The 72,089-nt window shown below is 47.6% G+C and overlaps 3 protein-coding genes across 3 annotated transcripts; 1 reads left to right on the forward strand and 2 right to left on the reverse strand.

The window, feature by feature from the left end:
- Window positions 1-19,445: 19,445 nt before the first annotated feature.
- Window positions 19,446-20,435, reverse strand: LOC146758247 (olfactory receptor 14J1-like). Its single transcript, XM_085517426.1, has one exon. The coding sequence runs from the start codon at window positions 20,433-20,435 to the stop codon at window positions 19,500-19,502; it is 936 nt and encodes a 311-aa protein (XP_085373552.1). The 3' UTR covers window positions 19,446-19,499.
- Window positions 20,436-39,510: 19,075 nt separating this feature from the next.
- LOC146758248 (myosin-binding protein C, slow-type-like) lies at window positions 39,511-52,958 on the reverse strand. The gene is made up of 4 exons (XM_085517288.1): window positions 52,943-52,958; window positions 42,684-42,959; window positions 40,674-40,833; window positions 39,511-39,587 (listed from the first exon to the last, which is right to left on the reverse strand). Exons 1-3 carry the CDS (start codon window positions 52,956-52,958, stop codon window positions 40,760-40,762), a joined length of 366 nt encoding a protein of 121 aa, XP_085373414.1. The 3' UTR covers window positions 39,511-39,587; window positions 40,674-40,759.
- Window positions 52,959-71,104: 18,146 nt separating this feature from the next.
- On the forward strand, window positions 71,105-72,055 carry LOC146758249 (olfactory receptor 14C36-like). The gene has a single exon (XM_085517289.1). The coding sequence runs from the start codon at window positions 71,105-71,107 to the stop codon at window positions 72,053-72,055; it is 951 nt and encodes a 316-aa protein (XP_085373415.1).
- The last annotated feature ends 34 nt before the right edge of the window (window positions 72,056-72,089 follow it).

The following is a 72,089-nucleotide window of genomic DNA, read 5'->3' on the forward strand; positions in this document are numbered from 1 at the left end:
GGTCTGGGAATCAGGGCTTGTCCTGTTTGCTTCTTAAGATAAAGGAGGATTTTCTTAGCATCAGAGCCACCATGCCAGTGCCTTTGCCTGACTGGAGTCATGGCTTCCAATTATCTGCTCTAATTAGTGCCTTGGGAAGCTTACTTGGTAATGGCCCTCAGTGGGCCCATTAGTACTCCAGGAATCTTCACTGTTACTTTTGACTTTGTCTTGCTGAGTTCTTTGTGCAAACTTCTCTCTGCACTGGAGGTTGATGGACTCAGCACCAAATGTGCCCTGTGGCCCATTATTAACTAAAGAGCCTCTTGTGCCTTGTGCCTTCCTGTTATCTTCTTCAGGTTTTCAGAACTTGTTCAGCAAAATGGAGAGAGCTTAAAGAGCAAGAATCCAAAATGCAGTTATTGTCTATTTGTTTATAGATTGTTTTATACAGGAAGTAAAAGAAGCACTTTGCAACTGATGTCAATCCAGGATGTCCCCAGTGAGTTCTATTCCGTTTATGTGTGGAGAAAGTTCCTCCTCAATCTCCCCACCTCGCTTCTACTCTCATTGGCCCCATGGGACTTGCATCACTTTTCCTCACATCACTCTTCTCTTCTGCCATCACCCGCTCAGTGTTAAACCTACTTTGTACCAACTCCCACTGGCTTTCCACAGAGAACCAGCTGCACATGGAAAAAGAAAGAATTCTCTTTATTTATGTCCAACAAACAGAAGGAAAGGTGATGTAATTGAATGAACAGTAAAACACAGTGATCAACTGTATGCCGTGTCCAAGCTGCTTCTATTGAGGTTTATCTTTCATAGGGAATATTTGCACAAGAAATGATTTAGACACAGATAGGATGGGATAGACAGAATCACGGTAAAGGAGCTGACAACAGACTTTTGAGGAATGGAGCAAATTCCAGTAATCTCCCTGGGATAGATCAGCCAGGGAGTTGGGATGTATCAACACTGAACAGGACTCGTGAGTATTTCTCACTTTGAGATGGGTTAACACATTCTTCTTGATTTCTATCTTTGTCTTCAACTCTTTCTTTCACTTTTAGTGACATTAATGAACAACTTACAGAATTCATGCTTTCTTTGAAGCATAAAAAATTAAAAGAGAGAAAGTGAAAGAAAAATAGAAATAGAAAAAGAAAAAGGAAAATGAAAAGGAAAAAAAGGATATGGAAAGGGAAAGGGAAATGGTAAAGGAAAGAAAAATGAGAAGAAAATGACATAGAAAAAGAAAAAGTAAGAGAAAAAGAAAAGATAAGAAGGGATAGGTAGAATCACGGTGAAGGAGTTGACAACACAGTCCATCAGACTTTGGCGAGATGGAGCAAATTTGAGTCATCCCCCTAAAAGTCAGAAATCAGACAGATAATTGGGAGTTATCTGTCTGAACAAAGAGCAAGGGGTGGGGAAATCTGGCAGGCTGTGGCAAGAGCATGTGTCTAAATGGCCTGCTGAAAACATGCCCTTAACGACGGCCATTTATTTAGGAGAGCTGGAGACACCTGGAGGATGAGGGACATAAAATAGACAGCAAGGAAGAGCAGCAGCGGGAGCCGGGCTATAGTCTCAGGGCATTGGCACTGGCACTGCTGCCTGTGTCCCTGAACCTGAAGGCATTTGTGTCCAGCAAACACAGTTCTGGAAAACATCGTAGTTTCAGAAAAAGAAAGAAAAAAAAAAAAAAAAGAAGACATCAAATCACCTCAAAGATACATATTTAGAACTTAAAATGGAACAATGCTCATGAGGTTTTCTCATGTTGAGAATGGTTAACAAATTTTCATTGATTTCAATCTTTGTCTTTAATTCTTTGTCTCAATTTTATTGACATTAATGAATATCTTTTAAGCTTACGAACTCAAAATAAATAAATAAATAAATAGAGAGATAAATAAATAAATAAATAAAACGAGATCCATTTGCTTCTTGTACATGGCCTGATGCCCCTTTGACCTTCAGAGATCCCACCAGACTTTTGTTGACGGAGAGTATGAGATCCAGCAGAGCACCTCTCCTCTTTGGTTCCTCCATGGCTTGGTCAAGAATCTCCCATCTGTGCTCTGCACAAATCTTCTGGATGGCACATGCCCTGCTGTGCTGTCCCTGCAGCAGATACTGGAGTGAAAAAGGCTCCCAAAAGGGTCAATGGCCTGACAACATGAGACTCCCATATGTCTGCAGAGGGCACCTTCCACTTGCTCTCCATGAAAAGAAGACAGGAACAGACACTGATGGTCTCCTCTGTTGGCCATTTCCCTTAGCTCTGACCTGTCTGCTCTTCCATCCTCAGGCAGATCTCAGTGCACTCTCACAAAGGGCAGTCGCCCTTCCTTGACTCCTCACCCAACCCTTGTTAAGACTCTGTACTCCCCTTGTGCTACAGTGAAGTTGTGGAAGCCATGTAACTGTGTCCCTGTGGTCCACACAGGAGCTCAGGCCTGCAGATCATCTATGGCATCAGTGTGCAGAAGGTGAAACACAGACATTAGACGGATCGTGGGTCTTGGATTCGACGTAGCAACACGGACACTCCATGAGCATGGCTTTCCTGAAGGCCCTGTGCTGCTCTTGCAGATGCGTGTGAATACACCAGACAGCCAGTGCTATCCCCTCTCTGGACCTCAGCCGATGCCCAGGAAGGAGGTGTCTATCTCAGGTATTTCCCACACAGTTTACAAGCGCTGGCACACATCAGGAGCAGCCCAGGCACCTTGGGCATCACCCAGTGTCTGTGTGTGAGCAGCTGCCTCCCAGCTGAAGGACCGAGAACTCAGAGCAGGAGGTCACATGCAGGCAACTCCTTGTGCTCTTCTGAACTGAATCAGGGGAATCCCAGCTCCTGTGGTTCTGTGGGGAGCTGAATCTCATTTCAGCTCCAGGATTTCTGTCAAGGGATGAGATTCCTGCACTGCCTCAGCTGGATCACTGTCCTGCACAGGGAAAGTCCAAACCTCCCTGTCCTTGCCTGGGTGCCCATTGTGCTTCATCAAACGAACTCTAGTAGCACTCGCTATATGTCTCCATCAGTCACTGACCACTGGACATGTGGTGGTTAATTGAGCGGATTTCGAAACACAGTCATGATGCTGTTGTCTTTCAGGAGATGTTGACCTTGAGGACCCAGGGAAATGTGAGGGGAGATGAGTGGGAAGAATAAAAATGAGATCATCTGCTGTTGAGCTGGGCCACGCTCCTGGGACACAGGGAGCTCATAAAAGTGGATGGTGCTGTAGAGAGACAGCTATGCCCAGGAGCGTCTCTTGTGCACAGAGAGACACCCATTTGCTGTGTGGATAAAGAGAGGCCAGAGTGGGTGGGGAACTAGTTCCCACCCACACAACACAGAAGGTGTGAAAAGCTGTTCTGAGCACCTAGTTTGGAGGTAGTCATTGTTTGAGGGCTGCCTGGACTACCAACTCAATAAGGCAGCAGTGGGAGTGGAGGCTGCATCCTGTGTGAACACGGGTCAGTGCTCTTGTCTTTTCTCAGGTAACTTGCTCTTCTGTTGTCAGGACCTGATGCTAACACTTCAAAAATGGTCCTCACCAGGAAACGGTCTTCCCGTGCAAAGACTGTGTCAACCCAAACAGAGGGTCTGCTTCAAGATGCGGCAGTTCAGGTCTCTGGCTGCCAGGAGTGCCTCAACCTGCTGCTGCCAGGAGAGGATGGGAAGGATGCAACTTGTGTGTGGTGTGAGCAGCTAGATGAGCTGCTCAGCCTTGTGGTGGAGCTTAGGGAGGAGGTAGTTAGACTGCGGACAATCAGAGAATTTGAACAGGAGAGGCTGAGGTCCATTAAGGACTGTGAAATTGAAATTTGTGGGTGGTGCCAGGCCCTATCGGCCCTGGGATCCAGGCACACAGCTGAGGCTCCCCAAGAAGCATGTTGCCCCCAGTCACCTTGCGAATAGGCGATAGAAAGGAGTGTGCAGATGGACTGTGTTCCTGCTGCACTGAGCCCTCAGTCCTCCCTTACCCCTACCAATACAAATGTAGAGGTAGGGGGTGTGGGACTGTCGGCAGAGCCTCTATCCTGCAGTTGCCAGTCAGACCAAAGTAGTCTGAGAGAAAAGGATGGGTGGAAACAGGTACCGGCAGCTTGGCGAAGTGGGAGTCCGCCCCCACGACCATGCTTGGCTCCCCAGGTGCCTCTGCAAAATAGGTTTGGGGCCCTGGAACCCGAGGGAGAGGTGAATGCCGATGTGGAAGCAGCCCCACCTGTGAGGGTGCCTCGGGGGAAGCGGACACACCCGCGCCTCAAAACTTCTTCCACACGGAAGGATAGAAGGGTAGTCGTCATAGGTGACTCCCTTCTGCGAGGAATGGAAGGCCCTATATGCCGTCCTGACCCTACCCACAGGGAGGTGTGCTCCCTCCCCGGGGCACCGGTCAGGGACATTGCTGGGAGACTTCCCAGTCTGATCTGCCCTTCTGTCATGGTTTAACAATTTTGTAATTTTTGCTATCAGTATTCCACATCATAACATCATATAAAGCATGAATAATTTTACTGAATCTGCAACTTATAGAAGAAGACTACATCTCCCAGGGAACAACACGATAGGTCATGGGACCTGGACTCTATATTAACTCTGTCGCAGAACAGACTGACGTCTTTCGAGTTCTGGCGTTCAGGGGAGTGTGTGGGAGCCTTCAGCCGTTCGCCTAGATTTCACAGTAGGCCTCTCGGTTACGGGACTCATTCTCTCTCCTATTTTGCTTGATTCGTTAGCTCAATTTTTAATTACATTGTATTATATTGTGTTATCCTGTATTTCAATATAGTATTTAGTAAATAAGTGTGCCTCCTTAGATCGTTGCCGCTGTTTTCTTTTCCTAATTAACTTTTTCCTTTCGGCCTAGGGCCCCTCCGGGTCCCACGGCCCCCTGTCACGGACGCAGGTGGATTTTTAGTTCAAACCGTGACAGATTTTGGTGGAGAATGCGGGCAAATTGAGTTGCTGTTTTTTTCTGTGTTTTCTTCTGTTGCTCTTTTAGCTTTTAACAGAGCTACGAGTTTTTTTTCCCTGTTAAGGAGCTATCTCGTGTTTGCGGTTCCGCACCTGCGAGCTTGACCTTGAAAGTCCAGGCGGACTGCCAATACTCCAGTATATTTTATAAACACTGCTGAGCTTTGTTTTCTTTTACTTTTTTCTCTCTATTGAGGAAAAAAAGAAAAAAAAAAAATAAAAATGTTTCCTCTACTAAATTTGTTTTACCAGGGACTGTGTGCCATTGGTTCCTTTTTTGAGACGCTCCGAACATATTGGGTCATGTTTAAGCTAGCCACTTTTTCTTATGGAGCTATACAATTGTATAATGGATTGAAAGCATGGTTAGCAATGCTCACTTCGTATCTGTATACAGCTCCAGAGGGAGCAACTAATGCAACTAATTATACAGAAATGGTGATTTTTAAGCGTGCTCCTCTTTCTTTCTATGAATCCTTTATGCAGTTTTTGAATGATCAGTGGGCCACACTCTTAATCTCCCTGATCTTACTGTTGATTATTGTAATAATCTCACTCAGTATCTGGATTTATAACATCCGGAGGAAGTCTTCCCTAGAACCAGAGAATACTGAGTGGCAGGGAGTGTGGAGAGGCTTTGAAGAGATTCTCAAAGGACAGACATCTTCAGTGTTATGGAGCTTCACTCCTGAACACTTGAAGAATCCTGAGAGTTTGATTGCATATTTGAGGCAGGAATGTTGTGGCTCAGGCAGATCACAGGAGGCACAAATGATTTTGGGCCTAGCTAATGCTTATCGGGCCTTATTCAATACCATTCCTGAGAGGGAAGTTTTTGAAGCTGAGAGAGAGAGTCTCAGGGCCGAGAAGGAGAGTCTTAGAACTGAGGCAGAAAAACTTTGGACTGAGAAGGTAGAGAGAGAAAAAGATTTTGAAGCTGAGAGATAAGATCTCCTGTACCAACGAGACTCAATCTGGTACGAGAAAGAGAATCTTAGAGCTGACGCAGAAAAACTTTGGGATGAGAAAAGCTCCCTGCAATCCCAACTCAATACTCTCCAGTCCGAGCACAGCGCCCTCCGGTCCGAGCACGACACTCTCCAGTCCGAGCACAGCGCCCTCCGGGCTGAGCACGACACTCTCCAGTCCGAGCACAGCGCCCTCCGGTCCGAGCATGACACTCTCCAGTCCGAGCGCAGCGCCCTCCGGTCCGAGCACGACACTCTTCAGTCCGAGCACAGCGCCCTCCGGTCCGAGCATGACACTCTCCAGTCCGAGCGCAGCGCCCTCCGGTCCGAGCACGACACTCTCCAGTCTGAGCACAGCGCCCTCCGGTCCGAGCACGACACTCTCCAGTTCGAGCACAGCGTCCTCCGGTCCGAGTACAACACTCTCCAGACTGAGCGCGATGCCCTCCGGACCGAGCACAATGCCCTCCAGACCGAGCACAACACTCTCCAGTCCAAGTATGACGCCGTCCAGTCTGAGTGCGGCATCCTCCAGGCCAAGCACGATGCCTTCCAACCCAACTGCGACACCCTCCAGTCCGAGCACAACACTCTTCAGTCTGTGCATAACGCCCTCCGGTCTGAGCATAACGCTCTTCAAACTGAATACAATGCCCTCCGGACGGAGCACAATACTCTCCAGACTGAGCACAACGCTCTCCGGTCCGGGTACAATACTCTCCAGACCAAGTATGACGCCCTCCAGTCTGAGTGCGGCACCCTCCAGCCTAAGCACGATGCCCTTCAACCCAATTGTGACACCCTCCAGACCGAGCACAACACTCTTCAGTCCGAGCATAGTGCCCTCCAGTCCGAGCATAACGCTCTTCAGACCGAGCACAATGCCCTCCAGACCAAGCTCAACACTCTCCAGACTGAGCACACTGCCCTCCAGGCCGAGCATAACGTCCTCCGGTTCGGGTACAACACTCTCCAGTCCAACTACAACAGCCTCCAGACTGAGCTTGGTGCCGTCCAGTTTGAGCGGAACGCTCTCCGAGACCAGCTATGTGCCCTCCAGGGTGAGTTGAATGTATTTAACCAACTACCAGGGGCACATGTAGACCAATTTGGCCAGCCACTGGGGGCACATGTAGTCCAATTTGACCAGCCACCGGGGGCACATGTAGTCCAATCTGACCAGCCACCGGGGGCACATGTAGTCCAATTGGACCAACCATCGGGGATACCAGATACAATGTTGGTTGCCCCTGTAAGAGGGCGAAAGACAAAACAAGTTTCAACTCAGTTAGAGAAAATGCAGAAGGAGTTAGAAGAGCGGAGGGAGTTAGGAGAGCAGGACTCAGGAGACTCAGGTGACTCGGGAGAGCAGGGGGAGTCAGAAGACCAGAAGAAGTTGGAGGAGCAGAGGATGTTAGAGGGGTATAAGAAGATGATAGAGGAGCAGAAGATGTTAGAGGAGCAGAAGAAGTTAAAGGAGCAGAAGAAGTTAGAGGAGCAGAGAAAGTTAGGAGAGAGGAAAAAGAAGGAGGGTTACCTGGAGGAAATAACACAAGCATCAGGGTCAGGGTCAGAGTCAGAAGAGGAGCCAAAAGCTAGTTTTTCTTTACGAGAATTTCTCAAGTCCAAACTTATAGATGGGGCAGCCTCATCAACACAGTTGCCACCATCAACACCTGGGACTCTTGATAGAGCAAAAGGTGAGCAAAGTATTACGACCATTATTGACTGATCTTTTAAACTGAGTGAAATTCGAGATCTAAGAAAGGATTACACACGTCAGCCAAAAGAAAATATGGTCACTTGGTTACTTCGCTGCTGGGACAATGGTGCCAACAGTGCATGGCTCGATGGCAGTGAAGCTCGCCAACTGGGTAGCATTTCCAGGGACTCGCGTGTGGACAGAGGTATTGGCACATGCCAAAATCGGTCCTACACCCTCTGGAAGCGGATGTTGATAGCGGTAAGAGATAGATTCCCCTTTAAATGGGACTTGGAGCCTTAGAGAAAGAAATGGACTGATATTGAGAAAGGTATCCAATTTTTGAGAGAAAATGCTCTGGTGGAAATGCTATACAGCCGCGAGTTCAATCGTAATGATCCAGACCAATTACATGATCCTGAAGCAGTCCGCGTTCCACGACAAATGTGGCGTGACTTTACAAAAGCAGCTCCAGAAAAGCAGGCCAGTGCACTTGCATTAGTATATGGCAAAGGGGACAGGAAACCCTTTGTGAATGAACTAATTGGCAGACTTCAGGAACTTGAATTATTTATAAGCGCCACAGAAGTTAATCTGTATACTTCAGCCATTGTCAAAATTGCGGAAAGGTTAAACGAAGTGGAGGGAACACAAAATGATATTATTGACAAATTGGCTAATGTGCCTGATGTAGATGAATCCACGGTGGTACAAGATGATGGAAACCAGGATTTCCACAATCGCCTATTGAGGAAGCTAAACAACATGAGTTCCTCTCGACCTGTATCATCGAAAATCTCAACCATTAAAAAGAGACGTCCTCGTATTCAAGCAAATGAAGATGATAAGTCACCTCGAATCAACGATGAGACTACACGTCTTGCCTTGTTGCTTTTCCTCTGTAGTCATGGGGAGGACATGAAGAAGTGGTGTAATTCATCCACTTCTGCACTTCAGGCACGAGTGAAAGAATTACAAGGTGAAACAACTACCAAGGTGAACTCTTCCAAGAAGGGGAGAGTTCCAGTTGCTGCAAGTCAACGAGGTAAACAATAGAGGGGCCCTGCCCCCAGCCAGGGGGGGGAAAGGGACAATAGAGTATACTGGACTGTGTGGATTAAGTGGCCTGGCACATCTCAACCACAGAAATATAAAGCCTTGGTGGACACTGGTGCACAATGCACCCTAATGCCCTCAAGTCACCAAGGGACACAACCAATATATATCCATGGAGTGACTGGGGGTTCCCAAGAATTGACTATGTTGGAGGCCGAAATAAGCCTCACTGGTAAAAACTGGCAAAAACACCCTATTGTGACTGGTTCAGAGGCTCCATGTATACTGGGAATCGATTACCTTAGGATGGGATATTTTAAGGATCCCAAGGGGTATCGATGGGCCTTTGGGATAGCTGCTGTTAACACAAACGGTGTTAAGCAGCTGTCAACTTTACCTGGTCTGTCAGATGATCCTTCTGCTGTGGGGTTGCTCCAGGTAAAAGACCAAGAGGTATCAATTGCCACCAAAGTGGTTCACAGACGGCAGTACCGCACCAATAGGGACTCATTGCTCCCCATTCACAAGCTAATTCGCCAATTAGAAAATCAGGGAGTGATTAGCAAAACGAACTCACCTTTTAACAGCCCCATATGGCCAGTGCGTAAAACCAGTGGGGAATGGAGGCTGACGGTAGATTACCGTGGCCTGAATGAAGTTACACCTCCATTAAGTGCTGCTGTACCAGACATGCTAGAACTCCAGTATGAACTGGAGTCAAAAGAAGCTAGGTGGTATGCCACCATTGATATTGCTAATGCCTTCTTTTCCATCCCATTGGCTGCAAAATGTAGGCCACAGTTTGCTTTTACCTGGAGAGGTATTCAGTATACCTGGAACCGTTTACCCCAGGGGTGGAAGCACAGCCCAACAATTTGCCATGGATTAATCCAAGCTGTTTTGGAACAGGGTAATGCTCCTGAACACTTGCAGTATATTGATGACATTGTAGTGTGGGGCCATACAGCAGCAGAGGTTTCCAAGAAAGGGAAACAGATAATCCAAATTCTTTTGAAAGCTGGTTTTGCCATTAAGCGCAGCAAGGTGAAGGGGCCTGCCCAGGAAATCCAGTTCTTAGGTATAAAATGGCAAGATGGACGTCGTCACATCCCAGCAGATGTGATTGACAAAATCACTGCTATGTCTCCGCCCACCAACAAAACAGAGACCCAATCTTTTCTGGGAGTAGTGGGCTTTTGGAGAATGCATGTCCCAAACTATAGCCACATAGTGAGCCCCCTCTATCAGGTAACACGGAAGAAGAATAATTTCTCATGGGGTCCTGAGCAGCAGCAGGCTTTTGAGCAGATAAAACAAGAAATAGCCCGTGCCGTGGCCTTGGGGCCGGTACGGACGGGACAGGATGTGAAGAACATCCTCTACACTGCTGCTGGAGAGAAAGGTCCCACCTGGAGTTTGTGGCAAAGAGCCTCAGGAGAGACCCGAGGCTGACCCCTAGGATTTTGGAGTCGAGCATATAAAGGGTCTGAGGAGCGCTACACTCCAACTGAGAAGGAGATCTTAGCCGTGTATGAGGGGGTTCGGGCTGCTTCTGAAGTAGTTGGGACAGAGGTTCAGCTTCTTCTAGCACCTCGCTTGCCAGTAATAAACTGGATGTTTAAAGGACAGGTTCCCTCCACCCATCATGCTACTGATGCCACTTGGAGTAAGTGGATTTCATTAATTACTCAACGAGCTCGAATGGGAAAACTCAGCCGTCCTGGAATTCTAGAAGTGATCATGGACTGGCCTGAGAGTAAACAAACTGAAACACCACCTACAGAAGAGGTATCACGTGCTAAAGAGGCACCACCATACAATGAGCTACCAGAAAACGAAAAGAAATTTGCCCTATTCACAGACGGATCATGTCGTATTGTAGGGAAGCATCGCAGATGGAAAGCTGCTGTATGGAGCCCCACATGACAAGTTGCAGAGGCCACTGAAGGTAAAGGAGAATCAAGTCAATTCGCAGAGGTAAAGGCTGTTCAGCTAGCTTTAGATGTGGCTGAACGGGAGAGGTGGCCAATGCTTCATCTTTACACTGATTCATGGATGGTGGCAAATGCCTTATGGGGGTGGTTGCAACAGTGGGAGGATGATAATTGGCAACGGAAGGGTAAACCTGTTTGGGCTGCTGAACTGTGGAAAGACATTGCTGCCCGAATAAGGAACATTGTTGTAAAGGTGCGCCATGTAGATGCTCATGTGCCTAAAACTAAGGCTACTGAAGAACATAAAAATAACCATCAGGTTGATCGAGCTGCCAAAATTGAGGTGGCTCAAATAGACTTGGACTGGCAGAACAAGGGTGAATTATTCCTAGCTCGGTGGGCCCATGAGACTTCAGGTCATCAAGGAAGGGATGCAACATATAAGTGGGCCAGAGACCGAGGGGTGGACTTAACTATGGACGCTATTGCTCAAGTTATTCATGATTGTGAAACATGCGCCATAATTAAGCAAGCCAAGAGGATGAAACCTCTCTGGGAGGAAGGGCGATGGCAAAAGTTTAAATATGGAGAGGCATGGCAGGTTGATTATATCACCTTGCCACGATCTCGCAATGGTAAGCGTTATGTACTCACCATGGTGGAGGCAACCACTGGGTGGCTCGAAACATACGCAGTACCCCATGCTACCGCCTGAAACACCATATTAGGGTTGGAAAAGCAAATCCTGTGGCGGCATGGCACTCCGGAAAGAACTGAATCAGATAATGGGACCCATTTTAAAAATTCTCTTGTAACCACTTGGGCCAAAAATCATGGCATTGAGTGGATTTACCATATTCCCTATCATGCACCAGCTTCTGGTAAGATTGAACGATTCAATGGGTTGTTGAAAACTATGTTGAAAGCAATGGGTGGCGGAACATATAAAAACTGGGAGAACCATTTAGCAGAAGCCACCTGGTTGGTCAACACTCGAGGATCTAGTAATCGTAATGGTCCTAACCAATCCAGCTCCCTACGTACTGTGGAGGGAGATAAGGTTCCTGTAGTACACATAAAGAGCGTGTTGGGAAAGACAGTTTGGGTCCTTCCAGCGTCTGGAAAGGGCAAACCTCTCCGGGGTACTGTCTTTGCCCAGGGACCTAGGTGCACGTGGTGGGTGATGGACAAAAATGGGAATGTCCAATGTGTACCACAAGGGAATTTGATGTTGGGGGAGTGCAGCCAATGATTTTCCTGTAGATATATAGGTAGAGTCTCAGAAAATATTTCAATTAGGTGCAAGATAGTTCAATTAGGTACAGGACTTAAGATAGAGTGGATTAATGTTAAGGAAACACTTCTTCCTATATACCTTAATTGGGCAATTTGTAAGCAAGTTTTTCCATCTGGACTCTATATCGTGCACTGGCCATGCATGTGTAGAACACACATGGAAAGAAGTATAAGTCAAAAGGAAAGCTGCTGTGGTGGCTGGGAAAGGATGAGTGCACCTTGATGTGGGGGACGCCCTACTAGCACTGCCTTTCTCCTCCACCGCTGACGTGTTTTCCTTTTTCTGGCAGTTTTGCCATTTTCTCAAAATTAATAAATAGTAGGTTAGGTTATAGAGTTTTGTTCTCAACTTAGGGATTTGTATGGAATAAATATAAATTGTTGAGGAAAATAAGGTTGCTGATTATTCACAATTATACATATGAGTGTGTATGTATGTATAAACATAATGTAATGATGTAGAATAAGGGGTGGAATGTCATGGTTTAATAATTTTGTAATTTTTGCTATCAGTATTCCACATCATAACATCATATAAAGCATGAATAATTTTACTGAATCTGCAACTTACAGAAGAAGACTACATCTCCCAGGGAACAACACGATAGGTCACGGGACCTGGACTCTATATTAACTCTATAGAGTCTATTAACTCTATATTAAGTGTCGCAGAACAGACTGACGTCTTTCGAGTTCTGGCGTTCAGGGGAGTGTGTGGGAGCCTTCAGCCGTTCTCCTAGATTCACAGTAGGCCTCTCGGTTACGGGACTCATTCTCTCTCCTATTTTGCTTGATTCGTTAGCTCAATTTTCAATTATATTGTATTATATTGTGTTATCCGGTATTTCGATATAGTATTTAGTAAATAAGTGTGCCTCCTTAGATCGTTGCTGCTGTTTTCTTTTCCTAATTTACTTTTTCCTTTCGGCCTAGGGCCCCTCCGGGGCCCACGGCCCCCTGTCACGGACGCAGGTGGATTTTTAGTTCAAACCGTGACAGTGTCATAGCTTTGCAATGCCTTGAAATGCAGACTATGCCAAAGATGGAGCAGAGAGAAAGATCTGTCTCTTCTGTTCTGAGCTCATCCTTTCGGTAAGCTGAATATCACTATGTACTCCATGGGGACAGGTGCAAAAGACACACTGGGTGCCCTAAGAACGAGGCTGTGGTGGTATTTAGGATGGCCAAGAATTCCTCCATTCTGGCCCTCAGCTGATGCTCCAGAAGGAGGTGTCTATCTCATAGATTTTCCATCACAGTTTACAAGCACTAGCACAAAACTAGGATCACCCAAGGCACCTTGGGCATCACTGAGAGTCTGTGTACGAGCAGTTGTTGAATAAAGACCAGGGATTCAGATGAGGGACTCACACACAGACACCTCACTGTGCACATCTGAACTCAGCTAGGTGAACTCCCAGCTCCCATGGTTTTATTGAGGAACTGATCCCAATTCAGCCCCAGGGTTTCCATCTGAGGATGAGATGCCTAATGCTAGAATAAGGATTGGATGGTCTGATGATAACAGGACAAATAGAAATGGATTTAAATTAAAAATGAGAGACATAGGTTAGATGTGAGGAACCTATTTTTTTACACAGCAACACTGGAAAAAGTTGCCCTTAGAGGCTATGTATACCCGATGGATGGGATCCTGGATTTACTCTGGGTTTACCCTCACATCAGTCCACGTTTCTACTCATACTTTTGTCTAGGTGAACTCTCACTTTACTCAAGGTTTTACTCACAATTTACCATCAGGGAGTGTGATCTGGAGATGGGCTGGTGGAGTGACTTGCTAGCATCCCCGAGGGAAGGCTGCCAGGCAGATACCCCCAGAAAAGTGGTTGACTCCCTGCCCTGTCACAGTCAGACAGACCTGACTGATGAGGAGGGTTGGAAGAGAGTCCCAACTCAACATCACAGGAGCCCCCCCATGCCTGCCTAGCCCTCAACCCCTGCTCCCTCTAAGCAACAGGTTTGACACTCTGAAATCTGAAGGAGATAAGAATGGGGAGGCAATGGAGGATCTGCCTAGGAGGGAGCCTAATGCAAGGCAGTCACTACCAAGCCTTGTGACTTCCTCTGCCATGAAAGAAAGAAGGGTGGTCGTGGTGGGTGACTCCCTTCTCAGAGGAATAGAGGGTCCCATTTGCAGACTGGACCCGAGCCGTCAGGAAGTCTGCTGCCTTCTTGGTTTCAGGTCAGGGACATAACGAGGAAACTCCCCATGCTGGTTAGGTCCACTGATTATTTTCCACTACTCATAGTTTAGGTGGGCAGTGATGAAATTTCTTAGATAAGACTACAAACTATGAAAAGAGATTTCAGGACTTTAGGCCATTTAGTTCACAGAGTGGGAGATCAAGTGATTTTTTGTTCAGTGGCAGTGAGGGACACGGAGCAGGCTTGGAAAGCAAAGCAATGAACAGTTGTCTCAGAGACTGGTATTGAGCCAGAAACTTTGGTTTCTTTGATCACAGGGCAGTTTACTTGGCCCATGGTCTGTTATCCATGAATGGAACTCAACTGTCTCAAAGGGGAAAATGAATCCTAGCACAGAAGGTAGTGGGGCTTATCGAAAGAGCTTTAAACTAGCTACGATGGGGGAGGGGACAAAACAAGGCTCACCAGAGATGAGCCTAGGGGAACGCTTCTTGAGCTGGGAGAGAGGCAGATGCCTCAGCTGAAGTGTCTACACCAACACAAGGAGCTTGGTCAACAAGCAGGAGGAGCTGGAAGCAACTGTGCATCTGACAAACCATAACCTAGTTGCTATTACCGACCCATGGTGGGACCACTGCCATGACTGGAGTGCTGTGATGGATGGTTACAAGCTCTTCAGAAGGGATAGATGAGGAAGGAAGGGTGGAGGTGTGGCCCTTTATATTGAAGAGAGTTTTGATGTTGAAAAGCTTAGGCTTCAGAACAATCAAGACGAGTGCATGTTTGTAAGGATCAGGGGAAAGGCCTGTAGGTGTGACATCTTGTTAATGGTCTCTTATAGACCACCTAATCAAGATGAATTGATGGGTGAGGCATTCTATGAGCAGCTTACTGAAGTCGCACGATCGCCAGCATTCATTCTCTTGGGAGACTTCAACCTCCCTGATATATGCTGGGAATATAATAAAGAGCAGAGGAAGCAGTCCAAGAGGTTTCTAGATTATATGGAAGACAGCTTCCTTACGCAGCTGGTATGAAGGCCCACCAGATGTGGTTCCTTGCTAGACCAGCTCTTCACTAACAGTGAAGGACTGGTTGGAGTTTAGAAGGTTGGGGACTGTCTTGGGCAGAGTGGCCATGAAATGGTAGAATTCTCTATTCTTGGAGATGTCAGAAGGGTGACTAGCAAAACTACTATCCTGAACTTCTAGAGGGCGGACTTTGACCTGTTCAGGACAATTGTAGCACGGGTCCCTTGGGAATCGCTCCTTATGGGTAAAGGGGTCCAGGAAGCCTGGACACTCCTCAAGATGGAAATCTTAAAGGCACAAGATCAGGCTGTCCCTGAATGCCATAAGGTGAGCCATAGGGGAAGAAGACCAGTGCAGTTGAACTGGGAAAAACTGTTGAGACTCAGGAAGAAAAAGAGAATCTCCGTCGTTGAGAAGAAAGGACAGGATACTTGGGGAGATTACAAGGAAGTTGCTAAGCTATGAAGGGAGGAATTTAAGAAGCTACCTTACTTCCTTGTCCATTAGTCCATGCCCAGAGCTTCTCAGCCATGTCCCTGCCAACTGTAAGCTCCATGCAGAGGTCAAGTGGGACACATAGGGCACAGCCTTCTGTTGGGTGGATACAAGTGTTGGTTGAACTGGACGGGACAAGCCCTCCCACCATGCCCTCCTGGGAAAATGGCCACCCCAAGAATGGCAGTCTGCCTCCTCCATGACCCCATCTGAAATGCTCCTGCACTGATTGATTAAAGGGCTTTAAACCAGGTCCAAAGGGCGAAGGGAGGGGAACTGGATCTGACAGAGAAGGGCTGAGGGATGATGTTGCTGTTGGAGATTGCAGGGAAAGCCTCTGAGTTGTTCTATAGGACTGTGGGAGGATTCCTCAGAGAAGGTCTTACTGCCAATACCCCATCCTAAATCTTACTGTGTACCCTCTGGGGGTAACCCCAACCTGCTGCTGCCCAAAATTGCCTGTAGACCAGTGCGGGTAGCATGAGAAATAAACGGGACAACTCAAGAGAAAACCACAGAGCATTTCCTTTCATGCAGGCTTCTGCTTCTGAGCAAGGCCCTGAACACCAGTACCACAGTGTAGATGCAAGGCCCAGCCAGGCTAAATCAAAACATGCTTCTGGAAGGGGATGCTTTCTGAAGAGTCTTTACGCTAATGAGACAACCACAAACATTCACTCAGCGAACTCCAAATCTCTGTGCCTTTGCGGGCCTAGGGTCTTGTTTGTCTCACAGAGACATGGTGGAATGGTTCTCACCTCTGAACTGTAGCAGAGCAGATACCAATTCTTTATGACGGATGGCCAAGGACAATTAGGAAAGGCTGCTGCCATCTGTGAGAGTGCACTGAGCTCTGCCTGGGGATGGCAGAGGAGCCAGCTGAGAACTGATGGAAAGGGCTCAGAGAGGAGAGCAGCAGATTCTGTTCCTTGCTTCCTGATCAGGAAGGACAAGAGGAGGAGGGGGACAAGCAGGTATCTGAGTTACAGCTGGGATGGAATTGTTTTCTTCAGGCTGCCTACTATGGTGCAGTTTTTTGTTTCTAAGAGAAAAACAACGGTGATAACAATTTGATGTTTACAGCAGCATTGTACAGAGCCAAGGCCACGGTCAGTGGAGGGCTCAAGGAGCTGGGAGGGAACAGACTATGCACAGCTGACTGGAAGTGGTCAAAGGGACGTTTTGTAGCACCTGACAGCAAGCAGAAATTGTATTGAAAGGGGTGGGAGTTTATCTTACTCTCTTCTCTTCCCAGTGCCCAACTGAGCATCAGTCTGGTGATGCTGAGCAAGCGCTTGTGCATCAGTTGTTACTACTGCATATAAATGGATATATAGTGATAACTATTACACCTCTGCTTTTATCTCTTTTTTCAAATTGCTTTGTTACAACCCACAAGTTGTACTTTTTTCCCCCAATTCTCTTCCCCATCCCACTGGGAATGGGACATTGCACAAAGCACTGTGTGCTGCTGAGCCACATGCTGGATTCAACAACCACCATCATTTTGTTGCCCGATGTGAGACTCCAACAATTGAGATAACAGCACATCTGTCCAGAGCGAGATAACACAGGGTTTTGTGGGAGTTGGAGAACTGCAGGCCATGATGCTGATAGTTTCCCTATTTGTGGAGACTGATGAGTCTTCTCATGAAGCTGCATTGCACAGCTCCTTGCTTGCTGCTTGTTTTCCCTGCTGCATCATTTGTCAACTCTGAATGCTGGATTAGGGTATTTATTTTGGTATGCTGTTTGACTCTGGTTTATATCATGATAAAATTGGCAGCTGACAAAATGAAGTTTTGTGCACATTCATCTCTGATGTCATCTTTGAGTTATGGAAGTTATACTGTTGATAAGATTAGTAATTACACCCTTGACTCGGACTCCTCAGGGAGTCTTTCTACGGAGGAGAGAAGGGATGACACTTTCCAGTAGTCCCTCAGACTCACTCTCACTTCTTTTTGTCCTGGAGATTGACAGCTAGTTCCAATAGCTCTTGAAAATTTTGACTATCCATGGGATGCTTACACCAGCACACTCCCACTGTTACGTGTCATTAATGTGTTTCAGCTTATGTTTCAGATTAAACAGTTATTCAGAAATATCAGTGAGAGATCTGCCCCAAGGTGAGAAGGCTCTGCATGGCAGGGGGTGTGGGACGGTCTGGGCAGCTGCCTGGAGTGGTGGGCACCCCCAGGGCTTTGGAACTTCATCTCCGAGCAACTGCAGGATCCTGAGAAACTGGTAGAATATTGGGGGCAGGTCTGCTGTGGCACTGGTAGCCCCCAAGAAACACACATGACTGCAGTGTGCCAGATCCAGAGAGCTGGAAATGCTGACAGTGCTGCAGCCTCTGCAACTCTTGGCACAGACCCTGCAGCAGCTCCAAGGTTTTGCCACATGTCCTGCGTTTGCTCCATGCTCTGGACAGATCCCGCTGTCACTCATCCCCTCATAATGAGCTCTGCAGTCACTCCTGCTACAGGTCCTGTAGCTGTTCCAAGTATTGCTATAAGAAAATGAAACAAATGCTTCCCAAGGGAGGTGCACTGTGCCAGGAGGTACAGCCCTGTAACCCTCCAACCCCTAAAATGAGCACAGTGGCTGCTCCAACTTCAGTCACAGGTCCTACGGTGATTCCAGCTCTGGCAATGAGCTCTGCAATTGCTCCAACTCCTGCAATAGGAAAAGAGCCTCTCCAGTTCCTACAGTGAACCTTGGGGCTGTTAAAAACCCTGCAACAGGTCCTGGACTTGCAAACAGATATGCATATAAACTTCTATCATCTATGTATGATATGTATATGTATTAGTACATGCACATATGTTAGCCACTGCCTATATTGTATATATGTGAAAATATACTATATATATAAGATATGTATATATGCATTTATCATATTTATAATCGTTTTCTTTTTATCTTGACCTTAGACCACAGATTCTAATCCTCAGCACTGCCTTGAGTCCCTTACAGATCTCCTTGGGACTTCTGAAACTATCCCTGGCAGTCAGTGAAATGCACCAGAATATCTTGAAGTCTTCTCAGGGAGCAGCTCCTGAGGTACATTCCTCAAACCAGATTTGGACGAGGCCTCCAGTTCTCTGGACCTGCTCTGAAGGGGCCTTCTTGTTATGGCAGTGACAGCAAGGAGACCAGCACTGATGCAGTCGTTCTTATTGCTGGCTACTGACTGCTGTCCCGGAGTGCTGCTGTAGAGACAACAGGACTGTCATGAGACACAGAAGACATTCAGCCTGCACAAATGAGAGGACTTGAGAGCACTGTGGCAGTGTAAAGAGATCAGAAATGAAAATCACAGAATCACAGAATCACAGAATTGTAGGGGTTGGACAGGACCTCCAGAGATCATCGAGTCCAACCCCCCTGCCAAAGCAGGCTCCCTACACCATGTCACACAGCTCGGCGTCCAGGCGGGTCTTGAATATCTCCAGAGAAGGAGACTCCACCACCTCCCTGGGCAGCCTGTTCCAGTGCTCCGTCACCCTCACTGTAAAGAAGTTCTTCCGCACATTCGTGCGGAACTTCCTATGCTGTACGTTGAGCTGCTGTCTGTGGCTGCACCTCCCCAAATCCAGACAAAGTAGGAAGAAAGAAAACCTAAGCAAATGTCTTTTTTGAAACCTTTTTAGGTATCTTATAACGTATTCAGGGAATCTGGTTACATGTTTACATCAGCTCCTAAAGTGACAAAATGAAATTAGGTAGGAAAGAATTTAAATTCATTTTTATTTATAAGGTCAACAACATTATTTTCTTTTGCACATTCCTATATCTCACATAATCAAACAACCAAAGATACATAAAACATGAAGAACCACCACTGGGAATCCTATGAGGAAGCTGTGCATTTTATGGAAGCTGGAATAGTGTGTATTGCAACACCTTCCTGAGAGCGTGCTTGATCTCCCTGTTCCTCATGCTGTAGATAATAGGGTTCAGGGTTGGAGGAACCACTGCGTACAGAAGTGCCACTGTCAGATCCAGGAGTGGGGAGGACATGGAGGGGGGCTTCAGGTAGGAAAAAAAGCCAGTGCTGAGAAAGAGGGAGACCACAGCCAGGTGAGGGAGGCACGTGGAGAAGGCTTTGTGCCGTCCTTGCTCAGAGGGCATCCTCAGCACAGCCACAAAGATCTCCACATAAGACACCACTATGAAAAGAAAGCATCCAAAGAATAAACTTGCACTTAAAATTATAAACACAATTTCCCTGAGATTTGATTCTGAGCAAGAGAGCTTGAGGATCTGTGGGATTTCACAGAAAAACTGGTTGACAACATTGCCTTGGCAGAGAGGCAGTGAAAACGTACTGGCAGTGTGCAGCAGGGAATAGAGAACCCCAGCGCCCCAGGCAGCTGCTGCCATGGTGGCACAAGCTCTGCTGTCCATCAAGGTCCCATAGTGCAGGGGCTTGCAGATGGCAACGTAGCGGTCATAGCACATGATGGTGAGAAGGGAAAACTCTGCTGAGATGAAGAAGGTAAAGAAAAAGAGCTGTGCAGCACATCCTGCGTAGGAGATGGCCCTGGTGTCCCAGAGGGCGTTGGCCATGGCTTTGGGGAGAGTGGTGGAGATGCAGCCCAGGTCGAGGAGGGCCAGGTTGAGGAGGAAGAAGTACATGGGGGTGTGCAGGCGGCGGTCGCAGGCTACGGCTGTGCTGATGAGGCCGTTGCCCAGGAGGGCAGCCAGGTAGATGCCCAGGAAGAGCCAGAAGTGCAGGAGCTGCAGCTGCCGCGTGTCTGCCAACGGCAGCAGGAGGAACTCGCTGATGGAGCTGCTGTTGGGCATCTGCTGTTGTTGTGCTTGGAGTCCTGTTCAGAGTGCAGAAGATAATGACAAGTCCAGACCATTCTCAGAGACACTCCTCCTGCTATACTATGAAATGTTTTTATTCTCTTACAATAGTGTACATTTAGCACCATTACTTGCATTTAATTTCATGTATTTTAGCATTCCTAAAGCAGAAGCAGCATATGGAGCTCTGATCTCCCTCTTATTTTCTTATCCCTTCTCCCTGGATATTTCCTACTGTTTCTTGTCTTATCTTTACCCCAAGTGCTCTTAGAGCCCCCTACCCCAGCTCCAGTGGCATTCAGTTTCAGTTAGATAATGCTTCCTGTTTTTATGATAAGTGAATTATTCATGCCTGCAGAAAATGAAGATAATTACAATTGGTTCCATTCTTAGAGAAGGGGTAGACTGAAAGCACATCATGTGTGGCTGTTCACAAAACAAGCAAATGGCTGACGAAAAATTCTCCGATCTCTGACAGCCCCTTTAAGGTTTCTGACTTCAATTCTTTTTGCCCCAGAAAAGAAAATGGAAACCTGCCTTCGCTCTCCTCTTGCCAAGACCGTTCACAAACATTCTGTTGAGCAGTGGAGCTGTGATCCCCTGCCCCAGGCAGCAGCTGTGGCAGCACAAGCCCTGCTGGGGGGCTCCTTCCCCCCACACGTCTCCCCGCAGCGCCCTGGGCAGCTCCCCGGGCAGGCTGAGTGCTAAGCCTGGCAGGCGGCAGAGTCCCATACCCGGCACACAGCCCCTGGGGCACAGCAGGGACCCTGCTCTGCAGGACAGCCCTGGGCACCCGCCTGCAGCCCCGGCTGCACAGCCTGCAGCCGTGCTGGGACAAGCAGCCCTCAGGGCTGTGCTCTTACAATCCAGCACGGAAGCCTCCAGCTGGAGCAGAAGGCTTTTTCCACAGTAAAGAAACATGCAGTGCCTGCGGCCAGATCTGCTATGGTTTGTCCCACATTTAGATAATCCTCTATTAAAAGCATCTGCATTGTCTACTGCAAGGGACTTACTGTATCATGGTCTTTGAGTAATGCTCTTTCATAGAGCTCGCAGCCCGCTTACACATTACATATCTTGTAACCTCTCTCCAATTTCTCTCTTCTCTTTCTGTCACCTGCAGGCTGTGCTGTGCACAAGAGCTGCTCCTGGGCACAGCTGTCTCTCTAGAGCACCATCCACTTTTATGAGCTCCCTGTGTCCCAGGAGCGTGGCCCAGCTCAACAGCAGATGATCTCATTTTTATTCTTCCCACTCATCTCCCCTGACAATCCCCTGACAATCCCCTGAATTGTCTGGACTGCGCATGCTTGGCCATGTTGGTTGTCCAGAAAATATCTGGATAATTGAAATCCCCCATAAGCACCAGTGCCTGGGAGCGTGCCGCTACTTCCAGTTGCTTATGGAAGGCCCCATTGACCTCCTCCTCCTGATCAGGAGGCCTGTAGTACACACCCACAACAGTGTCCCCTTTGCCAGCCTGGCCCTTGATTCTCACCCACAAGCTCTCGACTTCTACATTGCTCTCCCCCAGGTGGAGTTCAATACATTCTAGCTGCTCTCTCACGTAAAGAGCAACTCCACCACCCCGCCTTGCCAGCCGATCTTTTTTAAAAAGCACATAGCCCTCCATGACAACATTCCAGTCATGCGAGCTGTCCCACCACGTCTCCGTGATCGCAATGAGATCATGGCCACGTGACTGTACGCAGAACTCCAATTCTTCCTGTTTATTCCCCATGCTTTGCGTGTTGGTATAGAGGCACTTGAGAGAGGCAGCATCTCTCCACCCCTCTCCATGCCTTTTAACCCCACTGTCTGCACCCAGCGAGTTCTGCTTTAAGACCTGAACTGCCTCCTCAGACCCAGTGACCCTTGTTATGTTCCCTTCCCCCATCCTACCAAGTTTAAACACCTGTCAATAAGTCCTGACAGTTCCTCAGCTAGAACCCTCTTACCCCTTTGAGACAGGCCGCTTCCGTCTGCAGCTGTCATGCCAGGAGCCGAATAAATTGCCCCATGATCAAAAAAACCAAGACTTCTATGTCTGCACCAACTCTTTAACCATTTGTTTAAGAGGTGGGTTTTTAGGCCCAACTCAGTATCCCTCCCTGCCACTGAAGGTACAGATGCAATAACCACTTGCACACCTGTTCCTTCAATTACCCGCCCCAGACCCCTGAAATCATCTTTGATAGCCTTCAGGCTTTTTTAACTAACTTCTTCACTGCCAGCCTGAACTATCAGCAGGGGATAGTAGTCAGAAGGGCAGATCAGACTGGGAAGTCTCCCAGCAATGTCCCTGACCGGTGCCCCGGGGATGGAGCACACCTCCCTGCGGGTAGGGTCAGGCCGGCATATAGGGCCTTCCATTCCTCGCAGAAGGGAGTCGCCTATGAGGACTACCCTTCTATCCTTCCCTGTGGAAGAAGTTTTGAGGCACGGGTGTGTCCGCTTCCCCCGAGGCACCCTCACAGGTGGGGCTGCTTCCACATCGGCATTCACCTCTCCCTCGGGTTCCAGGGCCCCAAACCTATTTTGCAGAGGCACCTGGGGAGCCAAGCATGGTCGTGGGGGGGGACTCCCATTTCGCCGAGCTGCCGGTACCTGTTTCCACCCATCCTTTTCTCTCAGACTAGTTTGGTCTGACTGGCAACTGCAGGATAGAGGCTCTGCCGACAGTCCCACACCCCCTACCTCTACATTTGTATTGGTAGGGGTAAGGGAGGACTGAGGGCTCAGTGCAGCAGGAACACAGTCCATCTGCACACTCCTTTCTATTGCCTATTCACAAGGTGACCGGGGGCAACATGCTTCTTGGGGAGCCTCAGCTGTGTGCCTTGATCCCAGGGCCGATAGGGCCTGGCACCACCCACAAATTTCAATTTCACAGTCCTTAATGGACCTCAGCCTCTCCTGTTCAGATTCTCTGATTGTCCGCAGTCTAACTACCTCCTCCCTAAGCTCCACCACAAGGCTGAGCAGCTCATCTAGCTGCTCACACCGCACACAAGTTGCATCCTTTCCATCCTCTCCTGGCAGCAGCAGGTTGAGGCACTCCTGGCAGCCAGAGACCTGAACTGCCGCATCTTGGAGCAGACCCTCTGTTTGGGTTGACACAGTCTTTGCACGGGAAGACCGTTTCCTGGTGAGGACCATTTTTGAAGTGTTAGCATCAGGTCCTGTCAACAGAAGAGCAAGTTACCTGAGAAAAGACAAGAGCACTGACCCGTGCTCACACAGGATGCAGCCTCCACTCCCACTGCTGCCTTATTGAGTGGGTAGTCCAGGCAGCCCTCAAACACTGACTACCTCCAAACTAGGTGCTCAGAACAGCTTTTCACACCTTCTGTGTTGTGTGGACGGGAACTAGTTCCCACCCACTCTGGCCTCTCTTTATCCACACAGCAAATGGGTGTCTCTCTGTGCACAAGAGACGCTCCTGGGCATAGCTGTCTCTCTACAGCACCATCCACTTTTATGAGCTCCCTGTGTCCCAGGAGCGTGGCCCAGCTCAACAGCAGATGATCTCATTTTTATTCTTCCCACTCATCTCCCCTCACATTTCCCTGGGTCCTCAAGGTCAACATCTCCTGAAAGACAACAGCATCATGACTGTGTTTTGAAATCCGCTCAATTAACCACCACATGTCCAATGGTCAGTGACTGATGGAGACATATAGCGAGTGCTACTAGAGTTCGTTTGATGAAGCACAAAGGGCACCCAGGCAAGGACAGGGAGGTTTGGACTTTCCCTGTGCAGGGCAGTGATCCAGCTGAGGCAGTACAGGAATCTCATCCCTTGACAGAAATCCTGGAGCTGAAATGAGATTCAGCTCCCCACAGAACCACAGGAGCTGGGATTCCTCTGATTCAGTTCAGAAGAGCACAAGGAGTTGCCTGCATGTGAGCTCCTGCTCTGAGTCCTCAGTCCTTCAGCTGGGAGGCAGCTGCTCACACACAGACACTGGGTGATGCCCAAGGTGCCTGGGCTGCTCCTGATGTGTGCCAGTGCTTGTAAACCGTGTGGGAAATCCCTGAGATAGACACCTCCTTCCTGGGCATCAGCTGAGGGCCAGAGAGGGGATAGCACTGGCTGTCTGGTGTATTCACACGCAGCTGCAAGAGCAGCACAGGCCCTTCAGCAAAGCCCTGCCCTAGGAGTGTCCGTGTTGCTACGTCGAATCCAAGGCCCATGATCCGTCTAATGACTGTGTGCCACCTTCTGCACACTGATACCATAGATGATCTGCAGGCCTGAGCTCCTGTGTGGACCACAGGGACACAGTTACATGGCTTCCACAACTTCACTGTAGCACAAGGGGAGTACAGAGTCTTAACAATGGTTGGGTGAGGAGTCAAGGAAGGGCAACTGCCCTCTGTGAGAGTGCACTGAGATCTGCCTGAGGATGGAAGAGCAGACAGGTCAGAGCTAAGGGAAATGGCCAACAGAGGAGACCATCAGTGTCTGTTCCTGTCTTCTTTTCATGGAGAGCAAGTGGAAGGTGCCCTCTGCAGACATATGGGAGTCTCATGTTGTCAGGCCATTGGCCCTTTTGGGAGCCTTTTTCACTCCAGTATCTGCTGCAGGGACAGCACAGCAGGGCATGTGCCATCCAGAAGATTTGTGCAGAGCACAGATGGGAGATTCTTGACCAAGCCATGGAGGAACCAAAGAGGAGAGGTTCTCTGCTGGATCTCATACTCTCCGTCAACAAAAGTCTGGTGGGATCTCTGAAGGTCAAAGGGGCATCAGGCCATGTACAAGAAGCAAATGGATCTCGTTTTATTTATTTATTTATTTATCCATCTATTTATTTATTTATTTATTTTGAGTTCGTAAGCTTAAAAGATATTCATTAATGTCAATAAAATTGAGACAAAGAATTAAAGACAAAGATTGAAATCAATGAAAATTTGTTAGCCATTCTCAACATGAGAAAACCTCATGAGCATTGTTCCATTTTAAGTTCTAAATATGTATCTTTGAGGTGATTTGATGTCTTTTTTTTTTTCTTTTTTTTTCTTTTTCTGAAACTACGATGTTTTCCAGAACTGTGTTTGCTGGACACAAATGCCTTCAGGTTCAGGGACACAGGCAGCAGTGCCAGTGCCAATGCCCTGTGACTATAGCCCGGCTCCCGCTGCTGCTCTTCCCTGCTGTCTATTTGATGTCCCTCATGCTCCAGGTGTCTCCAGCTCTCCTAAATAAATGGCTGTCGTTAAGGGCATGTTTTCAGCAGGCCATTTAGACACATTCTCTTGCCACAGCCTGCCAGATTTCCTCACCCCTTGCTCTTTGTTCAGACAGATAACTCCCAATTATCTGTCTGATTTCTGACTTTTAGGGGGATGACTCAAATTTGCTCCCTCTCGCCAAAGTCTGATGGACTGTGTTGTCAACTCCTTCACCGTGATTCTACCTATCCCTTCTTATCTTTTCTTTTTCTCTTACTTTTTCTTTTTCTATGTCGTTTTCTTCTCCTTTTTCTTTCCTTTACCTTTTCCCTTTCCCTTTCCATATCCCTTTTTTTTCCTTTACATTTTCCTTTTTCTTTTTCTATTTCTATTTCTCTTTCACTTTCTCTTTTAATTTTTCATGCTTCAGAGAAAGCGTGAATTCTGTAAGTTGTTCATTAATGTCAGTAAAAGTGAAAAAAAGAGTTGAAGACAAAGATAGAAATCAAGAAGAATGTGTTAACCCGTCTCAAAGTGAGAAATACTCACGAGTCCTATTCAGTGTTGATACATCCCAACTCCCTGGCTGATCTATCCCAGGGAGATTACTGGAATTTGCTCCATTCCTCGAAAGTCTGTTGTCAGCTTCTTTACCGTGATTCTGTCTATCCCATCCTATCTGTGTCTAAATCATTTCTTGTGCAAATATTCCCTATGAAAGATAAACCTCAATAGAAGCAGCTTGGACATGGCATACAGTTGATCACTGTGTTTTACTGTTCATTCAATTACATCACCTTTCCTTCTCTTTGTTGGACATAAATAAAGAGAATTCTTTCTTTTTCCATGTGCAGCTGGTTCTCTGTGGAAAGCCAGTGGGAGTTGGTACAAAGTAGGTTTAACACTGAGCGGGTGATGGCAGAAGAGAAGAGTGATGTGAGGAAAAGTGATGCAAGTCCCATGGAGCCAATGAGAGTAGAAGCGAGGTGGGGAGATTGAGGAGGAACTTTCTCCACACAGAAACAGAATAGAACTCACTGGGGACATCCTGGATTGACATCAGTTGCAAAGTGCTTCTTTTACTTCCTGTATAAAACAAACTATAAACAAATAGACAATAACTGCATTTTGGATTCTTGCTCTTTAAGCTGTCTCCATTTTGCTGAACAAGTTCTGAAAACCTGAAGAAGATAACAGGAAGGCACAAGGCACAAGAGGCTCTTTAGTTAATAATGGGCCACAGGGCACATTTGGTGCTGAGTCCATCAACCTCCTGTGCAGAGAGAAGTTTGCACAAAGAACTCAGCAAGACAAAGTCAAAAGTAACAGTGAAGATTCTTGGAGTACTAATGGGCCCACTGAGGGCCATTAGCAAGTAAGCTTCCCAAGGCACTAATTAGAGCAGATAATTGGAAGCCATGACTCCAGTCAGGCAAAGGCACTGGCATGGTGGCTCTGATGCTAAGAAAATCCTCCTTTATCTTAAGAAGCAAACAGGACAAGCCCTGATTCCCAGACCCTTGGCAGGGAGATCCTGTCTCTCATGTTGGCTCAGGGCCCTTCCTGGGGCAGTGGGATGGAGGTCTGTAGGATGTTTAATGAAAGACATGGGGACAGAAGATCCCAGGCTCTGCATGGGGTGCAAGGACGGTGTGAAGTTCATGTCCCATATGGGCCCTGTGTATCATCGCAGGATGTGGGTTGAGAGAAGGGCCCAGTCTGAACAAGCAGTCAGTTCCAATGAAACTCTGAACTTCATAACAGAAACATGGTGGGATTGCTCCCATGACTGGAGCACTGCAATGGATGGCTACAAACTCTTCAGGAAGGATAGGCAAGGAAGGAGGGGTGGTGGTGTGGCTCTCTACATTAGGGAATTCTTTTATGCTACTGAGATTGTTACTGGGGATGATAACATTGAATCCCTATGGGTAAAGATCAGAGGAAGGGCTGACAAGGCAGACATCCTGGTGGGCGTCTGTTATAGACCGCCAAACCAGGATGAAGAGACAGATGAGGTATTCTACAAGCAGCTGGCACGAGCTGCACGGTTGTCAGCCCTTGTCCTTATTGGGGACTTCATCTTCCCTGTCATATGCTGGGAGTATAGCACGGCACAGAAGAAGCACTCTAGGAGGTTTCTGGAGTGCATAGAGGATGCCTTCCTGATGCAGCTGGTCAGAGAACCCACAAGAGGAAATGCCCCGCTAGACCTGCTGTTTGCAAACAGGGAATGTCTGGTGGGAGATGTGGAGGCTGGGGGCTGCCTTGGACAGAGTGACCATGAAATGATAAATTTCTCAATTCATGGTGAAACTTGGAGGGGGAATAGTAAAACTGCTACCTTGGACTTCCGGAGGGCGGACTTTGAATTGTTCAAGAGACTAGTAGGAGCAGTCCCCTGGCATTCAGTCTTAGCAAACAAAGGGGTCCAAGAGAGCTGGTTGCTCTTCAAGAAGGAAGTCTTAAGGGCGCAGGTGCAGGCAGTCCCCCTGAGCCGCAAAATGAGCCGGTGGGGAAGATGACCGGCATGGATGAATAGGGAACTGTTCTTAAGGTTGCAGAAGAAGAAGAGAATCTACCACCTGTGGAAGGACGGAAGAGCAACTCAGAATGACTACAAAGAGGCTGTTAAGATGTGTAGAGGAAGAATCAGAGAGGCAAAAGCCCACTTTGAATCTAAGCTGGCCGCTGGGGTAAAAACAAACAAGAAACCCTTTCACAAGTACATCAGCTGTAAGAGGAGGACAAAGGGGAATCTCCATTCTTTACTGGACAAAGCTGGGAATGTGATTACAGACGATAAGGAAAAGGCAGATGTTCTGAATGCCTTCTTTATGTCTGCCTTTAAAAGTCATCTCGGTCATCCCCAGGGCTCCCCACGCTCTGACCTGGTAGTCTCGGCTGGGGAGCAGACTGAACCCCCTGTGATTCTTGAAGAAGTGGTCAGGGAATTACTACTCCAACTGGACTGCCACAAGTCCATGGGTCCGGATGAGATTCACCCAAGAGTGCTAAAGGAGCTGGTTGAGGTGATCGCTGAGCCGCTTTCCATTATCTTTCAGCACTCCCTGTTAATGGGTGAGGTCGCAGAAGACTGGAGGCTTGCCAACGTGACTCCCATTTACAAGAAAGGTTGTAAGGAGGATCCGGGGAACTACAGGTCTGTCAGCCTGACCTCGATGCCAGGGAAGGTAATGGAACGGATAGTCTTGAGGGAGATCATGTGGCAGGTGTGGGAAGACCAGGAGATCCGACCAAGCCAGCATGGGATTATGAAGGGCAGGTCCTGCTTGACCACAGAATCACAGAATCACACAGAATCACAGAATTACCCGGGTTGGAAGGGACCTCAAGGATCATGTAGTTCCAACCCCCCTGCCTAGCAGGGCCACCAAACATACACATTTACTAGATCAGGTTGCCCAGGGCCCTGTCCAACCTGGTCTTGACCACCTCCAAGGACGGGGCATCCACAACCTCACTGGGCAGCCTGTTCCAGGACCTAACCACCCTTCTAGTAAAGAACTTTCCCCTAACATCCAACCTAAATCTTCCCTCCTTCAAAAGACCAATCTGATTTCCTTCTACGATCCCGTGACCCATCTAATAGATGAAGGAAAGGCTGTTGATGTGCTCTACTTAGACCTCAGCAAAGCCTTTGACACTGTCTCCCATGCTGTTCTCCTACAAAAGCTGGCAGCCCGAGTACACTCTCGGCTGGGTAAGGAGCTGGCTCGAGGGCCGGGTGTCATGGTTTGATAATTTTGTAATTTTTCCTATCAGTATTCCACATCATAACATCATATAAAGCATGAATAATTTTACTGAATCTGCAACTTACAGAAGAAGACTACATCTCCCAGAGAGCAACACGATGGGTCACGGGACCTGGACTCTATATTAACTCTGTCGCAGAACAGACTGACGTCTTTCGAGTTCTGGCATTCAGGGGAGTGTGTGGGAGCCTTCAGCCATTCGCCTAGATTCACAGTAGGCCTCTCGGTTACGGGACTCATTCTCTCTCCTATTTTGCTTGATTCGTTAGCTCAATTTTCAATTATATTGTATTATATTGTGTTATCCGGTATTTCGATATAGTATTTAGTAAATAAGTGTGCCTCCTTAGATCGTTGCCACTGTTTTCTTTTCCTAATTAACTTTTTCCTTTCGGCCTAGGGCCCCCTGTCACGGACGCAGGTGGATTTTTAGTTCAAACCGTGACAGATTTTGGTGGAGAATGCGGGCAAATTGATTTGCTGTTTTTCTGTGTTTTCTTCTGTTGCTCTTTTAGCTTTTAACAGAGCTACGAGTTTTTTTTCCCTGTTAAGGAGCTATCTTAGGTTTGCGATTCTGCACCTGCGTGCTTGACTTTGAAAGTCCAGGTATGACGCCCTCCAGTCTGAGTGCGGCACCCTCCAGCCTAAGCACGATGCCCTTCAACCCAATTGTGACACCCTCCAGACCGAGCACAACACTCTTCAGTCCGAGCATAATGCCCTCCAGTCCGAGCATAACGCTCTTCAGACCGAGCACAATGCCCTCCAGACCAAGCTCAACACTCTCCAGACTGAGCACACTGCCCTCCAGGCCGAGCATAACGTCCTCCGGTTCGGGTACAACACTCTCCAGTCCAACTACAACAGCCTCCAGACTGAGCTTGGTGCCGTCCAGTTTGAGCGGAACGCTCTCCGAGACCAGCTATGTGCCCTCCAGGGTGAGTTGAATGTATTTAACCAACTACCAGGGGCACATGTAGTCCAAATTGGCCAGCCACTGGGGGCGCATGTAGTTCAATCTGACCAGCCACCGGGGGCACATGTAGTTCAATTTGACCAGCCACCGGGGGCACATGTAGTCCAATTGGACCAACCATCGGGGACACCAGATACAATGTTGGTTGCCCCTGTAAGAGGGCGAAAGACAAAACAAGTTTCAACTCAGTTAGAGAAAATGCAGAAGGAGTTAGAAGAGCGGAGGGAGTTAGGAGAGCAGGACTCAGGAGACTCAGGGGACTCGGGAGAGCAGGGGGAGTCAGAAGACCAGAAGAAGTTGGAGGAGCAGAGGATGTTAGAGGGGTATAAGAAGATGACAGAGGAGCAGAAGATGATAGAGGAGCAGAAGAAGTTAGAGGAGCAGAGAAAGTTAGGAGAGAGGAAAAAGAAGGAGGGTTACCTGGAGGAAATAACACAAGCGTCAGGTCAGAGTCAGAAGAGGAGCCAAAAGCTAGTTTTTCTTTACGAGAATTTCTCAAGTCCAAACTTATAGATGGGGCAGCCTCATCAACACAGTTGCCACCATCAACACCTGGGACTCTTGATAGAGCAAAAGGTGAGCAAAGTATTACGACCATTATTGATTGATCTTTTAAACTGAGTGAAATTCGAGATCTAAGAAAGGATTACACACGTCAGCCAAAAGAAAATATGGTCACTTGGTTACTTCGCTGCTGGGACAATGGTGCCAACAGTGCATGGCTCGATGGCAGTGAAGCTCGCCAACTGGGTAGCATTTCCAGGGACTCGCGTGTGGACAGAGGTATTGGCACATGCCAAAATCGGTCCTACACCCTCTGGAAGCGGATGTTGATAGCGGTAAGAGATAGATTCCCCTTTAAACGGGACTTGGAGCCTGAGAGAAAGGAATGGACTGATATTGAGAAAGGTATCCAATTTTTGAGAGAAAATGCTCTGGTGGAAATGCTATACAGCCGCGAGTTCAATCGTAATGATCCAGACCAATTACATGATCCTGAAGCAGTTCGCGTTCCACGACAAATGTGGCGTGACTTTACAAAAGCAGCTCCAGAAAAGCAGGCCAGTGCACTTGCATTAGTATATGGCAAAGGGGACAGGAAACCCTTTGTGAATGAACTAATTGGCAGACTTCAGGAACTTGAATTATTTATAAGCGCCACAGAAGTTAATCTGTATACTTCAGCCATTGTCAAAATTGTGGAAAGGTTAAACGAAGTGGAGGGAACACAAAATGATATTATTGACAAATTGGCTAATGTGCCTGATGTAGATGAATCCACGGTGGTACAAGATGATGGAAACCAGGATTTCCACAATCGCCTATTGAGGAAGCTAAACAACATGAGTTCCTCTCGACCTGTATCATCGAAAATCTCAACCATTAAAAAGAGACGTCCTCGTATTCAAGCAAATGACGATGATAAGTTACCTCGAATCAACAATGAGACTACACGTCTTGCCTTGTTGCTTTTCATCTGTAGTCATGGGGAGGACATGAAGAAGTGGTGTAATTCATCCACTTCTGCACTTCAGGCACGAGTGAAAGAATTACAAGGTGAAACAACTACCAAGGTGAACTCTTCCAAGAAGGGGAGAGTTCCAGTTGCTGCAAGTCAACGAGGTAAACAATAGAGGGGCCCTGCCCCCAGCCAGGGGGGGGAAAGGGACAATAGAGTATACTGGACTGTGTGGATTAAGTGGCCTGGCACATCTCAACCACAGAAATATAAAGCCTTGGTGGACACTGGTGCACAATGCACCCTAATGCCCTCAAGTCACCAAGGGACACAACCAATATATATCCATGGAGTGACTGGGGGTTCCCAAGAATTGACTATGTTGGAGGCCGAAATAAGCCTCACTGGTAAAAACTGGCAAAAACACCCTATTGTGACTGGTTCAGAGGCTCCATGTATACTGGGAATCGATTACCTTAGGATGGGATATTTTAAGGATCCCAAGGGGTATCAATGGGCCTTTGGGATAGCTGCTGTTAACACAAATGGTATTTATCTGCTGTCAGCTTTACCTGATCTGTCAGATGATCCTTCTGCTGTGGGGTTGCTCCAGGTAAAGGACCAAGAGGTACCAATTGCCACCAGAGTGGTTCACAGACGGCAGTACCGCACCAACAGGGACTCATTGCTCCCCATTCACAAGCTAATTCGCCAATTAGAGAATCAGGGAGCGATTAGCAAAACTCACTCGTCTTTTAACAGCCCCATATGGCCAGTGCATAAAGCCAGTGAAGAATGGAGGTTGACGGTGGATTACCGTGGCCTAAATGAAATCACACCTCCATTGAGTTCTGCTGTATCAGACATGCTAGAACTCCAGTATGAACTGGAATCAAAAGAAGCTAGGTGGTATGCCACCATTGACATTGCTAATTTTTTCCATCCCATTGGCTGCAAAATGAAGGCCTCAGTTTGCTTTTTCCTGTAGAGCTGTTTAGTATACCTGGAACCGTTTAGCTCAAGGGTAGAAGCACAGCCCAACAATTTGCCATGGGTTGATCCAAGCTGTCTTGGAACATGGTAATGCTCCTGAACACTTGCAGTATATTGATGATATTGTCGTGTGGGGCCATACAGCAGCAGAGATATTCAAGAAAAGAAAACAGATAATCCAAATTCTTTTGCAAGCTGGTTTTGCCATTAAGCGCAGCAAGGTGAAGGGGTCTGCCCAGGAAATCCAGTTCTTAGGTGTAAAATGGCAAGATGGGCATCGACACATCCCAGCAGATGTGATTGAAAAAATCACTGCTATGTCTCCGCCCACCAACAAGACAGAGACCCAATCTTTTCTGGGAGTAGTGGGCTTTTGGAGAATGCATGTCCCAAACTACAGCCACATAGTGAGCCCCCACTATCAGGTAACACGGAAGAAGAATAATTTCTCACGGGGTCCTGAGCAGCAGCAGGCTTTTGAGCAGAGAAAACAAGAGATAGCCCGTGCCGTGGCCTTGGGGCCAGTACAGACAGGACAGGATGTAAAGAACATCCTCTACACTGCTGCTGGAGAGAAAGGTTCCACTTGGAGTTTGTGGCAAAGAGCTTTAGGAGAAACCCAAGGCCAACCCCCGGGACTTTGGAGTTGAGCATATAAAGGGTCTGAGGAGTGCTACACTCCAACTGAGAAAATCTTAGCTGTGTACGAGGGGGTTTGGGCTGCTTCTGAAGTAGTTGGGACAGAGGTTCAGCTCCTTCTAGCACCTCGCTTGCCTGTGGCCCCCCTGTCACGGACACAGGTAGATTTTTGTTTAAACCGTGACAACTACCCAGAATGCAGCATAAGGGAATTTTTGCCTAGAACTCTGGAGGACTATTTTTAACTCAGAAAGGTCAGAGATAGAAAGTTCACACTGATTTCTGGGTCACCAGCCTCACCGTACATCAGCATTTTTGGTTTTTAAATGATACATAAAGTTCTCAATGGCACTGCTCTAGTCGGTAGTTCTTTCCCTTTCCGTGCAGCTTGCTCTGTGCATGGCTTGTGAACCGCTATTCAGGCCAGACAGCTGCAGCCCCAAAGACCTGCCATAAATGTACAAATTCTACCAGGATAATGTCTTGGTAGTGGAGAAACAGGATGCGCAGTCATATGGCTCTCACACATACCTTGTACAACCAGCTTGGCTCTGGACTGGGCATCACCAATGTCACAGGTGTACACGTCACTGTCACTTTTCTCCAGATTTTTTATGCACAGCTGCAGGTCTCGTCCTTTCTGTGCCCTCTTGTATTTCCTGCCAGGCCTGAGCTCAGCAATGCCTTTCCTCCATATGACGAAGGATGCGGCTTTCTCGCTCTGACATGTAAAAAGTGCACTTCCACTTTCTTCAATTTTAACATCTGAAAGTTCCTTGATAAAGTAATTAGGTTTTTCTGGAAGAAAAAAAAAAAAAGGATGAGGGTGTAGGACAAAGGGATTTGTTACCCCAACAAGTCCCAAGCATACAGAGGTGTCCTGAATCTCCTTTGCCCTCATTTCAGAATATCACATAGAGATGCAAAGAGTCTAAGAAGACCACAGAGTCCACCCATTTACATAGGTTTGATAATTCCAGTAGATATCTGGAAAGTTCAATACCATTATACATGCGCTGGTAGGATCTCATCTGATCAACTGCATATAGTTTTGATTACACATATTCAATAGAGACTAATTCAGATTGCCATCTTTTCTTGGCTCACTAACACCCAAGATCATAGAATCATAGAATGATCACAGAATCATAGAGTGGCCTGAGTAGAAAAGGACCTCAAAGAGCATCTAGTTTCAAACCCCCTCCAAGGGGTCACCAACCACCAGACCAGGCTGCCCAGATCCACATCACACTGGAGAATCATTCAGTTTCCAGATTATTTTAAGGAAAAGATTTTAATCCATCATATTTTCTGAAAACTAAGAATTGATCCTGCTCAAGGAAACAGAAGAGATAAACATCACCCACAGGCTGCAGATATTTACCTCGACTTCTCTACATGCCATCCCCAGTGTGCTTTTCAACTCACCTTGCATAGTGACCCTGGCTTTTGTTATGGAGTCCTCTGTCTCACAGGGGTACTCCCCACTGTCCTTGGCAGTAGAGTCATGGATGATCAGAATGGCCCCACTTCCCTCCTGCTGCAAGTCGTACTTCTGGCTTTTTCTGATTGCTTTGCCATCCTTGTACCACCTGATGTTCAAATCCGGTTTTGACAGCTCACAGCTCAGGCTGATGTCCTGCCCTGCTGCTGCTGTCTTATCCTCCAGCTGTTTTGAAACCTCAGTAGGTTTTCCTGGAAGAAAACATTGCTTTTTGAGTAACATACACTTAGGGTAGGATGCCTCTCTCAAAATACATGCATCTACATGCTGGAGATAAGTTAGAGAGGCACTTGCAACAGACGCCATCCTACAGCCAGCAGTAATCTGCAAAGTACAGACAATAGAATTCCAGGCAGCATTTATTCTCTCTTAAATCTACCCAATTGAGGATGATGAACCATGTCTGAAAACTGCCTCTTTCTTCTCTCCACTCATCACACTGGGAGCCTCGGATGATGCTCTCAGATGCACATGTTCTAGATAGGAATTTGTTGTACAGCTAGATGATGTGAAGGCCATCCCTTCAGCTTATACTTAGAGGATATTTGCTCCCACAGTTCCCTCAACAGAGCATTCCTGATTTACTGTTAATGGAACAAGCTGTAGTGAGATGCCCATTTCCAACACTACCCCAGTGCTTTGGGTAGTTCTCACATTTGTGTAAAATGTTTCCTCCTTTTACTTATTTTTAAGAGAAATTCTCAGTGCTTCGAGGTTCAAGTAGAAGGTTGCTATTCACTTTAACCATATTATGAGTTAGCTCTCACGACAATCTTATCAGAAGACAGTTGAAGGAATCAGACCCCAGAATCTCTCCCATCAGAGAGGCTTTGGAGGTTAGACCACGGGCAGTAAAAACGACTTCCCCAGCGTCAGTAGGAGTCACACTTTTGATAATGAGAGTATATTTCCGACCCTCAATGCTTTCATGGGACGGAATGCATTCTAAAGTACAATCTTCTCCCTCCTGGATTTCAGTGTTTTTCAGCCGTTTGGTAATGCCAATATTCAGCTCTGGAAGGTAAGAGATAGGTTAGTATGAGGTTTATATGGAGAAAAGGCATTTGTGACTGACATGAGTAGCAGTACTGGTGTTTTAACTCAGGATTTGCAGAACATGGCTGCGTTCCTTACTGATGTATTCTCTAAGACATTCTCCACTCAGAATTACCAGAAAGCTATAAAAAAAAAGAGACGTGAATCTCTTGTCTTTGCTCTGGAAGAACTACAAGGCGAGCAGCTCAGTCCATGGAGCAGAATGAAGATTCAATGAGCTACAGAGGGAACAACCTAACAGAGAGGACAACTCTAGGATGCTGCGTGAGAAAAAGGGTTTTGCCTATGATAAGAAATTAAATGTTTCTATTAGCTAATTTGTTACCATCCTACCCCTACTGGTGTTCAAACCATTTCTCCATTTTAGGGATGTTTAGAAAGGAAATATTTCCAGGACATTCTTGATGTGTTTGGTGATTTTCATGGCAAAATGAGATACATTTACATCAAAAGCAATGGGAATTTTCCAGACATCACTGTGCTAAATTGCAGTAATACACTTCAATTGTAGAAACTATTAAGGCTCGTGGGGGAATAGGTGTAAGACATAGTGACCACACTGAATGTGCTTTCAGCACTCCTTTACTTTCCACAGTACTTACCCTGAATACCGACCTTTGATTTGGCAACATCACGGACAATATCACAGGTATAGAAACCTGCATCTGACTTCTCGAAGTCATGGATAAGGGGATATAGGGTCTTCCCAGACTGTACCAGCTCATACTTGTTGCCAGAAGTGAGCAGAACACCGTCCTTCTTCCACACTGGTTTGACCTTCTCTTTAGAGACTTCACATTCCAATTTAATCACACCCCGCTCCTCACCAAAAACATCATCCAAGGACTTCATGAAGACAGCAGGCTTCTCTGCAATTAAAAAGGCAAAACAGAACAATGTGATACAGAAGTTGAGACATTTCCAGTTGCTTTCAGATTTTTAAAGAGGGATAAATAAATCTTTACCAGCACTGACGACACCAATATAGAACATAAAGCGGTTTCATGTGTGTTGACTGAATGCACTTTATGGAATTCTGAACTAATCAGTAGGAGAATACAGGGAACAGGAGGGACAGCCTGCATTGCCTTTGGTGGGACTGATATCATATAAAGTAATTGGGATGCAGCTCTTCTAAAGCTGGAGAGCTGGCATTGCCCTCACATGGAGCAGAGCTCATACAGCAGGCCACAGGATTAAGAGGATAAGCTGCTGAACACTTTTGATTTTCCTGTTTTATTGACTCCTTTTATCTATCTTCTATTTCACACATCAGATGTTTATACTGGGGAAAAAACTTCCACCAAATGCAAAAGAAAGGAGAAAGAGGAAATCCTTCAAACTCTGAGCGCATAGAGTAAAAGAGCTTAATTGCTGGGGAGAGCAGATTAGAATCACAGTACCCTTAGAATTGGAAGAGACCCTTCAAGGCCATCTAGCCCAGCTCCCCTGCAATAAAAAGGGACATTCACAGCTAGATCAGGTTGCTCACAGCCTGGTCATTAGTCATCCCAGAGGCAAAACACACACTGAATGATCTCTCCCTGCAGTCATAAATCCTTGGAGACAACAGCATTGACACTGCATGTTACTGAAGCAGTAAAAGAAACTGCTCTTGTAACTCTCCTTGTGGTAAATAAAATGATGATAAAAAGCAATGGAATGCTTTGGCAGGACACCAAAACCATCCTCCTTCGTTGATATCTGCTGCAATGGAACCTTCCACTGGAAGAAAGCCTCTGATGACTTGTCACCCCAGAGAGGTCAGCTTTAGAAGCAGGACTGCTGCACAATAGAATGAACTGGAGCTCCTTAGCATCTCTTACATCCAGGAGGGGTGTGATCAGACCCACCTATCACCTTCAGGTGCGCTTTCTGACACCTTGTCTGACTTCACTGTCACTGTGCCAGCATCCTCAGGCTTAACCTGCTTCATTGTCAGTGTGCAGCAATTGCCAACGTTCTTGATGTCATTGTAATTGTTGGTGTAAAGGAGGTTGCCATTCAGGAACCATTCCACGTCCTCGTCATCATGGGACAGCTCGCAGGAGAAGACAGCAGAGCTCTCTTCTTCAATTTCCACATCCTGCAGGTGCTTCGTTACTTCTACATTGCGGGCTGTGGGAAAACAAGGTGAACTGTTACCACTGTTACTATAAATCATACTGGGATGTGGTAGAATGGTTGGACTAGATGATCTTTATGTAATCTTCTCAGTGAAGATTATACATTTATAAAGTTAGCAGGAGAGAACGGCAGAAATCAACCCCAAGAAGAGAAATCTGAGGTGAAATAGGACATGGAAGAGGCCACCCTCCCTGCTCATACCTTCAGCTGTCAGCGTGGCCTCAGTCTCTGCAATTCCTGCCTTGCACTTGTACACACCAGCATCATCAGGCTTCAGCTTCAGAATCTTGAGCTCTGCTGAATGCTTATCCCTCTTGATCTTGTACTTCTCAGAGGGCTCGATGGGTGTGTGGCCTTTGAACCATTTCACAACCTTTGGAGAAGGCCTGAAGTCACAGGACAGGATGACAGAATGACGTTCCAAAGCTGTCTTGTCCTCCAACTTCCTGGTGATTTCTATATGGTAATCTGCAAAGCAGGGGTGGAAGAGAAGAAAGGATGAGGACAATTGGAAGAAGAGGAAAGTCTCTTGCGTGTATTCCATTCCAATTAATGTCAAGTTCACAATGGTTCTTTGAACGACTCTAAAGATAAAACAAACGATTGTCTATAGGGAATGCCATTGACTACATTTCTATAAAGTAATACTGTATATTATCTACCAAATGCAAGGTCCAGCTCTTGTTCTGTGCTTATTAAATTGCTCCCAATTGTTGAGGCTTTTATTCAAATAAGAGTGAGTTGAAAATATAACAAGTACTTCAGGATGTGAATGGAGACTCTTATGCTGGGGACAACAGCAGATAAAAAGCCTGCAAGTTTCTTTCAGATGAAATCAATGACAAACTGCATCAAATTTAGGTGCTACCAAACTTTAACTTGTCTAGTTCAGAAATACAATTAATTTCACCTGATTTGACTTCTTTGGTATAGCCAAGGACAAAACCTCAGCTCTGTAGATCTGAATAGTAAGCACATCACAGCTATTCAAACAGATCTTTTACTGAGATGCAGCTGTCTCATTTAGTGTCCAACGACTTTGAACTGGAAATGGAGCAGACTCTCCAGACACATACAAAATATTTCAAAGACCCCAGTGAAGGAAGACTGTACATTAATTAATTCTTCATCTTCATGATGTAAACCAAGCCTGGATATGTTACCTCTGACAAGTAGATTGGCTGTGGATTTTGATTTGCCAGTTGAGAACTGAATGATGCTTGTCATATCAGTGGTGGTTTTCGCTATGGCAAGCTGGTGGATGGTGCCTTCTTGCTGCATAATCAAGTTTCTGCCAGCCTGTAAGACTTCCCCACGTAGGAATACCACTTGGGAGGTTTCACTGAAGGAATGGATACCTCGCATTCAAATTTGGCTTCTTCAGGCTCAGTCACATCCTCATCACACAGCTCCTTTACTAGATTAACAGATTGCTCTTTAAGAAGGATGGAACAAGAGAAAGCAGAGATGTAGAAGGAATGTAAAAAACCCTTACATTATCACCCCACTTACGTCAGCATTACTGCACATGAACACTACACCTATCAGCTCAAAATGCCTTTAAAACATCATTAAAAAATAATATAAAGAAAGGAATGTTGTTAAGAAGTCACATGAACACTACACCTATCAGCTCAAAATGCCTTAAAACATAATAAAATAATATTATAAAGAAAGGAATGTTGTTAAGAAGTCAGACAATAAGACTGACAACCTGAAGAGAGCCCAGATCTTCTGATTCCCAGTCCAACATCCAAATCAAACCATGACCTTCCCATCCCAATATCAAACTCCTTGCATTATGAAATGGAATAGAGGTTCAATGAAACACAGACATTGATAATTACTTTGGTTAAATACAGCAACTTAGCTCTGAACAACAAGTTTTCTCCTAGTAAAGGTCTCTGTAGCTCAAATGTAATGACTCTACTTAGGAGAAATTCATTTTCCAGGATGTTCTTGCCCTTATAATGGTAACAGTGGCAAAGCTGGGGACTGAACTCTTGAGTAGTGTGCTAACTCAAATGTCTCCCTTTTCTTTATCACACTTAACATCATATATATACCCTAACATTGTATATATTAAAAAAAAAAAACAAAAACAACCCTGTGCTCTTTTCAAACAGACAGAGAAAATTAAGAAAAAGTCAAGCTATGTTTTTTATCCCTCAACGTTCAAACACAAATCTGAAGTTTAAAAGTAGAAAATCAACCTCGTAAGAAAATAATCTGTTCTACTTAGCAAAAGTAAAACCCAAAAGACAAGCTGGATATTTTGTGGGCAGAAAGGTAGGTAGGTAGGAGTTTTTATTTCTGTGAAAGTTCCTGATGGCGTTCAACTTTTTTGACATTCTTGCAAATGATGTTAGCTGGTCCATGTCACTTGTTCCACCCTAACCTCAGTCCCAAAACAAAAGGGGAACTCCCTTCTGAACCTTCTTCACTTCATTTCAGATGTCTTATATGCTTGATCTCCAACCCACCCCCCACTCAGGAGAAAGATCCCCCTCTTACACCCTACCATCTTGCCGCATTCTGATGTTGTCATCAGCCTTCAGCTTGTTGTCATCTTTGTACCACTGGGTCTGAACCTCATCGTGTGAAATCTCAGACAAAAGATGCACTCCCATATTCATTCACTTCCACATCTTCCAGTGGTTTAACAATCTTGATATCTCCAGCTGTGAAACACTAGAGATATATTTGTCAGGGTATTTCCAGAACTGAGTGCAGCATCTTTTCCTTACACATATTTGCATAGAAAATAAGTAGGATTATGTTTTATTCTAAACCATCATCCATTCCTGAGTCATTTCCCTTTTCAACACAGTCAATGCATTATTGCCCGTGAACTTAAAGATAGACTTACTAGCTACAGTGGAGCTCCCTGCAAACAGTTTTCATGGAAACCAGAACCTCATTTATTCTAAAACATTTCAAGCAAAATTAAGGGTAGAAAAACAATAGAACTGACTGAATCTTTAAGGTCATTTAGTTCCAGTCCCCCTGCTATAGGCAGGGACACCTCCCTCCAGACCAACTCTTCTCCTCAGGGTCAAGGCTTCTCTCAAATCATTCTCCTCTAAGCCTGTGCCTGTGCTTGGGATTGCCCAATCTGCAGGGCCTTGGACTTGGCCACACTCAAGTTCATGAGGCTGCCAAGGGCCCACCTCTCCAGCCTGTCCAGGTCCCTCTGGGTACCATCCCTTCCCTCTAGCACATCAACAGCACCGCTCAGCTTGGTGTCATCTGCAAACTTGCTGAGGCTGCATTTGATTCCACTGTCCATGTTGCCTACAAAAATGTTAAATAACACTGGTCCCAACACCACCCTCCACCTGGACACTGAGCTATTGACTGCAGCTCTCTGAGTGTGACCATCCAGACAGTTCCCTATCCTGCAACTGGTCCATCCATCAAAACCATTTTTCTCCAGTTTGGTGACCAGGATGTCATGCAGGACGGGATCAAATGCTCTGCACAGGTCCATGTAGATGATGTCAGTTGCTCTCCCATTATCCACTGATGCTGTTACTCCATCATGAAAGGCCACCAAGTTTGTCAGGCATGGCTTGACCTTGAGGAAGCCATATTGGTTACCACCATCACCTCATCTTTATTTTCCAAACTATGCCAAGGAGAACTAGACAGAACTCTACAATGTCGTGTCACTACAAACCTGTCTGAATCATTGGCTTCTCTGCATGCTCATCACTAGTCTCTCCTTAGCTTGTGTGCCCACAGTGTATGGGGAATGTCAGCCACAAATCTTACCTAGGGGACATCTTTGCTTCAAAATCACTTGAACATCACACAATCCCTTTTAACTGTCCAGGTCTGCACTTATTTATGTCAGAATCAGACCATATTTCTGTGCTGCTATTTCCCTTTCCTTCTGAAGGGCCTGGATACAACTTGGATTAACCTCAGGAGCAGAGTTCCTGCATAAAACCGCCTGTACTGAAACAGCAACTCAACCTGGTTGCAGACTGAGAGAGAAAATGAGAGTTCACCACCTGTGAATAATGAGACTTCTCTTATTTCCCTGGGAAGTAATGCCCACTTTTTTACTTTGACGGAGCTCCTTCCCATCCTAGAAGGGAAAATATCAAGTCAAATCTACATTAGTCCTTCCATCTCTGCACTGGGCAAAGGCAGCCTTCAGATCTATGCTTAATTCACCCAATTCCCTAGAATTAATGGAACTGTACTTACTGGAACATATGCTGAAGCTTAAGCACAGTGCAGTGTTTTCAACATGTAGGAATGGCTATAGAACATGCATAAATTCTTGCTGACATATGACAGCTTAAAGCACTGCAGAGGACTGTTAACAAGCCCATTTGGACATCACCTTGAATAAATGACGTTATCCCCAAGTAAGGGAAGGAACAGCTGAGCACCGGGGAGGTACACAAAGGGCCAGAGCAAATTCTCACACTGTCAGGTGCAAAGAAAACTGAGATTTCACCCTAAAACCCAGTTCACAACAAGGCTACAAAATCCTGGCTGAGAATTTCTGAATGCTCACCAGTTGTTTCCAGCTCGAAGGTCATCTTCTGGCCAGCAGCCTCGCAGATGTATTCTCCAGCATCTTTCCTCCCCAGCTGCTCCACAACCAGACGCCGTGTTTTGCCCACAGATTCCAGTTTGAACTTTCTGGAGGAGGCAAGCAGTCTTCCATCCTTGTACCATTTTACTTCAGTTGGATCCTGTGCTACTTCACAGCTGAGGGAGGCACTTGCTGCCAGGGCAGCACTCACCTCTTTCTGCACCTGCTCCTGGTTTATAAACACAGGTTTTGGCTCTGAAGGAAGAAAAGAAAAAGTATTGACTGAGGGACTGAAATGAAACCATCTTGCAGGTCTGTATGTACAGGTTGGAACAGGTTTAGGTTACCACTTGTGTGCCCCAGTGGCGCAGTGGTTAAAGACGCCGCCTTGCAACACTGGGGCCCGGAGTTCGAATCCCCCCTGTGGCGCAAGTGGTAGAAGTGCCGCTCTGCTACACAGAGGCTCGAATCCCGGGGGCTGGACTTGATGATCTCTAAGGTCCCTTCCAACCCGCACGAAACTATGAAACTATGAAACTTGTGCCCAAACTAATAGCCTTCACTAGAGAATATCAGCTCTTCTGTTGAAACAAAGTGTCAAATCTAGGCAAGAAAGAACCTAGGAACTGAAGGAACCAAGAGGGTCCTTGAACACCAGTCCCATGGTTGCAAGTCACTATGCAAACATATTGAACCCAAAAGAACATCTGTCCTGCAGGTAACCAAAACCTGAGTTCCTTTTACTTAAGACCCACTGTGAAAAATCAAAACACATAAACATGCGATAGTCAAACCACTGGCTGCCTTTTCATGACCCAGAACAGTACTCCTGGCTTCCTGAACAGACTCCTCATGGCCTCTACCATTGCCACAACTGTGACTGTCAAAGGCACAAAGGAAATATGCTCACCAACGCAGTCCTTTGTTCTTTGTGTGTGATTTGCAGATATCTATCTTACTTTGAGCTCTGGCAATAGTCAGCTCTACCAGGTCTCTTACTGTGAGTAGCAGACTCACCTATCCAGATGCAGCCTCCAACATAAAGGCATAGTAAAAAGGCAGTGTACAACTAGGAGAAGTTCCTGCTTCTCCTGCCATGAAAGGCTGCACGTAGAACATGCACTCCAGCCTCACTGCACATACTTATCTTAGTCAAATGTTTCAGTGAACAAGAATTACAGTTTGGGATCTCAGGCACAGGAGAGATTTGAATAATATCTTGAATATTGCTTCCATTGTACATATATCAGTAATTATTATTCTACAGACAGACTGAAACAGGTCTTTGTGCCATACTAAAACCAAATACTTTCTAAAAAGCCACTCACTCAAGTATAGGGAAAAAACCTCAGCACAGACTACTGCACCTGGATCACTGTATAATAGAAACTAGATTTTACTATACTGTTCTCTGCTGTATTTCATACAACACCTGTCTTACCTGTGACATGAATCTTGAAGGTGAGTTTCTGGCCAGCAGCCTCGCAGCTGTACTCCCCTGCATCTTTCTTCTCCACCTGGCTCACCACCAGCCGACGCTGTTTGCCCTCTGACTCAGCCTTGAACTTCCTGCTCGAGGTGATCAGTTTCCCCTCCTTGTACCACTTCATCTCCGTCTTCTCCTGGGCCACCTCGCAGCTCAGCGTGGCATTTTCTGTTGGTGCAGCCTTCACCTCCTTCTGCACCTTCTGCTTGTTGATAAAGGCATCCTCTGCTTCTGGAACTGGAAAACATTGGGTAAAATATACATTAGATATGAACAACTTGTGACTGGAAGACATTAAAAGTTGCTTCTATGTTGTATTGGACCATTTCCTGGAGCAACACTGCTTCACAGTGTTTATCACACATTATAATGCATCCTCAGCACAGTCCCTATGGTCATCCCATCCCTCTGGGTAGTCTTTACTATCAGCTGGGACTCCTAATTTTCAGATTCCTTCGAATGAAGACAATGACAGATCTTCTTCTGTCTGTCTTTTTGATATTGCTCCACTCTACACTGGATATCAGCCAAGTACAGCTCAATTATGAAGACCTCAAAATCAGGAAACCATAGAAATTTAAGAGCAGAAAACCATCTTTTGACTCTACCCTATGGCAATGATATAGCCCTTAATATGGTGAATACTTGGCCTACATTAGATTTTGTAGCTCGGTTTTATGCACAAAGCATGGTTTTCTACTCTCAGCAACCCCTGATTCTTCAGAGAACTGGCTGAGGTCATCTCCTCTTAATACCTAACACATATAGAAGAAAGTGTTTAAAGCCCACCTTACCCTTTGTGTCAACAAATGGAGTTAGCATCAAAAAGATAGCAAGTGTAATTAGTTAGGCATACACACTTCAGTTAAGGTGATTCAATTAATCACCTTGCTAAGTGGGATCGCTTGATATGTTGAATCTTTTATTGATTACTTTAATGACTGCTTTATCTGGTTCTCCTTTTACCAACAACTGGTTGCTGAGAGTGTTCATGCTAGTTCCTATTTGAGGCGTGGGAGAACAGATAAACCCTAAATAAATGGACTTCCATTTCTATTCCATGGTTTGCCCTACAAAAGGCTGTACAAGTGCAGAATATTTATGATGCACTTACATCACGGACTTCTCTAGTGCTAGCCAGCTTGTAACAGCAGAGCAATTTTGAATAAGCTTCCTATGCTTGTTTGGGTCCCAGGAAAGATCCCAGGGTCCTGATGTTGATACCAAGACAGAGGCTCCAAGTATGAATGCAGGACTAGCAGGTGTGAGGGGGATTGACATTGCCGTTTATTTGCAGTGGAGACATGGAAGACCACTCATTCAGATCATTCATGCAAGCATCTTCAGGCATACCCAGCTCAGGTGACCGGGAAGGCTCCTGCTCCCCAGCAGTCATGGCAAACCCTTCCATGACCTGTCCCCCATCTCCTTCCTCCCCGCTGTCACTCTGTGAAGCCTTCTGCTGCCATCCCTTTCCCTTCCTTCATGGCTTTCTCCTCTGCATGCTGTCTGAATTCTGAGTGGCAGCAGCTGCCCAGGAGGGTAAGTTCAGCTCAAGTTCCTGTGCTGCTGACCGTTGCAGTACGTGCAATCCCAGGATTCACACCACAGCTCTACCACCAGCACTGCAGTCCACTGAAGGCGAGGGAGCAGGGCAGCAAGCCAATGCAAGAATGCAGTTGACACACTCTACATTTGACCTCCCTGCTTGTATTGACTGCAGAAGCATCATTCTCTCCGCCCATCTTCAACAGCCCCTGTTCTGACTGATGATTTTCAGGGGAGGTTCAAGTTGGATGTTAAGAAAAACTTCTTCTGAAGAGGAATGGTGATGTGGTGGCACAGCTTTGCAGGGAGGTGGTGGGGTCACCATCCCTGGGAGTGTTCAATAACCATGGAGATGTGGCACTGAGGGACGTGGGCAGTGTGCATGGTGGGATGGGGTGAGGCTGGATGTGGGGATCTTTGTGGTCTTTTCCAACCGCAATGATTTGATGAAGATCAGAAGGCTTGCTTATTAGCAAGACAACAAACATGGCCTAGACCAACCAGGTGATACAAAACTTCTCACAAATGCAATGGAGCTTTGGCCCACTTCAAATAAGGATTTCAGCGTGCACCACAAATACTGAGATAATGAGATGGCAGAATCAGCCCTCTTTTTACTCTAGTTTTCTATAGGTTTCCAAGGTGTGCAGCACTTGTTTCTTTTAAGCAAGAAGGTCTAATCTGCGTCCCACAATGCTCAACACTCAGCACCTAACATTCAACATGTCCTTAAAATGGGATTGTTCTGTGCTACCAGTGGAACCCTGGGGTAGAGGAACCCTGAAAAGCTTTCTGAGTGCAATGGTAAGAGGAGAAATTAAGACTCAGAAAGCCATTGCACTTTGGGAGAAGCTAGTAAGATGAGGATTTCTGTAGTGAAAGAGCCAACCACTCCAAGAGTATTCATAATCCCTCCTGACTTTCACACCACATCATTTTGCAGTGAGGGCTTGACTTGCACGTCATGTTACAGTGGTACACATGAGAAATACAGCAACAGTAGCTAGGCAAGCACTCTCCACGTATGGCAGAGGAGGAGGTATTACATTACCCTGTGCAGCCATGAGCTCATCCGGTCTGAAAGAGAACAGAAAACCTTTGGTTTCTGAGGCAAACAGCTAATAATAGCCCTCAGCTAGCAAAATTCAAGTGTAAAAGCACTACATTTCTGGGTTTTCTCCCTACACCTCTGCAATAAGACGTGGGCTGGCTTTGGCTGCTGAGGATTAACTTGGTAGATTCCAGCTGTTGCCATAGTCTTTCTGTCATCATTCATATTTCATTTTCTCTGACAGATACCTCCCAAATCTACCCTTTCTGTAATCCACTCTTTGCTGAAACTGCCAGTTTTCTGAGCCAAAAGCATGAGCTACACAACTCACGGAACAGATCCAAAGGCCCCAGAATCACATCCACGTGGTGTGGGAATAGTAAGAGCTGATGGTTTAAGAGTCTACACCACAGAAAACAGCAAAACTGTCTACTACAGGGGCAGAGATATATTGCACACCAGGGACTGAAGGAGCAGAATGCCCCAAGATGGAGAGAGCAAAGACTGTGACCTTTACAAGGGAACAGAACGCAAGCTATGCCCTGCAAGGACACAATGTCTGTGTGAGCAGAAAGGCAGTAGACTCCCAGTACAGTTGCTCCTCCACATAGCTGACCAAATGCCAAACCTTGACCAGGATTAAGCTCCAATGTGTTCACTGTCATAAGAAAGAAGAGGAGAAAACAGATTCCCTGTCCTGATCAGCTCAGAATACAAGACAAGAACTGTAAAGTTAACAGAGAACAAGCTGACTTACGAGCAAAAACCAGTAGAGTGCAGCTACAAATAAAACAGAAGACAAACCCTCGTCATCAGCCAGCTCACTAATGGTCACTCAGAATGCAGCTGATGTGCCCATGGCTATCTGGAGTCTAAGTTAAAATTTACCGGATCTTGTGCAAAATATACTGACACCAGAGCAATCTCTACTGCAGCTGGAGTGAGAGATCTGCCTCCGTGCTAAACTCTCAGACTAATGAGAAATGTACAATTAGAAAGGTATCAATGGATTCATGACTGGTCATTACATTTACAGAACATGGAACGAATGGTCGTCAACATGGGATTCAACAAACCAAAGGCAAGTGCAATGCCTCTGACTAAAAGTTCTTAGGACACCAACAACCAAACCTCAGTGCAGCCACAGTAGAGATCTGTAACTACTACTGTTGAAATATCAACTGGTAGAGCAGTGTTGCACATTGTACAAATCACAGTTGGACATCCATGGACAGCTCATTATAAAAGTAGTCGTAGGGGAAGAGCTGGATGAAACACTGTTAAAAACAAATAATCATTTTAGCTGCACGTTTGTAAGCATTTCTTTTCATCCTCCCCAAAACAGTTTCATGGCAGAATCAAGAGGAAGCATTCACACAGACGTTTCCACAGCCAGACTATGGAATAATCAAAGAATATCAACCAAAATGTGTTTCCTACCAGTTACATGAATCCTGAAGGTGAGTTTCTGGCCAGCAGCCTCGCAGCTGTACTCCCCTGCATCTTTCTTCTCCACCTGGCTCACCACCAGCCGACGCTGTTTGCCCTCTGACTCCACCTTGAACTTCTTGCTCGAGGTGATCAGTTTCCCCTCCTTGTACCACTTCACCTCCGTCTTCTCCTGGGCCACCTCGCAGCTCAGCGTGGCATTTTGAGTCAGTACAGCCTTCACCTCCTTTTGTACCTTGTCCTTGTTTGTAAACAGGTCTTCTTTCTCTGCAGGGACATCACAACAGTCACACCGTTTTGCTGTAGTCTGCTGCAGAGCTAACTCCAGTTCCCCATTTTCACTATACTTGCCCTTCACAGGGACAATCATGATGCCTCATTAAGACAGGAAAATACTTTCCCCTCTATTTTGCCTTGGGAAATGATAGGCATATCATTTCATATCATATCATATCATATCATATCATATCATATCATATCATATCATATCATATCATATCATATCATATCATATCATAAAGCTAAACATTTTGCAGTCTTATAGCAGATTTGGACATGAGATTTAGAACACCTGCATGCACTGCTGAACCTCCTCCCTTCTCTTTTTTTCTTCTCATGTCTCTCTACATTTCCAGTAAATCAGAAGGGAATGGCCCTCTAGAACAGGTTGCCCAAGGAGACAGTGGATGCTCCATCCCTGCAGGCATTCAAGGCCAGGCTGGATGTGGTTCTGGGCAGCCTGGGCTGCTGCTTGGCAACCCTGCACATAGGAAGAAGGGGGTTGGAACTGGATGAGCACTGTGGGCCTTTGCAACCCAGGCCATTTATGAGTCTGATTAGTGGCATTTTCCACCTAATTGTGTCATTCAAATTTTGTAACCAGATCTCTTCAAACACCTCCCCTTTTCTCACTCCTTGCATGCCTGGTGTGCTCTTGCACTGTAACCCTGCAGACACCAGATGACTACAAGAGCTGCACAAGTTACCCTCCTTGCCTATTGTTTGTTGCAGTAATTCATTCCTGGATGGAAAAGCAGATGTAGAAAAGTGTAGCTATGACACTACATGACAAAGAAAGTCCTATAGCCAAAATGTTTTGCACCAGAGAGGCTGTAAGTTGATCCTCCAAATGCAAGACACACCAAATGAAGCATTCCTTTATCTCCAGGATTTCAAGCATTTTCTCACCTCTGACTTTCACTTGGAATGTTGCTTTGTCATCTTTTGTTTCACAGCTGTAGCTCCCTTGGTCTTTCAGGGTCACATTTCTGACCACGAGCTTGCGGTGAGTCCCCTGGGAGATGATGGTTGTCCTCTGGTCCTGCTTCACCTCTGTTTGATCTTTCTTCCATACGACAGCTCCGCTTGCAGCTGACACCTCACACACCAGCTCCAGGCCTTCAGAAGGACTGACTGATATTTCTGGAGTCATTTTGGGCTTGTTGACAGAATTAATGGCTTCATCTGAAGAAAAAAAGAGAAAGTGGTTTACATCCTGACTCAGGCTTATTCAGCGCAGCATGAAGATACAGTTAGAACTGATTGTAATGTCTCTGCTCGTTACATTTGGGTGATCGAGTTTCACCTCTGGAGGTACTCACATACAAACGTGTGCTTGATTCTCCTGTGTAAGGAAAGAGTAAGTTCTATGCAGACAGTTCTTATTTCTTTTAATCATTTCTGTATTCTGCATATGTTCTTCTGAAGATAAAATGAAGGCAGCTAAGTAACATGTTTGCAATACATGAACAAACCTATTCAACACCTTGTCTCTAAGCTAACAAGCAGCGTTTGATGAGCACATCAGTATTTCATGCCCTTCATTCCATCCAGACAGAACCTGCCTGAGGAGCAAGCTGATGGCTGTCAGCTACAGGCAGACCTAGCTTAGTATTGCATTTCTTATAGCAACAACTGTTGCTTTCATTCACTGAATATACCAAGGCCAATTGCTATGCCAGGCACATTTATGACATCAGTGAACAAAAAATTCATTAAAAATTGTAATAGACAGGAGCCATCTATTCTTTTAAAACTAGGTGACCAAAGAACAGTCCCTCTAGAGTCAAGCTGTTAAGAACTAATAGCACAAACCAATATCACATACATAGATTACTTCCCTGCCCTAAGACCATCTTGCGACCATTTGGTGCTCCTAATTAAGCCCTCTTGATGGCATTTTGTCTGAGCCATGTGACATTTTGTGATAGGAGTTACTGCCAGTGTTCCCTTAACCCTACACCAAAGTAGGAGGTATCCATTCTCAGGGAATCATGCAGGCTTCCTCTGTATATGATGCTCAGAGACATCCCCAGAACTTTTTAAATCTTAGCTTAGCTCTCATCCAATAATGTTCATCAAACAGTGCAACTTGTCCTTTGGGGATGCCTTTGTTCTGCATCCACCAGTTCCAACGGAGTCTTCTTGGCTTGTTTTAGATCAGTTTTTCAACAGATAAAGCCAGGGTCTTTGAATTACAAAGTGAAATTGCAGAATGCATGATTCTCAACCAAACAGAACGGGAGGTGGGATGCAGGGTGAATACCTGAGCCAACACCACCTGCAAGCAATCCTTCAATATCTTAGGAATCTCTAGCCATCCCAAATCCAGTGTTGTGCTTGATCTATCATCTCTGCTGAGTTTTTAGCTAGCTGATGGTGAGCATCATGGTGGTGATGGGTGAGCAGTCGGACTAGAGGGTCTTAATCAACCTTAAGGATCCTGTGATCAGAGGAACGCGAATGTGCTGTTAAAGGTCACAAGCGCTGCACTGCAGCATGAGCATACACAGCGAAAGGCTTTCAGTAGAGCTTCGGTTCATAAATGAGGACTGGGTTATGGAAAATAGGCTCAAGATAGAAACCAGAAAACAGATCTTAATGCCAGGTTCTGTGAATGCAGCCAGCTGAATTTCACAGATATTGAATATCAATGACAATTTCTTGTGTTATTTTACCCTCCATCCACCCTGAACAGGAACATGTCAGTGACAAGCATTACTCCTCCAGGCTTGACCTGACAGTGCTTTACTTGTACTATGAGCTAATGCCAGGAAGGGCAGGAAAAGAGTTTCATCCACGTGCCTTCTCCTTCCTTAGTAAAACCAGTGTGAAACTGCAGCCACGTCAGGCTGAAGGAGACGTCTCAGATGTCCTGCCTGGATGCAGGAGGTCACGTGTCAGAGGATGTCTGGCACGTCAAGTCTCATGGCAGTGCAGTGCATGACAAACTGCAACAACACTTTCCTGTGGGCTCCTTTGGGCACGAGGCCCAGCGGGTGACACACCTCTGGCTGCAGCTCTTCAGAGCCTCCCAGCAGCCACGTGATGCCCATGGGAGAGACACAGCTGACCCGCACAGCAGACGATTTACCAGCTAGCTCTGGTTTACAGCAAGAGAAGATACAAGTGGCGACGCTGAATGGTGAAATACTGCGAGTGTGTGGCATGGGTATAAGATTGGTGAGCCTGAGGATGTTCAAAGTCAGGCTGGACAGGGCTCAGAGCACCTGATGGAGCTGCAGTGCCCCTGTTCATTGTGGGGGAGTCCAACTAGCTGACCCTTCAGGGTCTCTTCCCTATCTATGAGATGCACGAAAGCTGATTCTGCAGTAACCAAGCTACCAACAGCAGTTGTTTGTCTTACAGCTTCCAACACAGATTTTAAAATAACAGCATTGATTACTCATTTGATAGTCACATTACAGTGCAAAGCACATGGAAACATCCATCAGCGAATTCAATTAATTCTGGGGGCAGACCTGCCAGTATGAAATATTATGTTAACATGACAAAGAGAGAGAAGAAAAGCAAAATTAAGACTAGCTGACAAGCCTTGGCAGGAATTCTGCTCTCCATCAATTTAGTACCATTATTCAATTCTGTTTGGAGCTGTCTCCATGCCTCTCTGGAGTTTGTTCTTTGAGAAGAAGCAATTAAGTAAGCTCTCCAATGCCAAAGTGCATACACTACTCTAGGGCTTTGTTGTTTCTCCATGGACCAACAAGGGTTGACAAGCCAGCAGAATATGATGAAGAGCCTCATGCATACTCAGAGTAAAAAAAAAAAAGGCAATTGTTGCTGGGAAGAAGGTGCATTTGCATTTGTGTCATCTGCAGAGGGTACTGCAGAAATGGAAAGTCTTCCACTGGAGCAAACAAAGGGCTCTCATTTATTGCAATCAAGGCCCAGCGTGTGGATCTCAGAGATCAGACCTACACCCTGCAGCAAAACAGAGACCTGCGTGGAAAAGTTCAGTTTCTCTCTCCATCTGTGTCAGAAAAAGCCCACCATGGAATGACAGCTAAGTAAACATCCCTGTGACTCTTCACAGGTCTCTTCTACATTTGGGATCACTGCTACAAAAAGAGCTGTTGACATCATCTCTCGTGGCCACCCTGAGAGAAGAGCAGGAAGGCTGGGATGCTCTTTTTCCTATCTTTCCCTTCATTTCCTCTATATCTTAGGGACGAATCACAGGACACAACACAGAAATCAAATGGCTCTACAAAGCAGATTGGCCAGTTCAAATCAAAACAGCCACTGAAAACACCCCAGATGCTGTCTGACAACAGCTGGACTGTCGGGGAGTCAGGTGAATGCAGTCTGCTGGCCCTGGGCAGGAAGAGCACAGCCCAGACTGTCACATACCTTTCAGTGAAAGCTGATAGAGCATTTTATCCCCCTCACAGATGCACTGATAACTTGCGGCATCATCCATGGAGTCGTTGTGAATTTTCAGGGTGTGTTTCTTCCCCACAATTTGCAGTTCATATTTTTCACTGGCCTTGAGCTCCTTCCCATCCTTCATCCACTCCACAGTAGCACCTGTGTCTGAAAGCTCAGCCTGCAGTTTGGCTTCCTCACACAGCCGAGCGCAGATCTTTTCTACATCTTTGCTCTTCTTGGTAAATCTCACTGCAGCACCTGTCAGGAGCAAAGGCCTCATTATTTCAATTTATATCAGGCTAACGTGGTCAATATTTGCTGCAATATCTCTGAAAAAGTATCACCTTCTGTTCCTGCACTCATCATTGTGTCACTGGTGAGCAATTCAAGATATTTCATTTAGTCTTCTTGCCGGATTTACTAAGTAAAAATCAACCAAACATCTCCTTCTACTGATTAAGAATGCTCTAAACATGCTTCTGCAGAGGTTTCCACCCAATGACAAACAGCTCCTCCCATAATGAATGTTTATTTGTTCTATTTTGTCATGCAAAGCTGATTGATAGAGATATTATTGGAATGATTGCTCCCCTACTTCTAAACTATTCCAGTGCAATCAGAAAGGCTGTCTGAACCTGGAGCTGAAAGTACTGCTCTATGGTGATGCAGTGGTAAACATGGTGACTGAATGCACTGGCCAATAGCTGTGAACTGCAGACATTCATCAGCTGGCATGAAGCAATCTGGTTCAGATACCAAGCAGCTGGGTAGATTGGCTTACCCTACACTCAGTGCTATCATGTTTAGGTCATTACCAGGACTCACGTCAGTCCATGGGATGCAATTTCAGGTATTTGGTACAGTCAGTGAATGCCTGCAGCCCCAGTTCTAATCATCAGATCACAGCAACTCTGCCTTGACAGTAAGAGGAAAGGAGAAGGATCAAAGCAAATACCTCTCACTCCCATCTTGGTGCTGACATCAACATTTTTGGCAACAAATTTCACTTCTGCTGCATCATCGTTCTTGGTGACGTTCTTTATGATTAGGCTGTGAGTAGTTTGCGTTCTCTTGATGATGCAGGTCTCGCTTTCCTGTAAGACTTTACCATTGAGGTACCAAGTGCCGCAACACGTTGTTGTAAGGTCAATAGTAAACATGGCATCCCCTCCAGGTACAGCTTCACCAGTTGTTAGGGGGGATTTCACAGCCAGGGCTGGGTCTGAGGAAGAACATGTATGTCTTAATGCTCTTTAGATGCAAGTCTGGTATCTCATTTAGAGATGGAAGATTAAATCATAGGTACATTTCTACTTCTCCCTTTGCATGAGTGCTGGAAGAAGCACTTCTGTGCTTAAGATCTGTTACAGAAAGTTCTGCCTCTTGCACATGTGAGATATCAAAAGATAAGGATATTCATGTCTCTGTCACAGAAACATAACTCGTATCACTTTAGTGGTAGCTGGAGGTTGATAGGAGATAGGAGAACTAGGAATAAAGGAAAGCCTTTGGTGTGTTAATGAACTACTATCCTTAAAGTCAAAGGAAACATCTTTAGGGAACCAACACAGCTGCTCAGCACACACTGACCCATTTCCATTGGGGTTTTTGTGCTTACCAAGGTGCATGCTCCCTGGGAATTCCAGAGACGGGCTCTGTCCATGCGCATTGACTGCAGACACTCGGAACTGATCATCAGCCTCTTCAGACAGATTGCTCACCGTGAACTCTGGGACGGGGACATGAGACTTGTGGCACCTCACCCAGGTGAAGCCAGTTAGTTTCTTGCGTTCCACAATGTAGCCATCGATTGGAATGGGGCAGTGCATCTTCGGAGGGGACCATGCCAGCGTCACTGAGGTTTCTGTTTTATTTTTCACCACGGGGTCAACTGGGGGCTGGGTGGGAGGTTTTCTGGGAGCTGAACAGAAATAAATTTCAGAAATATTAGCATAAGGTCATGTAGGCTGGAAAAGGCCTTCAAGATCAGCAGACTCAACTTTCAGCATGACCTACTGAGTCCCACCATTAACTACTGTGGTACCTGAGGACATACATGACAAGCTTATTCCTGCAGGTATTTGCACAGTGAATATATTCACCCTCTGGTTGCTTTGGAACATTTTAGAGGTTAAAATCCCATTGGACTTTTTCACTGTGTGCAGCCACTGATACAGGCAGGAGGCTGGGAATTACCTGATGGGCTCTAGTTACAGACTACTGACACAGTCAAGGATTGATTTCATTTAATTTTGGCCATTAGAAAGTTTGGTGTCTGGTTTCAGTCACCCATCTAGACTCCAATTATAATCATATGGAGAACAGCGCATTTAGGAGAACTCATCTCAATAAACCTGAATGAAATCACAGAATCATAGGATCACGGGAGGGCTTGGGTTGGAAGAAACCTTCAAGATCATTAAGTTCTAAACACCTTGCCATGGGCTGGCTGCCCACTAACCAGCTCAGGCTGCCCATCACCCATCCAACCTCGCCTTCAACACCAAGGACAGGCACCCACAGCTTCTCTGGGCAGCCTGAAATGGAAGCAATGAGACACATGTTGAAGATACTCAAACATTCATGACTGTAGAGAGAGCCAAATACTCTATACATATTGCCTGCCTGGTAAATGGTATTAAAATGCCAACAACAGACTCATCCAGCTCATTGAAAATGGTGTGAACATGGCGTACAGGATTCTTCCAGCAGCTAGTTAGATCTGCAAAGAGTAAAAATAGGAAATCTCAATGCGATACAATTTTCCCTCATAACATAAATAGACACATAACTGTTTTGGGGTGCACTATTACCAGCCTGTCAGTTGCTGTTGGTCAGTGCTAGATGCCAAAGGTCCCACTAACATAGCATGAAGCTGAAAGCTAGACGCTGGAATCAGATCTCCTGACCTTACCATCAGAAATTGAGATGTCATATTTTGCTCAGCGGTGCCTGCTTGTAGGAGGGACAGCTTCCGAGCTTTTTCTGCTGCAGGAACCAGCTCGAGCTTCAGAATTTAAACAGCAGTCAGAAATTAAACTGAGCTTTGTCACCTCCATCAAACAGAAGGAGTAGTTGGGTGGTACAGCTTTCCAAATCACTTAGAAACTGTCACAACAATCAGATGCCTACCTTTTCTTTTTGTACTTGTAAATACATAGAGCTTAATAGCATCAGAATGCTGCAAGCACTTCAGATAACACGACAGCTGTAAACCCTTCTTTAAGGATTTCTTTGTTTAACCACTGAGTAACTGTAATTCAGTGGTACTGGTGGGAGAAGGGAAGTCCTAATCTTCCCAGATGGTGAATGGAGTTGATGTTCACATGCAGACTGGTGCTGCAGCAGAGCCAGAAACCACTCATTTGGGAAACACAGCACCAAGAAAATCATGTGAATAGCTTCATAAAATCAGGCAGCTTCACCCAAATTTCATGGCAGGTCCATTATTCTTCCTATTTTCAGGAATAAATGTTTTCCCTTATTCTTGTAGTTTTCTTTTCTTTTCCTTTCCAGCAAGCAGCTTTGTAGCTTACAAATTGTTTTCTAATCACCTCCTGGTGTGGACAAATCACACAGGTTTGACTCCATGTTTTACATAGTTAGCATTTTATATTTGTTCCAGTATGGAACTGTACAGTCATAGAATGGCCTGGGTTGAAAAGGATCTCAAAGATCACAGAATCACACAGAATCACAGAATCCTTCTGCAAAAGAAAACACAAAAGCTACAGGGACTTGGAACTACTTTGTATATCGAGATCAGAAGGAACTGAGAAGTTATCAAGTACAAAGAACTTACTTTTCCAGATTGCCTTTTCCAGACTGCTGTTCCAGCAGTGACAACAAGCGCAGGCAGCCCGGAGGACATCGCAGACATTGATGATCAGCTGGCATGGATCAGCGAGGATGAGTTTGGGCACAGCACAGCTGGCAAGGGATGCTGGGGTGGCTGCAGCAAGACAAGAGCTCCTCCAGCCTGAAGATCTCCATCACCAGAAGAGAAAGGACAGGGTGAAAGTAAGGAAGACGCGCAGACGAGAAGAGCAGAAAGGGAGATGAGGAGGGAACTTGGTGGGGTGGCAATTCTGGGGGAGAAATTGTACTCTGATAATGTTACACTCTGAAATTCAGTGCTGCAATTTGGAGGAAGGAATTATTGGGGTGGGAATCTGGGGGGCCGTTGTAATACCAGAAGTATTTTACAGAGCAGCAGCCATGCATCAAGAGAAGGGCTTCACAGAGCAGCAGCTGTGGAGGGAGAAACAGCATGAGAACCAAGGACACCTCTAGGAAAAGAATGAATGAGTAGCTCGCGGGTTTCAAGGGGGGTCTTTGACCAGGGGTTGTTATTGCGGTAGCTTTCCTCCAATTGGTGTCTGTGGTTTTTAAATGCCCTCGTCTGTCTGCTATAAAAGCATGGCTTTTCGGGCAGTCGATGGACGCAGCCATATTTAACCATATTGCTGTCTGGCTGTTTGTCCTAGCGCGCTAACCTTTTGCCTTCAGGTTTGCCAACTACTGTCTCAGGAACGAGAGTTATTAGGCATTATCCAGGTTATCTTGTGCTTCTACTATGTTAATAGATTGGATGTGAATCCAATGGGGTCTGATGTTACCAATGGTGCTGGAATCTGCGGGAATAATCATTGAATGTATTAGTAATGCTCGGTTATGATGCTATTACCTCTCTTATATCCAACTAATTTTGATTTTTCAAATATGACCACGCATCACTTGAGAGGAAGGCGCACGCTCATAGAACTGAATGGGAGAGTTGATTTCATTTTCCAAGCAGGTGTTCCACTTGGGCTCTGTATCACGCACTGGCCATGCGGATATGGAGTACAACTGGAAGAAATCCCTCAGACCCTGAATGCAGGAGAGAATGTGTGGTGGGTGAGAGAGGAAAGGTGCACTTTGAAGCAGGGGACGCCCTGCTGGCACTGCCTGTCGCATCCACCACCAACACGGTTTGCTCTTTATCCTGCTCCACAGCTGCTGATCTGTCAAGTCCTTCTCTTGATCCATGGCTGCTGCCATTCTTCTTGGATTACAACAGGGGTCTGGGAGGTTTTTGGCAGAGGGAGGGAAGTCGACTGGGGGTGGGAGTTTGAGGGGGTGGGATCAGAACGGATTGTTAGGGTGGGAAATGGTTGGGAATACTGTCATTTCTTGACTGTTTGGTATGTTCAATTATGCCTTGCATTCACTTTGCTATACCTCTGCCTGCGGCCATTTATTCAGTTACAAAGCCCACCTCCCCAGTCTGGGCAGCAGAAAGGGCAGTGTCCCAGATCTGCCACCACCACTGGACCCATCTCTCCCCTCCTCAGTCAGTTCTGCGTGGGAATGGAGGGATGAGAAAGGGGGAAGGACGGGAATTCTGGGAGAGCTGAGTGGCTCAGCCTGGAGTGGAGGAGGCTCACTGCCATCCCAGACACAGCCATCAGTCCCCAGGTGCAGAGAGGACTGAGCCAGGCTGCACCCTGCAGCACCCAGCATCAGGATCCCAGTCTGAGGCCTGCCTAGGTCGTGTGGCTGCGCTGCAGGCTGTGCTATGGAGAAAGCCCCACTTGGAGATTTCTTCGCTCCCTGAATGTTCCCCCCTTTCTCCATCTTGCTCTGCTCCATCCCCAGCCACAGCCCGGCGTCCCCGACATGTTGCTGTGCTTGCAGAGCTGGACTTGGCCCTTGACCTGTACAGGCCCCTGTCCCCACCTGTCGGATATCCACCTTGCCTTCTCACCCCTCTCTCTAGATCCAGTTCATGCCCCATCTATCTCACCTCCATGTCCCACCTACGTCCTCTCTACGTCTTTTGGTCTCCCCCAAACCACCCTCACGGTGCCTTACCCCCTGGCAGGCTCAGGGAAGGAGCACCCGGTGCCCTGAGCCCACAGGCCCAGCCCTGCACAGCACTGCACACAGCACTGTCATGGCGGCGCCCGGTGCTGCCGCACAGCATCCTGGGAGTGGTAGTTCCTGCGGGGCCTGCAGCTCCCAGCAGGCCCTGCAGCTCCCAGCAGGCCCGGGCGAGGGCAGAGGGGAGCAGTGCTGTCAGCCGGGAGCTCGCCCAGAGAGCCCGATGTTCGGAGCACTTCACACCAGGAACTTTGGACTCGGCTGCTTCTGTCCACAACGTCCCTGAGCTGCTCAGGAAGCACAACTGTCTCACCCTCTGAGATCTGGGCTGTGCAAAGGAGGCTGCAGTTGCAGGCTCAGCTCTGCCCTGTTCCAGCAATGCACTTCCTTACAACTGGAGCACTGTCACGCTTGCTTCTTGCTTCAACGGAGCAATCGCCCACCACTTTGCACACCTCTGTGCTCGTGCAAATGGCCACCACCCCATCCCTGCACAAACACACACACACACACACACGTACCACCCCATCCCTGCACACACACACACACACACACACACACACACGTACCACCCCATCCCTGCACACACACACACACACACACACACACACACACACGTACCACCCCATCCCTGCACACACACACACACACACACGTACCACCCCATCCCTGCACACACACACACACACACACACACACACACACGGACCACCCCATCCCTGCACACACACACACACACACACACACACACGTACCACCCCATCCCCGCACACACACACACACACACACACACGTACCACCCCATCCCCGCACACACACACACACACACACACACGTACCACCCCATCCCTGCACACACACACACACACACACACACACACACACACACACGTACCACCTCATCCTTGCGCGCACACACACACACACGCGCGCGCGTACCACCTCATCCTTGCGCACACACACACGTACCACCTCATCCTTGCACACACAGACACACACACACGTACCACCCCATCCCTGCACACACACACACACACAGACACACACGTACCACCCCATCCCTGCACACACACACACACACACACGTACCACCCCATCCCTGCACACACACACACACACACACACACGGACCACCCCATCCCTGCACACACACACACACACACACACACACGTACCACCCCATCCCCGCACACACACACACACACACACACGTACCACCCCATCCCCGCACACACACACACACACACACACACGTACCACCCCATCCCTGCACACACACACACACACACACACACACACACACGTACCACCTCATCCTTGCGCACACACACACACACACACGCGCGCGCGTACCACCTCATCCTTGCGCACACACACACGTACCACCTCATCCTTGCACACACAGACACACACACACGTACCACCCCATCCCTGCACACACACACACACACACACACACATGTACCACCCCATCCCTGCACACACACACACACACACACGTACCACCTCGTCCTTGCACACCCTCCCACATGCGTGCACAAATATCTGCAGTGCATGGACACACCTGTGCACACCCACGTGTGTGCAGCCCCAGCACTGCCCACAGCTCCGTGCACGCTCATTTGTGCATGAAGAGGAACGTCTCAGTGGAAGCGTGGCTGTTCCTCCCCTCTGACGGGGCTGGTGTGGGACAGAAGAGGAAAGCAGAATGCGGCCACATTTTCCTTGTGGCTCCTAGTTCCTGTCTTACCATGGGAAACAAGATGAGCAACTCTCCCTCTCTGTGATGCTTAGCTCTGTACCTCTGCCATCATCTCTATACTCAGATGCTCCTGCATGTATTGCTGCACACAGTGAACCTGCAGGTCCCAAAGGAATCCTTGCCTGCTCTCCCTCACCTGGAGGTTGCAGGGTGCTGGGCCTCCTGCCTGTACCTCCTTCCAGGTGTCATTTGCCAGACCCTGTATGTCCAGCTGGTTGGAACTGCAGTCAACTAACACAAACAAGATGTATGAAAGTAGTCTTTCCGTTTCCCAGGCATTCATCTTTATAAAAACACGTTGTGCTGTGAAGCACAGCAGGAAGCAACTCAACTGTGCAACAAATACTTGGAGCCTTGTTTCATCCCTTCCTAACCTCATTGAAAGGCTGACTGACACCTGCTTGCCAGCGGTGACTGTGGGTCTTTCCTCAGAGTCCAGAGCACATTAATCTCTTCTGATACTCACACTCATTTGTGTTTCTTTTGTAGTTGCTGTTGCATTCATCAGGAAGGAAATGCACTGCACTTATTCTGCTGCATGTGCAGGCTCACTCTGCAGTGCCCAAGATGCCTTCATGAGGAGGAAAGGCAGCAAAGCCCTCTGCGAGCAGGGCCATGGAATCGTATGTCTACGGCATCACATCTCGGCAGAGCACTCACTGCGCCTGCTCCTCCCTGCTGAAATACACGGCCACCTCCACAAAGCTCGAGTCTCCTGCAAGCAAGCAAGAAACTCCAGTGCCAGTGGCTTTTCTGTCCCCAGCACACAAATGCTGGCTGAGAGCATCTTGCTGTCTCCCTGCGCTCCCATCTCTTGCCCATTGCCTTCTCCAAAACCTTCCCTGGAGAACCAGGCTGATCAAGTCCATGCTCATCAGCAGCTCCCACAGGTACTGTTCCAGCTCTTGCTGTCTTTTTGGCCTTCTCATCCCTCTGTCTGAGTCTCACCAGCTTTGTCACCAGAAGAGATTTCAACACTCGAGAATGAAGAACGCACATCTGGCTCCAAGGAATGTAACTCTCCTATCTCCCAGAGATCCACGCCCTCTGTGTGCCATCTCTGGTCGTGAGCGTCCCTCACAGCCAGCCAGAAAAGCAAGCAGAGGCTGAGACCAAGGAACCCCTCCCTGACGTGCAGCTCTCTGACAGTTTCTCTTTACACAGAGTGCTGGCGGCAGCCGTGTGCATTATCACACACACTTGTATGGGCAGTTGGTGTCTAGACGTGAAGGAGACTTTCTAAGTGCTCTGCTGACATGTAGGGACAGAAAGAAAATTTCAAGGGGGAGCTGGAGCATGTATATAAAGGATGTACGGACCTACAGTTAAGGATGTGGATTTGCATCTGAGTCCGTGCCCGCAGACGATGCAAGCGCTATGCATTGTCACCCAATGGAAATGATCAAACAGCTGCTTTGGGACAGACTGTCTGTAGGGCTCAGGAAGTGTGGCCTTCCAAGGTACTTCAGGTGTCCCAAAGAACAGAGGCAAGCAGTGATGATTCCTTTCTCTCTTGATTCTAATACTTGTAGGTAGAGCGCTTGAGAAAGACTTTGGAGGCTTTCCTCAGCCTCTACCTTTCCTTGTAACTTTACAAAAGCAGACTGTCTAAAAACAAGAAGACTGGACACACTTTTTGGATTTGGGTATTTTTATTAGAATTTTTTTAATATTATAATATATATAATATATATAATATAATATTATTTATTATTGTATTTATTATATTATATATATTATGTATATAATGTATATTATATATATTATAATATATATTATATAATCATATATTATAATATATATAATATATAAATAATATATAATATATAAATTTTGTAAAGTTGTTTTGGTGTTTTTGGTGTTTTTTGTAGCTTTTTGTTGTTTTAGTCCAGTCCAGTGTAATAAATTCTCAGTCTTACAAGGGATGAATTTTTAAGGCCTTCCTGCTGATGGACCACACTCCACTTGAACGTCAAGTGGAGCATGAGGTAGCCTTCATCCAGAAAGGTGGAATCTTGATGGGATGTTGCTGTCTTATGGAGAGGAATCTCGGCATCCCCCAGGCTGAGCCAACACACGGACACAGATTTCTGGATGGTGACCATCACTTTCTGCCCCTGCTCCTGCTGCCTGGTCTCTCTTTGTCATCGGTATCCAGCAGGAGATCACGAAGCCCTGGAGGCACGGTGGTATCCAGGTCATCATCTGAAACTTCTTCCACCAGATTGGAAGGGACCAGTCCTCTTGTGCCGTCCGTCAGCTCTCCCAGAAACCAGCCATCCTCATCCATGTCTCCACAGATGTAAACGTATTGTCCAGCTGTCAGTGGAAGCTCGTTTTCTGGGTCCTCATTAGGGCCCTCATAAGGATTTTGTAGCTGTGACGAGCTAAGAATCTTCATTTTGGTGGTGATGGTCTGTGAAAATGTAGATGCAGACTGCCACTGGCCACTCTTCTGACTCCCCTGGCTTTTCCTGGGGATTGGGGCATTCCTGTTTGGGATTTCTGTGCAGCCTCAGCTTCTTCCCCATCTCCTGGAGCTGTGTGCATTTCTCCTCCAGACGCTTGCTGAGCGCTCTAAGCTTGACGTTGGCCTGCTGGAGACTCTGCAGCTTCTGGCACGCTTCTGGAGAGCGTCCCTCTCTCAGCAGGTGGTTCTGGGCCTTCAGGGCCTGGCAGTGCTTCTCCAGGTTCCTCAGGGCTTGTTGGAGGTAGCTGCACTGCTCCAGCAGCTTGCTGCTGGTGCTGCCTGGGAACCCCGGGTCTTCCTTGGCCATCTTATTCTCCTTTTCCAGATGCTGTCCCTGCAGCTGGTTGACCTTCTCTGCCTTCTCTGTGGCCTCTTCGGATGCAGAAGAGGCCTCCTTGAGCTGCTGGACTATTTCCAGCAGCTGCTGGGTACGGAGACAGAGCGTACGCGTCTTGTCCTTGAGCCGCTCCACCTCCTCCCACATCTGCTGAGAGCTTCTGCTCCTCAGCTGGCAGCACTTCTCTCCAAGGAGGCTGCACTGTCTATGCAGCTCCTTTAGCTTCCTCAGCAGGTGGGTGTTCTGCTCCTGCTGCTCTCTGTGCTCAGGTGGGCAGGCCTCTTGTTGCTCTGCAGCCTCCTTTTCCAAATGTTTTCCCTGCAGCTGGTTGACCTCCTCTGCCTTCTCTGTGGTGTCTTTGGAAGCGGAAGAGGCCTCCTTGAGCTGCCAGACTATTTCCAGCAGCTGCTGGGTACGGAGGCAGAGCGTACGCATCTTGTCCTTGAGCCACTCCACCTCCTCCCACATCTGCTGAGAGCTTCTGCTCTTCTCTTCAAGGAGGCTGCACCGTCTCTGCAGCTCCTTCAGCTTACTCAGCAGATGGGTGTTCTGCTCCTGCTGCTCCCTGCGCTCAGGTGGGCAGGCCTCTTGTTGCTCTGTAGCCTGAACACCCACCTCTGCTACAGCCCGATGGCAGGCCCTGGCCCTGTTGAAGAAGACGCGTGGCTGCCCCTCCACGTGCTCCAGGATGTACTGCAGGAAGCGTCTTCTCTGCTCCTGCAGCTCACACTGGAGGCGCTTGCTCTCCACGGCCTGCTCTGCACGGGACTTCCAGCAGAGCTGCCGCTGGACTTCCTGCTGCATTCTGCGGTCCGCTCTGCTGCTGTCGCACCTCAGCAGCGCCTCCACCAGCTGCCGCTGCAGTTGCCATGCCTGGCGGATGGTGTCGTTGCGCCGCTTCTGCAGCAGCTCCTGCATCTGGTACAGCTGGGCCTCCTTCTCCTGCAGCAGTTGGCAGATCTCTGCTTGCCACTGCCTCAGGCTCTGCTCCCGCAGGCGCTGCAGCTTTGACACCCGCACCCACTCCCACTTGGAGCGCAGTTTGTCGGCCAGCAGCTGCCGCTCCCGCTCTGCCGCCTCCTGCCGCTCATGTCTCTCAGCAGCGCAGCGGCGCTGCAGCTCCTGGGAGCGGAGCCGCTCGCCCTCCAGCTGGGCCTGCAGTGCCTTCACCTCCTGCCTCTTCTCCTCCCGCTGCGCAGGGCAGGTGGGGGGCTGTGCCGGGCCCGAGCGGGGAGAGGGCCGGCTGCCCGGGAGCCCCAGGTCTTCCTTGGCTGTCTCTGGCACCTAGAACCAGAAAATCATAGAATGGTTTGTGTAGGAAGGGGCCTTCAAGACTCTCCCGTTCCAAGCCCATGCCAAGGGCAGGGACAACTTCCACTAGGTCAGGTTGCCCAAAGGTGTGTCCAGCCTGGCCTGGGGTACTGCCAGGCGTGTGGCAACCACAGCCTCTCTGGGCAGCCTGTGCCAGCGCCTCTGCCCCCTCATGGTGTCCCGTCTTCTTCTATCTCATCCAGATCTCCCCTCTTCTACTTTCAGGGCATTGTCCTTTGTTGTATCACTACCCTCCCTTACAACCAGTACATCTCCAGCTTTCCCCAGTTCTCCTTCAGGCACTGGAGGGCCGCTCTGTGGTGTCCCCAGAGCCCCCCCTCCCCAGGCTGAACAATCCCCACTCTCTCAGTGTGTCATCTTACCTGGACGTGAGCGTCCTTCATGGCCGGTTGACTGGAGCCCTGCTCTGCACGGTGGCGGTGCAGAGCTCCCTGTTTTTCCTGGGAGCAGGACATTGCATTACGGAGCAAGTCTGCCCAGCTCCCCACGATGTAAAAGGTGAAGAGCCTCCTCTCCAGCCCCAGCTGACGCTGGAGGTGGCGGATGCAGGCGGGCTGCTCACCATCCATCTCCCAGCGCAGCTTGCTGAGGACGTCCTGCAGCTGGGCATGGGCCGCCTCGCTGCTGGGGGGGTTCCTCAGCACCTTGGCCAGCTGCTGCTGCAGCTCCCGAGCCTGGCGCAGGGCTGCATCGCAATCACGCTGCAGCTGCTCCTTTGTCGCGCGCAGCTCGGCCTCCTTCCAGAGCAGCAGCTGCCGGGTCCCCGTCGCCCGCTGCCGCTGCACCCACTCCTTCAGCTGCTGCTCTTCCTGGGCCTGCTGCTTCTCCCAGGCACAGCGCAGTTGGTCGGTCAGCAGCTGCCGCTCCCGCTCTGCCGCCTTCTGCTGTTCACATCTCTCGGCAGCCCAGCGGCGCTGCAGCTCCTGGCAGTGGAGCCGCTCGCCCTCCAGCTGGGCCTGCAGCACCTCCAGCTCCCAGCTGTTCTCCTGCTGCGCAGCGCAGGCTGGGGGCTGTGCCAGGCCCCGGAGGGGAGAGGGCCGGCTGCACTTGGCTTGTCCCCGTCCCGCACTGCCTCGCAGCACAGCCATGGGAATCTGAAGAGACTTTGGCCTCCAAAAGCTGTAGCCAAAGGCCACCAACAATCACTCTCACTCTCAGTCGTGGGATCTGCAAGGACAGATGCCCCTGACCCCGTAGCGCCCACTGCCTCTCGTCCCTGTCGCAAGGGTGTGCAGACAGTGAATGCCTTCGGGGTGCTGCGCCAGCACCTTCTGTGCTGTGTGCTGGCCCAGCTCATAATGGAGGGCGGGGCAGTGACCTTCAGTGCTATTGGACAGTGCGGCCTTCTGGCCCAGCTCATCTTGGAGGGCGGGGCAGTGGCCTTGAACGCTATGGGGCAGTGAGACCCTGTGCCCCCAGCACGTCATGGAGGGTAGGGCAGTGGCCTTCTGTGCTGTGGGGCAGTGCGGCCTTCTGGCCCCAGCACAAAATGGAGGCTGGGCATAGTGGATTGAAGCGGTGCTGGGAGGAACTGCCTCCCACAGTGCTGGGCTACGTGGACTTCTCTGGCACTGGAGAAGAACAGCAGCAGGCCATCCATCTCATTGTGATTTCCATTTAGATGGCAATAAAGGAAACATCTCACCATACCTACGAGCTAGTTAAGTTAAAAGAACCTGGTTGCCGGTGTACCCTGCTCAAGGAGCTGCTGGAGCAGATGGCCAGGCTGCTGCAAGAAATCAGCAGCCTGAGGAGCTCTTGGGAATCTCCGAGGGAGACAGGTAGGGGGAGGTGTGAGCCTACTTCCACCGCAGACAAACAGCCTCATCCTAAGTCCCCGCGAGTGGGAGGAGCCAATACAGCTGCTCAGCTGCAGGTCAGAGACCTAGACAGCCCACGAGAGGAAGGGGGCTGAGCCCTCGTATCTGCTCAGAACAGAAGGAAGCGTCTGCCCCCAAGCTCCACACAATACTGCCAACCTGTGCAGCGTCCCCTACAGCGTCCCTGAGTAATAGATTCCAGGTGTGAGAGGTAGGTTGTGTTTTTGCAGCATAAATTGTCAGTATTTCTGTATGTAGCATAGGAAAAATTGCCTTTCACAAAGAAAGCTTCCGAACACAGTAAACTTGAGACTAGGGCATTCTGACCACAGTAAAATTGCATAGGCACCAGGTGAGGTAATTATGTAGGGCAGGGACAAAAAGACAAAAAATGGACACAAAATGTACACAAATCGGACAAAGGATTAGACAAAAAATAGAGAAAATAATTGTATTAAGAAAGTAAAAAGGAAAAGAATTGGACAAAAAAATTGGAATAAGAAACTTAAAAGGACAAAGAATTGGACAAAAATTGGAGAAAGAACTTGAAAGGAGGAGAACTGGACCTGCAGCTTCATCACAGAATCACAGAATTGTAGGGGTTGGAAGGGACCTCTAGAGATCATCGAGTCCAACCCCCCTGCCAAAGCAGGCTCCCTACACCATGTTTCACAGCTCGGCGTCCAGGCGGGTCTTGAATAGCTCCAGAGAAGGAGACTCCACCACCTCCCTGGGCAGCCTGTTCCAGTGCTCCGTCACCCTCACCGTAAAGAAGTTCTTGCACACATTAATGCGGAACTTCCTATGCTGAAGTTTCAGCCCGTTACCCCTAGTCCTGTCCCCACGCACTACTGAAAAGAGACCAGACACACCACTATGGCTCCCACACTTCAGGTATTTATAAACCTGGATCAAGTCCCCTCTCAGCCTTCTTTTTTCAAGGCTAAACATACCCAGTTCCCTAAGTCTCTCCTCATAGGGGAGATGCTCCAGGCCCTTCACCATCTTTGTGGCCCTCCGCTGGACTCTTTCCAAGAGATCCCTGTCTTTTTTGTACTGGGGAGCCATGAACTGGACACAATATTCCAGATGAGGCCTCACCAGGGCAGAGTAGAGGGGGAGGATCACCTCCCTCGACCTGCTGGACACGCTCTTTTTAATGCACCCCATAATGCCATTGGCCTTTTTGGCTAGAAGGGCACACTGCTGGCTCATGGTCAATCTATCGTCCACCAGGACACCCAGGTCCCTCTCAGCAGAGCTCCTCTCCAGCATCTCTTCCCCCAGCCTGCACCGGTGCATGCAATTATTTCTCCCTAGGTGCAAGACTCTACACTTGCTTTTGTTGACCCTCATCTGGTTTCTTACTGCCCAGCTCTCCAGCCTGTCCAGGTCCCGCTGAATGGCATCACAGCCTTCAGGCGTGTCAGCCAATCCTCCCAACTTCGTGTCATCAGCAAACTTGCTGAGGGTGGTCACTATCCCCTCATCAAGGTCATTGATGAAGCCGTTGAACAAGACTGGAGCCAGTACAGACCCCTGGGGGACGCCGCTAGTTACAGGCCTCCAGCCAGACACCCTACCACCAAGGACAACCCTCTGCGCTCTGCCAGTCAGCCAGTTCTTGACCCACTTCACTGTCCGCTCATCTATCCCATATTTCCTCAGCTTTGTTATAAGGATGTCATGGGGGACAGTATCAAAAGCCTTACTGAAATCAAGGTAGACTACATCTACCGCTCTCCCCCCGTCCACTCAGCTAGTGACATCTTCATAAAAGGCCACCAGGTTGGTCGAGCACAACCTCCCCTTGGTGAACCCATGCTGAGGACTCCTGATAACCTCTTTATCTCCCAGTTGTCTGGAGATGGCATCCAGCACAAGCTGTTCCATCACCTTCCCTGGGACAGAGGTGAGGCTGACCGGTCCATATTTACCCAGGTCTTCCTTCTTGCCCTTTCTGAAGACCGGACTGACACTGGCCATCCTCCAGTCTTCAGGCACCTCCCCAGTTCTCCAAGACCTCTGATACATTACAGAGAGCGGCTCAGCAGCGACCTCCACCAGCTCTCTCAGCACCCGCGAATGCACCCCTTCAGATCCCATGGCTTTATGAACATCGGTGTGGCCTAGGCGCTCAAGGGCTACCTCTTCCTTGACTAAAGGAAGTCTTTCATTCCCCAGACCCTCTCAGTAAGCTCCAGGGTATGGGATTCCTGAGGGTGACCTTTCTTACTGAAGACAGAAGCAAAGAAGGTCTTCAGTATCTCCACCTTCTCAGCATCCTTGGTTACCAGAATACCCCCCGTCACATAGTACAGGACCTACATTCTCCCTAGTCTTCCTTTTCCTGTTAGCGTACTTTAAAAAGCCTTTATCACCATTGCCAGATTCAATCCCAGGTGTTTTTTAGCCTTCCAACAGCAGCAACTCATGTGCACATCTGCTCTAAGCAAAGAGGAGTCCCATCTCCCATGCGTCTGTGGGGAACTGAATCTCATTTCAACCCCTAGGTTTTACATCTGAAGATGAGAGACCCGCACTGACTGCCTCAGCTGAATGACAGCCCTGCAAATGGGAAGTCAGAGGGTCCCTGTCCTTGTCAGCGTGTCTTTTTTATTAAGGGCCAGGAGCAGAGCTTTCCAGATGAGGCATTTGCACTTCTGTAGGCAAACACGATCTGTTAGGACAAACTGGCATAGTAAAAGAGATCTCAAAGTCAAAAGTTAGGTACATGGGCCCATAAACAAGTAGGATGTGCGGTTAAGACAAGGGAAGAACATCCTGCACACTAAAGGGAACATGTCTCAAGAAGTAGGCCAGAACCAGACTACTTCTATCAAACAAGATAGGGTAAAAAGGACAGAGCAAGGAAGACTTTGAGCCTTTGCAAGAAAGATGTCTGACTTCATCCCCATGACTGCTGGAGGGAGACCCCCGCTATAAACAGCACGTGCACCAGATTGAGGGGCAGAATGTAAATGAGTTACTGGAAACAATGAACATGTAGATGAGTTCCAGGAAATTTGTTGGATATGTATCAGCTTGGCTTTCAAATATGTATCACTTCTGCTTGCTGCTGTGCAAGATAGGAGTGATCCCCTTTGCACCCAGTGCCTAATAAACGTATTCCTACTTTATAATCTAACTCTGGATTATAGAGTTTGATTCCACAACTCAAAATCATGCTTCTGGAATGAGTTAGCCCACTGGTGAATACTTGATCTGACACCCATATGCCTGGGCAGAGATGACCTTTCTGTCTGTCAGGAGCTTTCAGCCCTGGAGCCCCAGGGAAATCTCCAGGGGAAGCAGTGAGGAAGAGAAATTCAAATCCTCTGGTGTGCTGAGCTGTGCCACGCTCCTGGGACTCAGGTAGCTCATACAAGTGGATGGTGCTGCAGAGAGACAGCTGTGTCCAGGAGCAGCTCTTGTGCACAGCTCAGCCTGCAGCTGACAGAAGGAGAGGAGAGAAAGGGGAGAGAGTTTCCAGGATGTGTATGGTGTGAGCAGGCTGTGAGCTGGCAACAGGAACATTGCTCACAGACCATGACACGGTAAGTCTCATTGAAGACAATACAGCTGCTATTCATAGAGTGTTAACTAAAACTGAGACATCCCATAGCAGATCTGGTTGCAGGCACTGCATGTTACTTTTCTTTGGAAAAAGACTTCTGCTTTGACAGTGGGCTTCCATGCTGCAGTATGAAAGCACAGCCCTGAGGGCTGCGTGGACCAAGATGGCTGCAGGCTGTGCAGCCAGGGCTCTGCAGGTGGGTGCTCAGGGCTGTCCTGCAGAGCAGGGTCCCTGCTGTGCCCCAGCGGCTGTGTGCTGAGGCAGAGACGCTGCCACCTGCCAGGCTCAGCACTCAGCCTGCCAGGGGAACTGCCCAGGGCGCTGCGGGGAGACAGGTGGGGGGAAAGAGTCCCCCGTCAGGGCTTCTGCTGCCACAGCTGCAGCCAGGGGCAGGGGGATCACAGCTCCACTGCACAACAGAATGTTTTGCAAAAGCAGAGCCAAGGCAGGGATTTTCCATTTCCTGTTCTAAGGGAAGGCAAAAAGGATTGGAGGCAGAAATCTTAAAGGGGCTGTCAACTTTGAACACAGCTCTGAGACTCCTGAATTTTTCTGCAATCAATCGCTTGTTTTGTGAACAGTCACACAGGCTGTGCTTTCAGCTTCTCCTCTCTTGAAGGGTGATTCTAGTTAAAATTATCAACATTTTCTGTTGATGTGTATAATGCACTTATCCTGCCAACAGGCAGATTTCTCTAAGACAAAGTGCACAGAGGTTGGGACTGGGGACACTAAGAGAAGTGCGAGTAAAGGTATGAGACATAAAACAGACAAAAATATCCAGGGATATGGAATAAGATCAGAAAATGAGAGGAAGGTTAAGGCTCTATATGCTTTATTTGCTTAAGGAATGCTGAACTTCATGAAATTAAATTCAAATAATGGTGCTAAATGAACATTGTCATAGTAGAATTTCATTTCATGATTTAATAATACATCATTTCATAATACATCAGGAAGAGTGTGTCTGAGAATGGTCTGGACTTGTCATTATCTTCTGCACTCTGAGAAGGACTCCAAGCCCAGGAACAGCAGATGCCCAACAGCAGCTCCATCAGCGAGTTCCTCCTGCTGCCGTTGGCAGACACGCGGCAGCTGCAGCTCCTGCACTTCTGGCTCTTCCTGGGCATCTACCTGGCTGCCCTCCTGGGCAACGGCCTCATCAGCACAGCCGTAGCCTGCGACCGCCGCCTGCACACCCCCATGTACTTCTTCCTCCTCAACCTGGCCCTCCTTGACCTGGGCTGCATCTCCACCACTCTCCCCAAAGCCATGGCCAACGCCCTCTGGGACACCAGGGCCATCTCCTACACAGGATGTGCTACACAGCTCTTTTTCTTTGTCTTCTTCATCTCAGCAGAGTATTCCCTTCTCACCATCATGTCCTATGACCGCTACATTGCCATCTGCAAGCCCCTGCACTATGGGACCTTGATGGACAGCAGAGCTTGTGCTACCATGGCAGCAGCTGCCTGTGGCTCTGGGGTTCTCAATTCCCTGCTGCACACTGCCAGCACGTTTTCACTGCCTCTCTGCCAAGGCAATGTGGTCAACCAATTTTTCTGTGAAATCCCCAAGATCCTCAAACTCTCCTGCTCTGGCTCCTACCTCAGGGAAGTTGTGTTTATCATTTTTAGTGTCAGTTTAGGCTTTGGGTGCTTTGTTTTCATAGTTGTGTCCTACGTGCAGATCTTCATGGCTGTGATGAGGATGCCCTCTGAGCAGGGACGGCACAAAGCCTTCTCCACGTGCCTTCCTCACCTGGCCGTGGTCACCCTGTTTCTCAGCACTGTCCTTTATGCCTACCTGAAGCCCCACTCCATCTCCTCTCCATCTATGGACCTGATGGTGGCAGTTCTGTACTCAGTGGTGCCTCCAGCAGTGAACCCCCTCATCTACAGCATGAGGAACAAGGAGGTCAAGGATGCAGTGAGGAAAGTGATTATTAAATGTGTTTCACAAGCAGTGAACTGCACGTCTCTTTGAATTCATGACTTGTATTGAGCTTTCTACTGAATCA

Source organism: Coturnix japonica, chromosome 16 (genome assembly GCF_054131305.1).
Source record: "Coturnix japonica strain WE chromosome 16, WE-NBRP24, whole genome shotgun sequence".
NCBI lineage: Eukaryota > Metazoa > Chordata > Aves > Galliformes > Phasianidae > Coturnix > Coturnix japonica.

Coding starts and splice junctions, on each gene's coding strand:
- LOC146758247 (XM_085517426.1), bottom strand. CDS start 20,435: ATGCCCAACAGCAGCTCCATCAGCGAGTTCCTCCTGCTGCCGTTGGCA.
- LOC146758248 (XM_085517288.1), bottom strand. Junction 40,834..42,683: donor CTTCGAGCTGGAAACAACTG/GTGAGCATTCAG, acceptor AGTGTTTCACAG/CTGGAGATATCAAGATTGTT.
- LOC146758249 (XM_085517289.1), top strand. CDS start 71,105: ATGCCCAACAGCAGCTCCATCAGCGAGTTCCTCCTGCTGCCGTTGGCA.